We start from the raw sequence: 59,696 nt of genomic DNA, 5'->3' as shown, positions 1-59,696 counted from the left end.
GAGGAGCCCTCTGTGACCTGTAGGGGGCGGGGCTTGAAATGTCTCATTTACATTTAAAACGCAGCTAAACGAGTTGATGTAAAACCTCAGAACAGGAATAAACAAGGGATCTGTGAAGCTACAATAACCAGGAATTCAGAATAAAACATTGCAGTTCACCTTTATACAGACCATAAGTAAATGGTTTATGTAAATGCATGATATATCCACTTTAAATCTAATGTATTTTGAGTTGTATTTTAGTTATTTAGCCATATCAAAAGTCATTTTGTATCAATGAATATCAAAATAATTTTTAACTTTTGTACTTGTACATTTCAAAACCTGTACTTTGTACTTTTACTTTATTTTTACTTTGCACTTTGTTACTTTTGTAAGTATCTATATTTCTACTTAAGTAGAGAATATGAGGATTTTTTAAACTTCTGATCAGATCAGATACTGACTTTGCCTGGACAGCAAAACAGATGGGATGAGTTTCATTATCAGCATATTGACTGAAAGACGGCGTCCATGTCAGGGTGAAATATCCTGAACCAGATGAACTCTTGACCATGTTGACCGGTCCGCTGAACAGGAGCTCAGTGATCCTTTAACACACAGGAAACACATCAGTCTCTTTGGTTAGATGTGCTAAATGCCGTCAAACCAGCCTTAAAAATTATCTTTAAAATGTGATTTTCACCATGAATTATGTCATAAACTTACCTCTGATTATAAACAATATTTATTTTCTACTCACACAGACTGAGTCGCCTCTGCTCTGATGTTGATTTCTATCATCTCATTAACGTCTATGAAGAACTGAGCTCCATGTTCAGGAGTTGGAGGCAGAAACCTGGGCAGATATTCACCTGCTGTGCAGGACGGAGCTGCAGGATCCACTGGAGCAACGCAGGGAAAAATTATTCAGATTAAATCATGAAACACATTAAAAAACACATTAAAAACACATTAATGTGCTTTTTAATGTGTTTCATTAGTTGGTATGAACAAAAACTACGTTCATACCAACATTTTAAACGTTTGTTTAAAAGATAAATTCAGTGAAGTCACACATTGGTTCATCTGATCCATCTTTAACATTTTAAAAGCTTGATGTCCTTAAATAATCTTTAGTTATTGATCAGCTTTAAACAGATAATTATTAAATATTACATTTATTGACATCAGTGCTGCTGTTTGGCAGTAAAACAAGCTGATTGAAACATGAAATCAAACCTTTGAAAACAAACTGGACAGGGATTTGGCTCATGAAGCTGCTGGGGCTCCATGAAAATGTTGAACCATCGTATCGAGTCAGACTGATGGTCTGTGTGGGAAAATCCTCCATCATCAGCTGAACTGCATATGAACCTTCAAAGCTGCTGCTGGTTGGACTGAATGACAGAGAACAAGGCTGGAAGAGGACAGAGAGAGAGAAAGATAAACTATGTTATATTTGATGTTCTCCGTTATGGATTTATGTTGTTTTTATTCATATAACAATAATTGTTTTTATTTAAAAGGTTTCAAAGTAATGTTTCCTCATTAGTCATTTATAGTTAAATAATCAGTAAAGTTTGTTTCATTAACTGTAAACATTTTCTGTTGCATTGCTGCAACCTGACACCAACATTTATTACTCACTGATGACAGACTGAGGACAGACGGAGGTGTACAGGTGTAGCACTCATAGTTATCAGGAATGGATCCATATCTGCATTGAACATTGTCTCCATCAGGGTCAAAGGTCAACAAGTTGATAGTCCTCTGACAGTTTGAAGGAACTCTGAGAGAAACAGAAACAAACATCACAAAAAACAAACAATCTGCTCAAATTATTTTATTTACATCAGGAATCTTCAGTATCTCGCCTGATTTGTATTTCAGTGTTTTCATTATGTTTTAGTTTTTTTTGCTCCATGAATCTTTTTGATCTCTTTTAAAGATAAAACAAATTCACAGCATTTGGATGTCATTTCCAAACTATTTCTAATTATTAAAGCTTCATGATTAGGATTTTAAAGAAATAATTAAAACTATTAACTGAACTATTCTTCATGTTCAACTAGAGACACCAACTGTTTCTGAATAGTTATTAACATGATGTAAAAACTGAATTACCTCATAACAGGGATGATGGTGGTCTGTGGTGATGAGTTCGGTCTGTTGATGTCGGATCGTTTTCTCAGCTCCCATTTTACCAAAAATCGTGGTGTTGTAATGCCGTTTCTGTTAATTATCCAGTTGTAAGGTTGCCACCTTTAACAGAAGATGTTGGGAAGATTTCTGATGTTACTCAGAGTTTCTGAAACACATAAAACTTTACAGAGCAGCAGACCAGAAAACTGACAGGAGATTTAATTCAGTAGAAATTTTAGATTTAGTCACTTTATGGGAACATCTGAGAAATGTTAGATATTTTTGTTGAGATTCAGTTACCCGTTCCAATAATAGTCAAACTTCCAACCAGTGACTTATCGGTGTATTCTCTCAGACACCATTCACCGCTGCTTTCATCAATCTTGTTAGAACCCCACCATGACTGAAGCTCTGCACATGAGCTGGAGCTCACCTTAAAGCGACGCACAGTCTGCACATTTAAAGTGAAGAAATGTTAAATACAATACTTGAAAAAGGACAAGAAAGAAACTTCAGAAAATCTGAACTTACTGTAAAACTGCTTCCTTGTACATCTTTAGTGGTGTGGGTAAAAACACCACCAGTATAACCAGCTTCTGTCCAGCTGACCATCACCATCATCATCATCATCAGCACAGAGAGCAACATGATGAACGAATCGGTTCTGCTAACTAAGATCAGATCATCAGAGACAGTCGGCTTTATACAGTCACTCCTTATTCTCTCTGTTTCCTGTTGGAAACATGGAAACATCTTTTTATAGACTGTATTTACATAATGAACCAGGAAATGTCGACACCTGATTCATAATAAGAAAAACATTTCCTAGGAGGTAAAATTTGCTCTTCAAACTGAAAAATATTAAATCTATTTCTGCTTCATCTCAATGTTTCCAAGTCCTGCAGCTCCACCAGGTTCATTATTTATCTCTCCTGGTCATTTTTTGTATCTCAGTGAATATTTAAGATGTTCACAGATCAGAGCTGATCACTACCAGTTCACCACTGGTTTCACCAGATACAAACTTTAATGGCTGCAGACCAGCAGTTTATCTCTGCAGGAACATGGATTATATCCAATATATAATCCATGTTATGGTTTTTGTTTTTATATCAATTTATCTTAGTTTGGTGGAAAATCTTCCGCAGTCTGTTTTTAACTGTGAATCTATAAATGATCAGATTATTTAAAGATATTTATATATTTAATTTGCTCTTCTGCCTGCTGACTTTAAAACTCAGTAGTTTTAGTCCTTTTTTCTTTTTTGTCCAGACATTTCAATGAACATGGTGTTTTTTACACTTCTACGAAAGATGGAAAGGTAGAACAACATCATGCAAAATGTTATTTTGCATGATGTTTATAAATGTACACTTCCTTATTTGTTTACATATTTTTGCAGGTGTGTGGAAATCACCTAACAGATGACCATTACTTTCCTTTCTATATCCTCCTCAGTTGAACTTCTCTTTTTGTCCAACATTCACTATGTTCTAGTTTGAAAATGTTATTTAGGTTTGAAAAGTTTAAATGTCTTTCATTCTTTTTTATTCTTTTTATTTTATTCTTTATCTCTGTAATATGAGAAAATCATTTTGTCTACCTGTTATGACTGGTTCAAGGTCAGAACATGCAGTGGTTAAGGTGTAGAAAATGAATATTTATTAAAAACTACAATGACTGTGATGTCAGTGGCGTAAAGCAAATGGTTGGATGTGTTGAAGTGCAAAAACAAAGACAAACTCAAATGTGCAAGAGGAAGCAGAGCAGCAGAGGCATCAGGAGGCAGAGAGGCGACCCAGAAGGTGGAGACGACCAGCTTTAAATGTCCTGAGCTCCAGATCAGCAGATCAGCTAAACCTGTAGAGGAGAAGAACCAGACAAACACCAAAACACCTGGAACCTGGAGGCCCATAGCACTGACCTTCAACCAGAGTCGGGTTGTAACCATTTAAATTTACTGAGTTACATTTACAGAAGTAACTTTTTATGAAAACATGTGCTTTTAGAAGTACATTCTATACTGTTCTTTTTACTTTTACTTGAGTAATTTTATTATGACACATTTTTACTGCTGAGTAAAATTTCTGGATTTTCTACCCACTGAATGAAAAACATGTTTTAACCAAAAAATTCACCACCAGAAGTTTTTTATTTAAAGAACTGGATTTGGGTATTTGTTTATTCCTTATAGAAATTCCCATTTTGTCCTCAACTAATAAAAATAGTATTATTAGTTATAATAATATTAAAAGTTTGTTTAGGGCACACTATGTTATTTTTATTCAAGGCAAACAGAACCTTGTCATATTTTGAAAGAGTTCTTGTTAAAAACCCAAGTGCAGAAAGTCACTAGAGAGTTTATAAGTTTAATAAAATAAAGAGAGATGAATAAAATCCTCAGTAAGGATCAGGGTAGAGAGAGAGATGGGAGGGGAGGACCAGGGAATGAAGTAAACAAATTAACAAGGATCAAAAATAAATACAATGGCTAACCAAAGTGAGATAAAACAAAAATAAATAATTGTTAGAGAAGACTGATCCAATTTAAACAGGGGTGAAATAAACAGAAAACAAAAAGCAGAGCATAAAAAAACAAGTGATCAAAATGTAAATAGTAAAAACCCAAATAATCCAGGATCCTGATAAACCTGCCATCTTCCTGGACTGAATGATGGAAAGACGTTTTCATGCTGTTTATACTTTTGAATTTTTGTTTCAAAATATGCACAGAAAACTTCCAGACATCTTTAAATTGTAAGCAGGGATGAATAAAACATTGAGGTCCAGTTCTGTTGGATTTTTTTTTATTATTATTATTTCTACAGGTTTGAGGTAAAATTAAAGAGAAAGTTCTTTTCACAAATGGATGTTGACATGGATAAAGAGTATGAAGCAACAGATATGATCAATTTCCAGGCACATTCAAATAACTTTAAAAAAAAAAACTGGTCCGACAAGGGAAAGCACAGTACACCTGTAGGTTTGTTTTTCTTTTTTTCTTTTTTTTTTGCTGATGTCACAAAACAGGAAGAGGCTGAGCCAATGCGGCTCGCATTAGATGGCCTGAAAAATGCATTTCTGTAGGTTTAAAAGAAAAAAAAGTTTAAAAAACTTGAGAATAATCTGAGAATCAAATTCAAATGAACAAGGAAGAAAACAAAAAATAAACCAAGAAACTAAACTAAAAGGAATGAACTAGTATGGCAACACCTTAGTAGCAATAATGAACACAGAAAAATGAAATAAACCTGGCAAGATATGGAAAATAAAACCCAAAACAACCTTAAATCATGACAGCTGTTATGTCTGTATCTTAAAGTAATGATGAATTAACATGTTTACATTTTATATAACAGCAACATGCTGGATTCAGCTTTCCAGATCAATGGTCTTCAGTTGTTCAGAGCGGACAACAATGAACATTCGGGGAAAACACGGGGAGGAGGACTCTACATGTACGTGAATGAAGGTTGGTTACGAACAGTGGACTAGTTAAAAGCTGCTGCTCTGAGGCAATAGAAGTCATGACAGTAAAATGTCAGTCGTATGATCTGCCTAGGGAGTTTACTGCGGTGTTCGTCGCCATTGTTTACATCCCACCGGGTGCTAACGGTAACAAAGCATTGAAGGAGCTACATGACACCGATAGCTCACTGCAGATGAAGTACCCAGAGGCGTTTTATGTGGTTGAGGGGGATTTTAACCACGTGAAACTGACGGGTACTCTGCCCAGTTTTTACCAGCAGATGGCCTTTCCTACACGGGAAAACAACCCTCTGGACTGTGTACACACCAACATTCACGGTGAGTACAGAGCTCTTCCTCACCCTCATCTTGGCCTCTCTGACCATATCTCTATCCTGCTGGCACCATCATATCGTCCACTGATGAGACGGATTAGACCAACAAAGAAGACAGAAGACAGTCACTGTGTGGCCCAGAGATGCAGCCTTTGTGTTCCAGGACTGTTTTCAGCCCACAGATTGGCAGATTTTCTGAGAGGCAGCTACTTATGAGGGAGAGGTGGACCTGGAGGAATACACCTCCTCTGTTCTGGGCTTCATCTCCAAGTGTGCTGATGATGTCTGCCCAGGACAGTAACCTGCTACCCAAACCAGAAACCCTTGCTGAATGCTGAGGTGAGAGCTCTTCTGAAAGCCAGGCCGGGTACTGACAGACTCTGCACATCAGCTGTCGGAGGTGTTGGCGGACATCTTCAACGCCTCACTGTCACTGTGGAGTCATTCAAGCTCCACAGTGACAAGCCTGAATGACTACCAGCCTATAGCCTCAACATCGATATTCATGATGTGCTTCAAGAGGTTAGTCATGAATCACATCAAGGACTCCATCGACGTCACTGTGGACCCCCATCAGGAGGAACCGCTCCACTGCTGACACCATTTTATCGGTGATCCACACAGCCCTCACCCATCTGGAGAGCAGGAACTCCTACATCTGTCTGCTCTTCCTAGATTTCTTCTCAGCATTCAACATCATCATCCCAGAGACCCTGGTGGAGAAGCTCTCCTCTCTTGGACTGAGTTCCACACTGGGGAACTGGATTCTGGACTTCTTGAACAACAGACCTCAGACTGTCAGGATCCACAACACCATACCCTCGTCCATCACCCTCAGCACTGGCTCGCTGCAGGGGCTGCGTGCTGAACCCCCTCCTCTTTACTCTGCTGACTTATTACTGCTCGGCAAGACACCCCAGCTGTCATATAGTGAAGTTTGCCGACGACACAGCAGTAGTGGGACGCATCCTGAACAGTGATGAGTCCATATATAGAGAGGAGGTTGAACACCTGATGCATTGGACAGAGAAAATAACCGCGGCATCAACGTGAAGAAGACCAAGGAGATGGTGGTGGATTTCAGAAGAGACAATGATCCTCTTTGGCCCCGATACATCGGAGGAGCAGCTGTGGAGGTGGTCTCCAGCTACAGGTACCTGGGTGTGCATATATCCAGTGACCTCACCTGGAGTCCCAACACCTTCTGTCTGGTCAGGAAGCCATCAGCGTCTCCACTTCCTCAGGAAGCTGTGGAGAGCTGGGCTCAGGAACTCAGTCCTGAGGAGCTTCTATAGCTGTGTGGTGGAGAGCGTTCTCTACACCTGCATCACCGTGTAGCACAGCAGCTAATGGATGATGGTGGTAGGAGTTTGTCAGCTGTCACTTCAGGAGCTTCCCACCATCGAAGTAGGAAAGTTTGCGTGAATGGGTGACTGAATGTAGTGTGAAGCCCTTCGGGGTTCTCTACACTTGATTAAGCACTATAAACAATATGGAGCTTCTATCACTGTGTGGTGGAGAACATTCTCTGCACCTGCATCACCTTGTGGCACAGTAGCTGCACTGCTGCTGAGAAGATGGCTCCTGGTTAAAGGCTTGTGTAGAGGTCTCCACCCCGGACCTCTACACATCACGATGCAGGAGGAGGGCGCTCCTCATCATGAAGGACTCCACCCATCCTGCACAGGCTGTTCCAGCTGCTCCCCTCAGGCAGGAGGTTGAGGAGCATCCAGAGCAAGACCACCAGGCTGAGGGACAGTTTCTACCCTTCAGCCATCAGACTGCTGAACTCAGGCTTCACCTAATTCAGCTTCACCTCATAAATTATTTAACACACACACATTTTTAATATACATTTTCATATATCACGTAAATTACTTTACTATTTATTTATTTTTATTTGTCTATTAAATTTATTAATCTGGGACTTGAGTTTGAATTTCGTACCACAAACAAGAAAATGTGGTATAACAATAAAAAAATCCTTGAATATATTAGCTTAGCACAAATTTAGCCAAAATGCAATTCTTGAACATCAAGTCTTAAGTATCTGTGTCCGAGATGTCAGGCTGCTTTTAGGAGACACAATCCTTCGCCATAACACGATACATTTTAGAACAGAATATAAATATATAATTTTAAATATTGAGGCTTCAGTGTCTTGGTTTTGATAGCACAAACAGACGTAGGAGTCGGGTCCATTCCCAGGGCAGTGTTCATAATTATTAAAAGATTAGGGTTTGCATAAGTAATTTAATCAGCAGTGAACAAAATGACAAAGTTCTGGGTCAGGTCGATTAAAAATGTAATTAAAAAAAAAACATTGCAACTGGGAGTCTGCACCTTAGCATCTTTACATTTCCAAAACATTGTCATATTTACATACATAAGGTTGAGATATAATAAAAAATATATATATGGGAAAATTAAAACCCATTTTGTCCCTATTCTCAAGAATCACTGAAATGTGATTTTTCCATATTTATAGATAACTAAAAGTGAACAATTTGGTTATTTTCCTGATAATCAGGGGGTGCCACAAATTAATTTTATCTAAATTACTAGTTTTATTAATAAGAGTTATTGGTAACTGATCATTTATGCCCAAAGCCTCATTTGAGCTTTTACAAATTTTACAAAATCAGGAAATGTCAGAATTTCAGTATTTCACAATAATTTTGTATGTGTAGTTGTTGCCCCCAGAGAAATGTACATATAGAGCCATTTAAAGCCTGAAACGTGCTTTAGAATTAATATATTTATTGTGTAGTGAAGTTTGCCATCGTCAATTACTCCACAAATTCTCTTAATTAATCTTTGATATATAAAATAAATAATTTGGGTATGAACACTCGACCTTGAGGGATACCAGAAGTGATGCCAAATAATTATAAGCAGCTGCCATTCAGGTAAACAGTTACCTCTTTAAATCTTATCTACATTTAAAACTAATGCATAACATTCCTTTTTTTTCAACACAATATGATCTATTATATTAGATTCCTATATAATGCCAGAGATCTTTATCTGCTTGGCCTGAAACCACAGTGACTGTTTCACAATATATTATGTATAAATCTAAACTTTTCTAGTTGGTTGACAGTTTATTGCATTTGTGCTTTTCAGCTTCAGCTCGCCCTCTAGTGGAGCAGAAGTGTAACTGTTACCATTGATCCTTCACAGAAAGATTTCTACTTCATAATCTCAGCTTGAACCTTTTTTGGTGGAGATTTTTGTATCAATACTATTCTTTTCAAAAACATATTTTCTACATAAGCTAATCTAGCAAATTTCTAAATAAACTTTTAAACATAAAAACAGAGAAAAAGAAATGACTTGAAACTTCAGAGAACGGTATTAGACATATATTTGGCCTTAGCTACTTGTTTTCACGGCCCTGAGGAGACGAACAATCATTGTTGGTGGCAGTCCTCGTCTGACCAGTTCATCTTTAATCTGCAGAGGAACACACAAGACTTCGTTTAGAGGAAATCAGTGGCACATTATGAATTGTTCTCTAAGTGAAGGTTTGTTTCTGCTTGAATTTGCAGCAGAATAAACTTCATCAGGTAATGTCTCAAATTAGATTATGATCAGCATTAGAGTTCATGAAGTTACTGACCTGTTTCACAATGGTCTCATGATCATTTTCCAGTGACAAAATGGTGGAGATCTTGCCATTCAGAGCCACAACATAATCTAGAATGAAAGATATTTTATTCAGAACAGAAAAGATAATAAAATACAGTTTTATTTCTATTTTCGGCTTTATGGTGGACAAAACATCAACAGTAGTGAGACTTACTAGGCCCTGAGGCAGGTGTTGAATTTGTAGGTAAGGATCTGGCTGTAGCTGTAATTGTACTTGAAGGAGATTTGGTTGTTGCAGTTGGTGACAGAGTTGTAGTTGAGGATTCAGTTGTTGTAGTTGAGGATTCAATTACTGTAGTTGGGGACTCAATTGTAGTTAGGGATTCAGTTATCGTAGTTGGGGATTGGGTTGTTGTAGTTTGGAATTCAGTTGTAGTTGGGGACTCAGATGAAGTTGTGGATTTGGTTGTAGTTGTGGATTGGGTTGTAACAGTTGGGGATTCAGTTGTTGTAGTTGGGGATTCAATTACTGTAGTTGGGGACTCAGTTGTAGTTGGGGATTCAGTTATTGTGGTTGGGGATTCAGTTGTAGTTGGGGATTCAGTTGCTGTAGTTGGGGATTCAGTTAGTGTAGTTGGTGGTTCGGTTGCTGTAGTTGGGGATTCAGTTGTTGTAGTTGGGGACTCAGTTGTAGTTGGGGATTCAGTTGCTGTAGTTGGGGATTCAGTTGTAGTTGGGGATGTTGTTGTTGTAGTTGGGGATGTGGTTGTTGTAGTTGGGGATGTGGTTGTTGTAGTTGGGGATGCGGTTGTTGTAGTTGGGGATTCAGTTACTGTAGTTGGGGATTCAGTTGTTGTAGTTGGGGACTCAGTTGTAGTTGGGGATTCTGTTGTAGTTGTTGATTCAGTTGCTGTAGTTGGGGATTTGGTTATTGTAGTTGGAGATTCAGTTGTTGTAGTTGGGGATGCGGTTGTTGTAGTTGTGGATGCGGTTGTTGTAGTTATGGATGCAGTTGTTGTAGTTGGGGACTCAGTTGTAGTTGGGGATTCTGTTGCTGTAGTTGGGGATTCAGTTGTTGTAGTTGGGGATGTTGTTGTTGTAGTTGGGGATGTGGTTGTTGTAGTTGGGGATGTGGTTGTTGTAGTTGGGGATGCGGTTGTTGTAGTTGGGGACTCTGTTGTAGTTGGGGATTCAGTTACTGTAGTTGGGGATTCAGTTGTTGTAGTTGGGGACTCAGTTGTAGTTGGGGATTCTGTTGTAGTTGTTGATTCAGTTGCTGTAGTTGGGGATTTGGTTATTGTAGTTGGAGATTCAGTTGTTGTAGTTGGGGATGCGGTTGTTGTAGTTGGGGATGCAGTTGTTGTAGTTGGGGATGCAGTTGTTGTAGTTGGGGATTCAGTTGCTGTAGTTGGGGATTCAGTTGTTGTAGTTGGGGATTTAGTTACTGTAGTTGGGGATTCAGTTGTTGTAGTTGGGGATTCAGTTGTTGTAGTTGGGGATTCAGTTGTTGTAGTTGGGGATTCAGTTGTTGTAGTTGGGGATTCAGTTGTTGTAGTTGGGGATTCAGTTGTTGTAGTTGGGGATTCAGTTGTTGTAGTTGGGGATTCCGTTGTAGTTGGGGATTCAGTTACTGTAGTTGGGGATTGGGTTGTTGTAGTTTGGAATTCAGTTGTAGTTGGGGACTCAGATGAAGTTGTTGATTCAGTTGCTGTAGTTGGGGATTTGGTTATTGTAGTTGGAGATTCAGTTGTTGTAGTTGGGGATGCGGTTGTTGTAGTTGGGGATGCGGTTGTTGTAGTTGGGGATGCGGTTGTTGTAGTTGGGGATGCAGTTGTTGTAGTTGGGGACTCTGTTGTAGTTGGGGATTCAGTTGCTGTAGTTGGGGATTCAGTTGTTGTAGTTGGGGATTTAGTTACTGTAGTTGGGGATTCAGTTGTTGTAGTTGGGGATTCCGTTGCTGTAGTTGGGGATTCGGTTATTGTTGTTGGGGATTCAGTTGTTGTAGTTGGGGATGTTGTTGTTGTAGTTGGGGATGTGGTTGTTGTAGTTGGGGATGTGGTTGTTGTAGTTGGGGATGCGGTTGTTGTAGTTGGGGACTCTGTTGTAGTTGGGGATTCAGTTACTGTAGTTGAAGATTCAGTTGTTGTAGTTGGGGACTCAGTTGTAGTTGGGGATTCTGTTGTAGTTGTTGATTCAGTTGCTGTAGTTCGGGATTTGGTTGTTGTAGTTGGGGATGCGGTTGTTGTAGTTGGGGATGCGGTTGTTGTAGTTGGGGATGCGGTTGTTGTAGTTGGGGATGCAGTTGTTGTAGTTGGGGACTCTGTTGTAGTTGGGGATTCAGTTGCTGTAGTTGGGGATTCAGTTGTTGTAGTTGGGGATTCCGTTGCTGTAGTTGGGGATTCGGTTATTGTAGTTGGGGATTCAGTTGTTGTAGTTGGGGATGTTGTTGTTGTAGTTGGGGATGTGGTTGTTGTAGTTGGGGATGTGGTTGTTGTAGTTGGGGATTCAGTTGTTGTAGTTGGGGAATTGGTTGTTGTAGTTGGGGATTCAGTTGTTGTAGTTGGAGATTCAGTTGTTGTAGTTGGAAATTCTGTTGTTGTAGTTGGCGTTTGGGTTGTAGTAGTTGGGGGTTCGGTTGCTGTAGTTGGGGATTCAGTTGTAGTTGGGGATTGAGTTGAAGTGGTTGGGGATTGTGTTGTTGCAGTTGTGGATTGGGTTGTTGTAGTTGGGGATTGGGTTGTTGTAGTTGTGGATTCGGTTGTTGTTGGAGATTGGGTTGTTGTAGTTGGGGACTCAGTTGTAGTAGTTGGGGGTTCTGTTGCTGTATTTGGGGCCTCATTTGTAGTTGGAGATTGGATTGTTGTAGTTGGGGATTGGGTAGTTGTATTTGGGGATTGGGTTGTTGTTCTTGGGGTTTGGGTTGTTGTAGTTGTGGATTCGGTTGTTGTTGGGGATTGGGTTGTTGTAGTTGGGTACTCAGTTGTAGTAGTCTGGGGTTCTGTTGCTGTATTTGGGGCCTCTGTTGTAGTTGGGGATTGGGTAGTTGTAGTTGGGGATTGGGTTGTTGTTGTTGGGGTTTGGGTTGTTGTAGTTGGGGATTGGGTTTCTGTAGTTGGGGAATGGGTTGTTGTAGTTGGGGATTGGGTTGTTGTTGTTGGGGATTGGGTTGTTGTAGCTGGGGACTCAGTTGTAGTAGTTGGGGGTTCTGTTGCTGTATTTGGGGCCTCAGTTGTAGTTGGAGATTGGATTGTTGTAGTTGGGGGTTCAGTTGTTGTAGTTGGGGATTGAGTTGAAGTGGTTGAGGATTGGGTAGTTGTAGTAGTATGCATAGGGGTAGTTGTAGTTGTTGTTGGTGCAGTTGCAGTTGTTGATGGACCTAGGAGAAAAGAGCATTAATATTAATACCAGAACTAAAGAAAATAACTGGTTCAATTAAACAATAATGTAAAACCCTTGAATTATTCAACTCACCGTTTCCAACTGTTACAATGACGCAGCGAAGCTCAGACTGATACCGAGAACTGGAGACACTGTAGAAGTATATTCAAATGTAAATATGTTATTAATTCACTGGAAAAATAAAACTAGGTTTCAATGTCATAAACAAAAGCACTTTCTAGATTTATAAACAATATATACAAGCAAATGATATTTAAAAAATTGATATCAATGCTTATTTAATGAATTGTTTATATAATGTTTTGTTCTTTGTTGTAGGGCCTTGTAATAATTAATCTGCTGCTAAAAAGTTACATATGCAGTTTGGACACTGTCCATTGTCTTTCCTTCTCTGGATAATATTTTTCACAATTTACACTGAAGAAATCCCGCCCAACATGAAACCTCTTTAATGTAAACCTTGTTAGGTTGTTTTAACAACTGGAAGCTGAGTACTGCATCAAATTGGATTTAAGAAATTATTTAGGTCTCAAATATTTACATTTCTGGGGCTTGAAGCACTAGATGATTTTATACCTTTATAAATCATCTCCACGCCATCACTGAGCATTGAAAAGTTAATGTCTCTTTATAAAATGTTTCTGAACAGTTTTTTGCACATTTCAGAATAGTGTGATGTTTCTCAGAATAGATACTGACGTTGCCTGGATAACGAAACAGATGGGGTGACTTTCTCCACCTTCGGCCACAGATGGTGTCCATGTCAGAGAGAAGCTTCCTGATCCCAATGAACTCTTATTTACGTTGTACGGCCCGCTGTACAGGAGCTCAGTTGATCTTTAACAAACAGGAAATACAGACAGTACTTGAAAATATTTTCAAAATTTTCCAGCTGCTGTTTGTCTTGATGTCATAATCTAAACATGTTGACAGACATCTGACTCAGGCATGAATTCTTTTCTCAACAATAGATAAGATCTGACTCCTGATTGGGTGGCATGATATACTTAGAGCTAAAATCATTTTACTATTACTTACGTGGCTTGAGCTGCCTCTGCTCTGATGGTGATCACCAGCGTCTGATTGACTGATGTGTAGAGCTGAGCTCTGTTGTTTGGAGTTGGACTCAGGAACCTGGGCAGATATTGACCTTCTGTGCAGGACGGTGCTGCAGCGTCCACTGCAACAATACAGGGAAACCACAAACTCAGCCATGCTGAAGGAAATACTGACTCATCTGTTTATACAACAGTCCACCATCTAAATGTATTAGTTCAGATCGTAAACCCTGATTAAATGTCATGTAAAGAACCTCAAGATGATATCCGCTGTGATTTGACACTGAATTAATTGTAGCCTTTGTTTAAAGTTACACATTTCAGGTAAAACATGAGCAAAGGTTTAGTTGTATTTCTGTACACAAAGGTAAGACATGTGATAACCGCATTTCAATTACAAATGTGCACATACTTTTTCAATATTCTGCTAATGTCGAAAAAACACAGTAACAAATTATAGTTACTATAAATTACATTTAGTAAGTTGTTACTTTTACTTACAACTTATAGTAACAATGTATAGCTGTAACTGCAAGTTGTTACTTAAAGTTTATAGCATAAACTTTAAGTAACAACTTAAAGTTTTTACTATAAATTGTTGCTATAAGTTGCAACTATGACGCATAGTAACAACTTAGGATCGCTATAGATGTCACTATGTAGTAACATCAGGTTGTAATGAGGTTGTAACAACTTATAGTATCTGCTACAGTAGTTACTATAAGTTGTTACTATAACTTGTAGTTGTTTCTATAAGCTATAGGAACAACTATAAGTTGTCACTATAAGTAGTTGCAACTTATAGTGACAACTTCTATATTAGTTATTATAAATAGTCTATAATTGCTACTATGCATTATAATTACAACTTAGAATTATTATAGATGTCACTATAAAGTAACAACTATAAGTTTCAAGTTATACTAACAGCTGATAGAAGGAACTAGTACTTCCTATAAATTGTTATTATGTGTTATAGTAACAATTTATGGTAGAAACTTTAAGTTGTAACAACATGTTATAATAACTTAAAGTATCAACTATAAATTGTGACTTTTTTCACATAGGTCACACAAGTGATGAAAAAGTCAAACGATAAGCTGTGAAAGGGTAGATTAGTACTATCTGCATCTACTACGGTAAGTATCAAATTGTTTGTCATGGATGTCTGGCGGTGCCCCTACCAGATGTTACTACTAGCAGACTGGACGATCAAATACACAAATTTTAATATTTCCGAAAATCCACCTTGTCAGAAAAGCAAGTTAGTGTCATACATTTGTACCTTTTAAAATGAACTGGATGGGTATTTTGCTGATGGCATCACTGGTTGTTTTCTGCACCTGAGAACCACCAGTTTGGGTCAGAGTGATGGTCTGCAGGGGAAAGTCCTCCATCACCATCTGGACCACATATGAACCTTGGCTGCTGCTTGCAGATGAGCTGAACAATAAAGTACAAGAGGACTGCAAGAAGAAAAAAGGAAACGGTCAAAATAAACAAAATAGTTTGTGCCAAATAATATTTAGCCCCATGAGTTCAGCTGTTGAAGCTTACAGATGAGATGCTGAGGACAGACGGAGTCGTGCAATCCGTACACTCTGACAAGGCGCTGGAGGCAAACCTACATCTAACATCGTCTCCATCGGGGTCAAAGGTCAACATGCTTATGTTTCTCTGACAGTTTATAGGAACTCTGGGATAGAAAGGATATGCAAACATGACTCAGAAAGAGTCTTCTACAGTCACAGTAAAATAAAAATGCACTTCTTTCTGTTCTAAGGTCTTTGTTTTTTATGTAACTAGAAATAAAAGATAAAACAGTTTTTACTCGTTATAAAATTATTTAAAGGTGACGTGTTTTGCTTTGTTGAACAAGTTAAAGTAAGTCTATGCACTACACAAAACATGTTTGTTACATTTTATTTACAAAAAAATCATTCTAAGATGATGTGATTTTAGTCTCCTCAGTTCTGACCATCTTCAGCTTCTTTCAGAATGAGCTGTTTAGGGCATCTTGTCACTTTAAAATCAAATAATGCTGCTGGCCACGCCCCCAAATCAATGTTTACATTCACACATTAAAATGTCTGAAAACAGATGTGCAGTTACATAAATTTAAATCTCTGAAAAGCAGAAGTGGAGTCTCCTGCACAGCCAACAAGAATGCAACAAGCGGTTTCTGGATGGTAAGTCAACAACAAAACACTGCCCTGTTCCAGCAGCCATTGTACAGCGGTAAAACCAGCTGACCAAATCTTCTGGAGCTTCGCTGCAGTTGCTAGATGTGGAGCAGTGCCTGCTGATTTCTGACGTTTGAAACATTTCATTTTTGAGGCACCAAAAAAATTTACATTTACTTAAAAAAAACTGTCTGGGTAGTTTTAATGAAGCACTTTGGCTGTTACATTCAAAATGTGAATTTGACAGAGTAAATCCACTTCAAATTTTACTTCATCTCTACACAACAGAGCAGATATCACAGGGGATTTGACTCCTGGGCATAAAGGACAGAAAGGCAAAGAAATAAAGATGGAATTACCTCAGAGCTGGGAGGATGGTTGTCTGCGGTGACGTGTTTGCTTTGCTGATGTCAGATCGGGTCCTTAGTTCAACAGTAGTCACAGCTCTCCAGTTTACAATATTCTGTATGTTACTTATCCAGTTTCCACTAGCAAATCTACAATGAAAGTAAAGTTAATTTACAACAATCTGATGCATTTTGGTGTTTTATGGCTTTAATTAGAGGAATCCAACAGCCAAGTTCTTTCCAGATATCTTGCGATTAGCCGAGCCACTGATATTTTAGAGTATTGTGTCAGATCTAATATTTCCTCAGTGATATTGGAAGAATAAAGTGTCCAGAAGGACTTACACAAGTGTAAGTGGAGAGTTGCTGGTCAGCTGTCGAGACGTCACTGCTTCTCTCTGGCACCATTCACCAATGATTTCATCAACTTTGGTTAAAGGAAGGATCTGGGTCTCAGTCCCACAGTTTCCACTGCAAGACCAAATGTCAGTGTATGCGCATTGGTCATAGCTCACTTTGTAGTGAAGCTCAACCTGCAGATTTAAAGTGAGAAGGCAGTAAGTACAATCAATGATAAAAGATTAGATTTCAGAATCCCCAAAGATTTAACTTACAGAAGTAGATCCGTTTATGTAAGCGTCCTTTGGGTAGTAGGTCATCATGACGCCATAGAAATGTGAAGCGTAAGAATCGCTGACCAGCAGCAGCAGCAGAACCACAGAGAGGAACATGATGGCTGTGAAAGTGTCTCCACACAAAGTCAGAGTTTGTTAGGAACCAGGAGGTTTGATGGTTTGACAGCATGTGATTCACGCCCTCTCACTGCTTACTGTCTGTCCCGGAAATTTGACTTTACACAGAAACCTGGCATGAGGAACGCTTATTTGACTGAAAGATAATGATCAGAGATAAAGTGAGGGAAGTGAAAACAGGGATGTGCAGCAAGTATTATTTATGAATGTAGATCTCTAGAAAAAATGAAGAGCCCACTGCACTGAGTCCCATTGAAAACCTGATGATTATTCCACCAGATATTGATTTCTGAACGTTTCCTGAGTTAAAACATTAGTATTGTTGTTTCTAAGTGAATATAAACTTGTTTTGTTGCGTTATTTGAGGTCTGAAAGCACTGCATCTTTTTCATTATTTTGACTATTCTAATATTTTGGTAATCCTAACTGGCTTTAAAAAGAAAATGTATTTGCTGACTTGCCATCAGCTCATCTGTCCTCTGAAACAGTGGATCTAAACATCAGGTTTCCAGTGAAACCTTTTTTTAAAACGTGGGTCTAACAAACAGCTGTAGTGTGAACCATAATTTGTTTGGCTGCTATTTTAAATGTATTTTGCCTGTTCAGATGATTTGCTTCTGCTCTGATGGTGATTAAAATAGCCTGATTGATGCAGGTAGAACTGAGCTCTGTTGTTTAGTGTTGGAGGCAGGAATAGGAGGAGCTCTGTGCATGATCATCAGATAAGATCTACTGGAAAAACAGAAAAAGTGTTAAATTAAAACCAATCAATCAATTAAGTTTAATTGTATGGCACATTTCAGAAACAAGGCAGTTCAAAGAGTTTTACATAATAAAAACAAGAAAATACAAAGTTATAGAAAACACAGTCAACAATTGTCAAGTGCCGTTGATACACATCAAAATGTTGGTCAGTTTATTATTATGTTTCAAATGTCACTCTAAAATTTTGGGTTTTAGTCTAGATTTAAAGAAAGTCAGTGTTTTGGCTTTTTTGCAGTTTTCAGGAAGTTTGTTCCAGATTTGTGGTGCATAGAAGCTGAATGCTGCTTCTCCATGTTTAGTTCCCCAGAAAGCACAGAATGATTGAAACAAAATTGAATCAATGTCAGCCAGAAACATTGAATCAACGTTGAACGCTGACATTGAAACAACATTGAAAGTGGTCGGTGACTTGAATGTTGAATCAACGTTAGGATTTCAACCATAACTGACATTATATCAATGTTGATTCAACCATCATCTGTATGTCAATTTTCATGCATATTTCTGTTTTTACATTTGATCAGTTAGGAATCAACATTGATTCAACCTTCACATGAATGTTGATCTACATGCAGATTTGGGTTGATTTCATATTGAATGAAAGCTAAGGATTTATGTACATTTTTAGGTCAGATAGGTCTACATAACATACCACTAAAAGTTTCTTTAGTTCTTTAGAACTAACATTGGATCATCAGAGACAGGCAATTTTATACAGTCACTCCTTATTAACTCTGTTTCCTGTTGGAAACTTGGAAAAAAATGTATGGACTGTATTTACATAATGAACCAGGAAATGTCAACACCTGATTCAGAATGATCAGAAAAACTTTTCCTAGGAGGTAAAATTTGCTTTGCAAACAAAGATATTAAATCTATTTCTGCTTCATCTCAATGTTTCCAAGTCCTGCAGCTCCACCAGGTTCATTATTTATCTCTCCTGGTCAGTTTTTGTATCTCAGTGAATATTTAAGATGTTCACAGATCAGAGCTGATCACTACCAGTTCACCACTGGTTTCACCAGATACAAACTTTAATGGCTGCAGACCAGCAGTTTATCTCTGCAGGAACATGGATTATATCCAACATATAATCCATGTTACTGCAGAGATAAACTGCTTGTCTATATCCATTATAATGGATATAATAACATTACATGTTATTATATCCAACATATAATCCATGTCATGGCTTGTTTGCTTGTTTTTATGTAAATTCTTTCAGAGGATTTTTAAACTGCTAATTAGTTTGACGGAAAATCTTCTGCAATCAGTGTTTAACTAGGAATCTGTAAATTATCAATATTAAAGATATTTATGTTTTAATTTGATCTTCTGCCTGCTGACTTTAAAACTCAGTAATTTTTGTTCTTTTTCTTTTTGTCCAGACATTTCAATGAACATGGTGTTTTTTTTACACTTCTATAAAAGATGGAAAGGTAGAACAACATCATGCAAAATGTTATTTTGCATGATGCTTATAAATGTACACTTCCTTGTTTGTTTACATATTTTTGCAGGTGTGTGGAAATCACATAACAGATGACCTTTACTTCCCTCTCTATATTCTCCTCAGTTGAACTTCTCCTTTTGTCCAACATTCACTATGTTCTAGTTTGAAAATGTTATTTAGGTTTGAAGAGTTTAAATGTCTTTCATTCTTTATCTATGTAATATGAGAAAATTATTTTGTCTACCTGTTATGACTGGTTCAAGGTCAGAATATGCAGTGGTTAAGGTGTAGAAACTGAATATTTATTAAAAACTACAATGACTGTGATGTCAGTGGCGTAAAGCAAATGGTTGGATGTGTTGAGGTGCAAAAACAAAGACAAACTCAAATGTGCAAGAAGAAGCAGAGCAGCAGAGGCAACAGGAGGCAGAGAGGCGACCTGAGTTTACTGAGTTACATTTACATAAGTAACATTTTTTTAAAACATGTACTTTTAGAAGTATTGTTACTACCACTGAATGAAAAACAAAACCAAAGTTTTAACCAAAGTTTCACCAGACACCAGAAGTTTATTGAAAGAACTGGATTTTTCTACAAAAAAAAAAAAATGTTTATAGAAATGGTCATTTTTGTCCTTAACTAATAAAAATAGCATTATTAGTTATAATAATATTAATAGTTTGCTTAGGGCACAATATGTTCTTTTTATTCATTTCTGGCAAACAGAACCTTGTCATATTTTGAAGGAGTTCTTGTTAAAAAACCCAAGTGCAGAAAGTCACTAGAGAGTTTATAAGTTTAATAAAATAAAGAGGGATGAATAAAATCCTCAGCAAAGATCAGGGGAGAGAGAGAGATGGGAGGAGAGGAGCAGGGAATGAAGTAAACGAATTACCTACCAGAGATGCACAATAAATAAAAAAGAACCAAAGTGAGAAAAAAACTAAAACGGGACTCCGATTTAAGTAGGCGTGAAATAAACAGAAAACAAAAAGCAAAGCATTAAAAAACAAGTGATCAAAATGTAAAAACCCAAATAATCCAGGATCTTGATAAACCTGCCATCTTCCTGGACTTGTTGATGGAAAAACATTTTCATGTTACATTTGAATAGTTGTTTAAAAATATGCACAGAAAAACTCCAGGCACATTCAAATAAGTTATTTAAAAACTGGTCCGACAAGGAAAAGCACAGAGCACCATTTGTTTGTTTGTTTTTTCCTGATGTCACAAAACAGGAAGAGGCCGAATCAATGCAGCTCGTATTAGATGGCCTGAAACGACATTTCTGTAGATTTAAAAGAAAAAGTACAAAACTTGAGAATAATGTGAGAATCAAATTCAAATGAACAAGGAAGAAAACAAAAAATAAACCAAGAAACTAAACTAAAAGGAATGAACTACAGTAGTATGGCAACACCTTTACAGCAATAATGAACACAGAAAAATTAAATAAACCTGGCAAGATTTGTCAAATAAAACCCAAAACAGCCTTAAATCATGACAGCTGTTGTGTCTACATCTTAAATTAATGGGATATTAACATGAACTGTGGACTAGTTAAAAGCTGCTGCTCTGGGGGTGTGCAGTGGTGGCGCAGGGGTTAAGCACAACCCACATATGGAGGCCTTAGTCCTCAACGCAGCCGTCACCAGCTCGATTCCCGGCCTGTCAACCTTTGCCGCATGTCTTCCCCTTCTCTCAATACCCACTTTTCTGTCAATTAACTATCAAATAAGGTCACTAGAGCCAATAAAACCTTTTTTTTTTTTTTTTTTTTTTTTTAAAAAGCTGCTGCTCTGAGGCAATAGAACTCATGACAGTAAAATGTCGGTCGTACGATCTGCCCCGGGAGTTTACTGCAGTGTTCATCACCATTGTTTACATCCTGCTGGGTGCTAACGGCAGCGAAGCATCGAAGGAGCTACATGACACCATTAGCTCACTGCAGATGAAGCACCCAGAGGCGTTTTATGTGGTTGTGGAGAACTTTAACCACGTGAAACTGACAGACACTCTGTCCAGTTTTTACCAGCACATCACCTTTCCCACACAGGGAAACAACCCTCTGGACTGTGTACACACCAACATTCACGGTGAGTACAGAGCTCTTCCTCACCCCCATCTTGGCCTCTCTGACCACATTTCCATCCTGCTGGCGCCATCATATCGTTCGCTTTTGAGATGGATCGGACCAACGAAGAAGACAGTCACTGTGTGGCCCAGAGATGCAGCCTTTGTGCTCCAGGACTGTTTTCAACCCACAGACTGGCAGATCTTCAGAGAGGCAGCTGTTAATGAGGGAACAAACCATTTCATGCAGATCCATGGGGGTTCAGTGCAAATATGGATGTTGGTATTTAATGTTTAATTTCTTACATATTTGTGGTGTTACTGTCTGACAAATACAAATTTTACTGGAAGCAAATTTGAATTATTTCAAACTAACTAACACACTCAAATTCCATATGAAATAAATATGGGCTTTTCCATATTTATTGATAGTAACTAAGATTGAACCATTTGGTTATTTTCCTGATAATCAGGGGGTGCCACAGCTTGATTTGATCTGAATTACTAGTTTTATTAATAAGAGTTATTGGTAACTGATCATTTATGCCCAAAGCCTCATTTGAGCTTTTACAAATTTTACAAAATCAGGAAATGTCACAATTTCAGTATTTCACAATAATTTTGTATGTGTAGTTGTTGCCCCAGAGAAATGTACATATAGAGCCATTTAAAGCCTGAAAAGTGCTTTAGAATTAATATATTTATTGTGTAGTGAAGTTTGCCATCGTCAATTACTCCACAAATTCTCTTAATTAATCTTTGATATATAAAATAAATAATTTGGGTATGAATACTCGACCTTGAGGGATACCAGAAGTGATGCCAAATAATTATAAGCAGCTGCCATTCAGGTAAACAGTAACCTCTTTAAATCTTATCTACATTTAAAACTAATGCATAACATTCCTTTTTTTCAACACATAATGATCTATTATATTAGATTCCTATATAATGCCAGAGATCTTTATCTACTTGGCCTGAAACCACAGTGACTGTTACACAATAAATTATGTATAAATCTAAACATTTCTAGTTGGTTGACAGTTTATTGCATTTGTCCTTTTCAGCTTCAGCTCGCCCTCTAGTGGAGCAGAAGTGTAACTGTTACCATTGATCCTTCACAGAAAGATTTCTACTTCATAATCTCAGCTTGAACCTTTTTTGGTGGAGATTTTTGTATCAATACTATTCTTTTCAAAAACATATTTTCTACATAAACTAATCTAGCAAATTTCTAAATAAACTTTTAAACACAAAAACAGAGAAAAAGAAATGACTTGAAACTTCAGAGAACGGTATATCGTTGTATTAGATATATATTTGGCCTTAGCTACTTGTTTTCACGGCCCTGAGGAGACGAACAATCATTGTTGGTGGCAGTCCTCGTCTGACCAGTTCATCTTTAATCTGCAGAGGAACACACAAGACTTCGTTTAGAGGAAATCAGTGGCACATTATGAATTGTTCTCAATTTGTGTAAATGTCTTTCTGAACTACACCAAGTTGTTTTTAACAAGTGATGGTTTGTTTCTGCTTGAATTTAAGACAAGATATTTTAAAAACACCTTATCAAGAGACAAAACAGGCAGCAGAATAAACTTCATCAGGTAAATGTCTCAAATTAGATTATGATCAGCATTAGAGTTCATGAAGTTACTGACCTGTTTCACAATGGTCTCATGATCATTTTCCAGTGACAAAATGGTGGAGATCTTGCCATTCAGAGCCACAACATAATCTAGAATGAAAGATATTTTATTCAGAACAGAAAAGATAATAAAATACAGTTTTATTTCTATTTTCGGCTTTATGGTGGACAAAACATCAACAGTAGTGAGACTTACTAGGCCCTGAGGCAGGTGTTGAATTTGTAGGTAAGGATCTGGCTGTAGCTGTAATTGTACTTGAAGGAGATTTGGTTGTTGCAGTTGGTGACAGAGTTGTAGTTGAGGATTCAGTTGTTGTAGTTGAGGATTCAATTACTGTAGTTGGGGACTCAATTGTAGTTAGGGATTCAGTTATCGTAGTTGGGGATTGGGTTGTTGTAGTTTGGAATTCAGTTGTAGTTGGGGACTCAGATGAAGTTGTGGATTTGGTTGTAGTTGTGGATTGGGTTGTAACAGTTGGGGATTCAGTTGTTGTAGTTGGGGATTCAATTACTGTAGTTGGGGACTCAGTTGTAGTTGGGGATTCAGTTATTGTGGTTGGGGATTCAGTTGTAGTTGGGGATTCAGTTGCTGTAGTTGGGGATTCAGTTAGTGTAGTTGGTGGTTCGGTTGCTGTAGTTGGGGATTCAGTTGTTGTAGTTGGGGACTCAGTTGTAGTTGGGGATTCAGTTGCTGTAGTTGGGGATTCAGTTGTAGTTGGGGATGTTGTTGTTGTAGTTGGGGATGTGGTTGTTGTAGTTGGGGATGTGGTTGTTGTAGTTGGGGATGCGGTTGTTGTAGTTGGGGATTCAGTTACTGTAGTTGGGGATTCAGTTGTTGTAGTTGGGGACTCAGTTGTAGTTGGGGATTCTGTTGTAGTTGTTGATTCAGTTGCTGTAGTTGGGGATTTGGTTATTGTAGTTGGAGATTCAGTTGTTGTAGTTGGGGATGCGGTTGTTGTAGTTGTGGATGCGGTTGTTGTAGTTATGGATGCAGTTGTTGTAGTTGGGGACTCAGTTGTAGTTGGGGATTCTGTTGCTGTAGTTGGGGATTCAGTTGTTGTAGTTGGGGATGTTGTTGTTGTAGTTGGGGATGTGGTTGTTGTAGTTGGGGACTCTGTTGTAGTTGGGGATTCAGTTACTGTAGTTGGGGATTCAGTTGTTGTAGTTGGGGACTCAGTTGTAGTTGGGGATTCTGTTGTAGTTGTTGATTCAGTTGCTGTAGTTGGGGATTTGGTTATTGTAGTTGGAGATTCAGTTGTTGTAGTTGGGGATGCGGTTGTTGTAGTTGGGGATGCAGTTGTTGTAGTTGGGGATTCAGTTGTTGTAGTTGGGGATTCAGTTGCTGTAGTTGGGGATTCAGTTGTTGTAGTTGGGGATTTAGTTACTGTAGTTGGGGATTCAGTTGTTGTAGTTGGGGATTCAGTTGTTGTAGTTGGGGATTCAGTTGTTGTAGTTGGGGATTCAGTTGTTGTAGTTGGGGATTCAGTTGTTGTAGTTGGGGACTCAGTTGTTGTTGTAGTTGGGGATTCAGTTGTTGTAGTTGGGGATTCCGTTGTAGTTGGGGATTCAGTTACTGTAGTTGGGGATTGGGTTGTTGTAGTTTGGAATTCAGTTGTAGTTGGGGACTCAGATGAAGTTGTTGATTCAGTTGCTGTAGTTGGGGATTTGGTTATTGTAGTTGGAGATTCAGTTGTTGTAGTTGGGGATGCGGTTGTTGTAGTTGGGGATGCGGTTGTTGTAGTTGGGGATGCGGTTGTTGTAGTTGGGGATGCAGTTGTTGTAGTTGGGGACTCTGTTGTAGTTGGGGATTCAGTTGCTGTAGTTGGGGATTCAGTTGTTGTAGTTGAGGATTTAGTTACTGTAGTTGGGGATTCAGTTGTTGTAGTTGGGGATTCCGTTGCTGTAGTTGGGGATTCGGTTATTGTTGTTGGGGATTCAGTTGTTGTAGTTGGGGATGTTGTTGTTGTAGTTGGGGATGTGGTTGTTGTAGTTGGGGATGTGGTTGTTGTAGTTGGGGATGCGGTTGTTGTAGTTGGGGACTCTGTTGTAGTTGGGGATTCAGTTACTGTAGTTGAGGATTCAGTTGTTGTAGTTGGGGACTCAGTTGTAGTTGGGGATTCTGTTGTAGTTGTTGATTCAGTTGCTGTAGTTCGGGATTTGGTTGTTGTAGTTGGGGATGCGGTTGTTGTAGTTGGGGATGCGGTTGTTGTAGTTGGGGATGCGGTTGTTGTAGTTGGGGATGCAGTTGTTGTAGTTGGGGACTCTGTTGTAGTTGGGGATTCAGTTGCTGTAGTTGGGGATTCAGTTGTTGTAGTTGGGGATTCCGTTGCTGTAGTTGGGGATTCGGTTATTGTAGTTGGGGATTCAGTTGTTGTAGTTGGGGATGTTGTTGTTGTAGTTGGGGATGTGGTTGTTGTAGTTGGGGATTCAGTTGTTGTAGTTGGGGATTCAGTTGTTGTAGTTGGGGAATCGGTTGTTGTAGTTGGGGATTCAGTTGTTGTAGTTGGAGATTCAGTTGTTGTAGTTGGAAATTCTGTTGTTGTAGTTGGGGTTTGGGTTGTAGTAGTTGGGGGTTCGGTTGCTGTAGTTGGGGATTCAGTTGTAGTTGGGGATTGAGTTGAAGTGGTTGGGGATTGTGTTGTTGCAGTTGTGGATTGGGTTGTTGTAGTTGGGGATTGGGTTGTTGTAGTTGTGGATTCGGTTGTTGTTGGAGATTGGGTTGTTGTAGTTGGGGACTCAGTTGTAGTAGTTGGGGGTTCTGTTGCTGTATTTGGGGTCTCATTTGTAGTTGGAGATTGGATTGTTGTAGTTGGGGATTGGGTAGTTGTATTTGGGGATTGGGTTGTTGTTCTTGGGGTTTGGGTTGTTGTAGTTGTGGATTTGGTTGTTGTTGGGGATTGGGTTGTTGTAGTTGGGTACTCAGTTGTAGTAGTCTGGGGTTCTGTTGCTGTATTTGGGGCCTCTGTTGTAGTTGGGGATTGGGTAGTTGTAGTTGGGGATTGGTTGTTGTTGTTGGGTTTGGGTTGTTGTAGTTGGGGATTGGGTTTCTGTAGTTGGGGATTGGGTTGTTGTAGTTGGGGATTGGGTTGTTGTTGTTGGGGATTGGGTTGTTGTAGCTGGGGACTCAGTTGTAGTAGTTGGGGGTTCTGTTGCTGTATTTGGGGCCTCAGTTGTAGTTGGAGATTGGATTGTTGTAGTTGGGGGTTCAGTTGTTGTAGTTGGGGATTGAGTTGAAGTGGTTGAGGATTGGGTAGTTGTAGTAGTATGCATAGGGGTAGTTGTAGTTGTTGTTGGTGCAGTTGCAGTTGTTGATGGACCTAGGAGAAAAGAGCATTAATATTAATACCAGAACTAAAGAAAATAACTGGTTCAATTAAACAATAATGTAAAACCCTTGAATTATTCAACTCACCGTTTCCAACTGTTACAATGACGCAGCGAAGCTCAGACTGATACCGAGAACTGGAGACACTGTAGAAGTATATTCAAATGTAAATATGTTATTAATTCACTGGAAAAATAAAACTAGGTTTCAATGTCATAAACAAAAGCACTTTCTAGATTTATAAACAATATATACAAGCAACTGATATTTAAAAAATTGATAACAATGCTTATTTAATGAATTGTTTATATAATGTTTTGTTCTTTGTTGTAGGGCCTTGTAATAATTAATCTGCTGCTAAAAAGTTACATATGCAGTTTGGACACTGTCCATTGTCTTTCCTTCTCTGGATAATAGTTTTCACAATTTACACTGAAGAAATCCCGCCCAACATGAAACCTCTTTAATGTAAACCTTGTTAGGTTGTTTTAACAACTGGAAGCTGAGTACTGCATCAAATTGGATTTAAGAAATTATTTAGGTCTCAAATATTTACATTTCTGGGGCTTGAAGCACTAGATGATTTTATACCTTTATAAATCATCTCCACGCCATCACTGAGCATTGAAAAGTTAATGTCTCTTTATAAAATGTTTCTGAACAGTTTTTTGCACATTTCAGAATAGTGTGATGTTTCTCAGAATAGATACTGACGTTGCCTGGATAACGAAACAGATGGGGTGACTTTCTCCACCTTCGGCCACAGATGGTGTCCATGTCAGAGAGAAGCTTCCTGATCCCAATGAACTCTTATTTACGTTGTACGGCCCGCTGTACAGGAGCTCAGTTGATCTTTAACAAACAGGAAATACAGACAGTAGTTGAAAATATTTTCAAAATTTTCCAGCTGCTGTTTGTCTTGATGTCATAATCTAAACATGTTGACAGACATCTGACTCAGGCATGAATTCTTTTCTCAACAATAGATAAGATCTGACTCCTGATTGGGTGGCATGATATACTTACAGCTAAAATCATTTTACTATTACTTACGTGGCTTGAGCTGCCTCTGCTCTGATGGTGATCACCAGCGTCTGATTGACTGATGTGTAGAGCTGAGCTCTGTTGTTTGGAGTTGGACTCAGGAACCTGGGCAGATATTGACCTTCTGTGCAGGACGGTGCTGCAGCATCCACTGCAACAATACAGGGAAACCACAAACTCAGCCATGCTGAAGGAAATACTGACTCATCTGTTTATACAACAGTCCACCATCTAAATGTATTAGTTCAGATCATAAACCCTGATTAAATGTCATGTAAAGAACCTCAAGATGATATCCGCTGTGATTTGACACTGAATTAATTGTAGCCTTTGTTTAAAGTTACACATTTCAGGTAAAACATGAGCAAAGGTTTAGTTGTATTTCTGTACACAAAGGTAAGACATATGATAACCGCATTTCAATTACAAATGTGCACAAACTTTTTCAATATTCTGCTAATGTCGAAAAACACAGTAACAAATTATAGTTACTATAAATTACATTTAGTAAGTTGTTACTTTTACTTACAACTTATAGTAACAATGTATAGCTGTAACTGCAAGTTGTTACTTAAAGTTTATAGCATAAACTTTAAGTAACAACTTAAAGTTTATACTATAAATTGTTGCTATAAGTTGCAACTATGACGCATAGTAACAACTTAGGATCGCTATAGATGTCACTATGTAGTAACATCAGGTTGTAATGAGGTTGTAACAACTTATAGTATCTGCTACAGTAGTTACTATAAGTTGTTACTATAACTTGTAGCTGTTTCTATAAGCTATAGCAACAACTATAAGTTGTCACTATAAGTAGTTGCAACTTATAGTGACAACTTCTATATTAGTTATTATAAATAGTCTATATTTGCTACTATGCATTATAATTACAACTTAGAATTATTATAGATGTCACTATAAAGTAACAACTATAAGTTTCAAGTTATACTAACTGATAGAGATTTTTTGGTATTATCATTTTGTTGTTACTTTAGTTCATATTCAGGTTAAAGTGTTCTCTTGTTTAAACTGTATGTGTGAACTGACCTGGAAGTCACAGCTGCCTGTTATCTTCATGTGAAACAGTTTGACCGAGATTTGAACCGGGCTCAGATCAGGGGCCAGATGTTAAATTGTTTTACGACCTTTGCTTTGTTTAGGTAAAATGTTTTACGACCTTTGCTGTTTTTCCTCTGCTGTCTATCTTGCCTATCCTCCCTCTTTGAAGTTTGAGAATAAAAGACAAGCTGTATCCAAAGAGAAGCAGAACGCTCTGTGAACAGCTCTGAGAAGCAGTTGACAGAGTCTTCTCCTTTTGCTTGCAGAAGTTTAGTCATAAATTCATATACGTTGTCTGTGGTTCTTTTATGTAGGTTCTAGGAAATTACCTATCATTTTGGTGCCGAAACCCGGGATCTCTCATACCGACCGCTGTCAGGCAGAGGAAGACGCGCTGAATCCATGCATGGCCAGAGTCAATTGGACCTGGAAAGAAAGACCCAGGAAGTAGAATTCTTCGCTGGGCCAGCGACGTAGGTCCGACTTTGTCTGCCAACGGCGGAATGACGAGATCCGACTGGACAACCCGAAAACTACAGAAACGTAGGTGAATTTTAAAATGGCTATTTTAGTGGTTTGAGTTCCCTTGTATGATGTCGCTCTGCTAAAACTCTGTGGTTTGAGAATCCTTGTATGATGTCGCTCTGCTAAAACTCTGTGGTTTGAGAATCCTTGTATGATGTCGCTCTGCTAAAACTCTGTGGTTTGAGAATCCTTGTATGATGTCGCTCTGCTAAAACTCTGTGGTTTGAGAATCCTTGTATGATGTCGCTCTGCTAAAACTCTGAGGTCTGAGAATCCTTGTATGATGTCGCTCTGCTAAAACTCTGTTCGAGGAGACCCCATAAGGGTAAGTCCTCAGGCGGATAGGAAGCTTGTCATTGCTGTGTGGTTTTGATTTTTTGATGGGTAAAATATCACTGGTGCTGAGTTATCTGACAAGGCAAAAACAGATAATGTTGCGCTAAATCATAGAGTCATTACTGTGCTTATATTGCTGGTTTGCTACTGCTGCTTTGTGTGTGTGAGAGTGATTGGAGGTTTAAATACCGCTCTGTATTTTACCTCATATAAAACAGTGGATTTAAGCAGCAAACCTCTTGTGGATGCAATAGGCAAGATTCTCCCACTCGAAAGAGTCGAAGCGGGGAATACCACAACAAGGTATTTTAATTGCTGGCCCACTGAAAAGAGCTCCAGTTCATAGGACTCCCTAGGAGTCAACGAACCTGGACCAAATTTAAATAAATTCAAATAAATAATATTTTTAAGCTGAAATTGCAAGTGTTTTAAATATGGGAAATAAACATTCTTGTAATTCATCACTCGGTAAGGGCGCCGATGGAGATGAAAAGTACATGCTGTCCAGGTTTCCTGGTAGCACTGTACACATGAAAAAATGGAGAAAGAAATACAAAATAGATGGAAAGCTAAAAATTGATCAATGGCAAATAATTGTAGGAATTTTGGAGAGTAGTGTAGAAAGAAAAATAGGAAGAAAATAAAGTAATTCCAAGCACACGGAATGCTGTAGCGGTGCAAGGAGAGCAAGCTCCTGCAGCCACCTCTCCCCTTGCTGCTTCAGCAGCTCCGTCTGCTCCAGTATCAGCCACTGCTGTTCCAACAACACGACTGTATCCCTCCCTAGAGGAAGGGACACAAAACTTGTATATCTTTAGACCCTGTACCTTAGAAGAGGTCAGGAAAGCTGTGAAAGGATCAGATGTTTTTCACCTGGAGAAATTTGGAGGTTTATATACCTCTGCCTTTTCCAACGACCGGACAAAAGGCCGTGGAAGAGACAGAGGCAGAGGAGGTCACGATAGGCGAGGACCCCAAAATAACACCCCACAAAATCTACGGTATTCAAAAGGCTGCTGGATTTGTGGCAATATTGGTCACTGGGCAAGAAACTGCGCTTCAAAGAATGTTGCACGGGGCGACAAGAGGGGTGGTGGAGTGAGGAGACCACAAATAGGAGAAATCCTCAGCATAATCAGACTCTACCACACCCCAAAAACACAAACCCCCAGTCCAAATTGATGAAATGCTAGAGACATGTGCATGCAGTTTAAGACGTTAAGTAAAACCATAAAAGAAATTGAATTCCTGCAAGAAATCAGTGTATGCAAAATAATTTTTAATGTTACTACAAAATTTGGTTTAAACCTCACAAGTGAGAAATAATTTGTTTTAAGAAATACTGGTGTTTGTTTTGTTTTTCTTTTTTGAGCTGTCTACACCTTTAAAGAAAAACCAGTAAAGAGAGGTCTCACTGAAATAAAACATGGGAACAACTTCTTTGTATGCTAAAAGTGAAATCATGACTTTCCTAAAAGAGGACAAGTCGAAAGCTAAAACTAAATAATAAAATTCTCCTCAGAGAACAATGTTTAAAGATTATATAACACCAACTTGGTGAAACGATCCTCTGGCTTCTATCTGGAGGGGTCAGCGGTCAGAGTAAGGTACCGACCTGGACATTAACCAGCCTCGTAAACTCTCTTAGGCCTTGAGAGGAGGGCTGCCCGCTGACTTCACAGTCTGCAGCACTGAGATCAACAAATTTAGAGAAATCCATTGTTCTCTGGTGAGACGTGTCTTAGATGAAGTTAACCTAAACTTACATTCTACATTTTACAAGTTAATGGTGAACATGATGAAAGAGACTACAGCTTTTAACATGTTTCATGTTTATATGTGTTTGAATAAGGAAATGGTTTATGACTTCTTAAAAAGTTGGATAATAAGTGGCTAAAAGCTATACGATGAAAAGAAAAGAAAGTTATAATTGACTCTTATTTGCTTCTTTCCTTTTCCTCTGTCTGAGCCTCGCTGCGCTGCGTCTGACCTCTGACCTCAGCTCAGATCTGTCCTGCCAATCAGATGACTCCCTCCTTTATCACCAGCTAGTTGATAAAGAAGCGAAAAAGGACAGGACGATTTCTACCAACTGGACACTGAAGGCAATAAAGTGTCCACTGGTCCTAATTCCTTGACATCTGGGAACTGCCATGCAGCAAAACTACTGTATGGAGTCCTGCTAGACGTTTGGAAAAAGAAAGCAAACTGAACTGTTTGCCGCTTGTTTCATTGGTGGACTAAGGGACGGTCTGGACAACTTATAAATAATCCAACACCGGAGCCAGTTGGACTGACAGGGAGCTGGAGAAGAGACAGAGGGAGGACCAGCTGCAGTGACGCTAGCAGCAGGAGGGGGAAGCGAGAAGCAAGACAGAAAGGAGAAATGCAGATAAGTTATACACACACACTGCTGTGACACACACTGCTACTGTAATGAGGACTTGTTTGCTTACTTACTAGCAGGAAGGAATTATCTAGCTAGAAAAGGACATATTGAAGGTTTTTAGGTACAATGTTAAACAAAATCGTCCATTTTGTACCCATTAACTCAGTCCTTAACAGAAGGACCAGTGATCCTCTTAGGGCCCACGAGCCATAGATTGGGAAACTGTGAAGGAAAAAACTGTAATGGTTAAAAGTTAAAAAAAAAAAAAAAAAAACTGAGTGTGATACGGCTAAATTACACCAACAAAAAGGATTAGATTTAAAGCTAATAACGATTTGCAAGTGTTTTATTTTCTCTGACATAAATACTAGTTTGAACTAAAATTAAACATCTCTAAGTGTTGAAAATAATTGATATTGCGGTGTTGAAATACTATGGAGTATTTCTTTGCATTTAACTGAAACATTTAACTTAGAGGTTAATTCTATAAAGAATCTACAAATTATTTTGAGAAGAGAGAAATTTTTACTGCTAAATTGAGTAACGGATGAAATTATTGACCATTTAATTTAAAATATAAAAAACCATTGTTAACTTGTCTGAAATGCGAGGTTAAGAGAAAATCTGAGACTTTAAGCAACCTTGTAAACGGCTACTAACCTGATGATTGTGATTAAAAGCAACATTTTCTAGACTTCAGTCTAGAACATTTTAATCCAGATTTGATTGATAGTCAATAAATTCAAAAAGAAATGGAAAATTAGAGGATTTGAGGTTTTGGTTTAATTTCAGGATGGTCATTTTTATTTAGGAAGAGTTATGCTTTGATGAATTTGATAACATCTACAGGGAAACCAGTCACCCATGCATCCTTGCTTAAGAATCTTTTGCAGGCCATATATTTACCAGCTGAACTAGCAGTTTGTAAGTGTGCAGTGCACACCACGGAACAGAATGAGGTTTCAAGTGGCAATAGATTAGCTGATAAAGTAGCAAAGGAAGCTGCAGCTGGGAAGCATGGGGGAGACAATTTCTCAATACAGATAGAAGATCCTCAAGTAATAGACAAAGCTGTGTTAAAAGACATGCAAGATAATGCTCCAAACGCAGAAAAGCAAATGTGGATAACTAAAGGGGCGACACTGAATGATGATAACATTTTTTCAGTAAATAGAAGTCGGTCCTTCCAAAATCTCTATTTAGAGCGGCAGCAATTTTGACACATGGACATTGTCATGTGTCAACAGGGGGGATGGTCTCTATGCTACAACAGCATTTTACCACATATGGATTAAATTCTTACTTAAAAAATTTTTGTACTGCATGTCCAGTTTGTGTCAGAAACAATCCTCAAGGAAACATTAGACCAAGAAGAGGAAGTTTCCCAAAACCCTCATCCATTTCAAACAATGCATATGGACTTTATTGAACTCACACAAAGTGGACCACATAAATATTGTTTGGTGATGATTGATGCTTTTTCTAAAAGAGTTGAAGTAGTTCCAGCAAAGCCTGCTTTTGACATAATTTATGGGAGAGCTTACATATTGCCTCTGTTTGCTCCAGACTTACAGAAAGCTGATGAAGAACAAACTTTGGTAGATTATATGATCAGGATCCTGAAACAGAAAGAGGTGTTAAATGCAAATTTACTGCCGTCTGACTGTTCTCCTCTACAGGAAATAAATAAAACCACCCCCATCCAGCCAGGAAACTGGGTCTACATAAAGGTCATAAAAGAACCCTTCCAGGTGCTGATGACCACACCAACAGTCGTAAAGACCCAGCTGGATACATCTAAGTCACTGCAAGCTGCAGAGAGTGTTTGAACCCCTAAGTAGGCGGAGGGAGGAAGACCGGACTTCAAAGGGGGGCTATTTTTTAGGGTAGCTCGTCTCAAACCCGGTGAAGAAACGCTTAAGATTCCCCCGTCTTTAGTTTGGGGGTTCTGACATCTCTGTGCGCCGAGCAGCAATGGGGACTCCATATGCCAGATGGATCTTCTACTGCGCTGTGACTGCAGCATCAACCTGTGGTGGAAACTAATGAATAGAACCGCGTACGAGGGACATGCTGTGAACTGCTATGTGTGTGCGCAGCTGCCAATCGCCACACACAACTCAGGTCTGCGTGTAGGACACATCACGGATGACAAACAGATGTGTCTCTATGGCCTGAGCACACAACCACGACTCAGCGTCCCCATGCCAAAGGGATGCAAACGGTGAAAAAAAAAAAAAAGACTATTCTGTTCACTTCAGATAGGAGATGCCGTGAAGGAACTTTTTGGATCTATGAACTGTTCCTTTAATGCTGACGTATTTCCATTTCCACTAACCGCATGGAAAATACCAGAGACCATTTCTTTAGCAGGAGCTAAACCCGGGTCTCTGAGGAGCTGCGTGTTCAACAACGGACACGTTTCTCTTGGGATGTTACCTGGAAACCTGTGTAACATAGTTTACACATACTGCAAGACGACACCGGATTACATCGACTGCACAGCGTGCAGGGGTCAAAGGATGACTCCACACTGCAAAGTCTGGAAGGACAACCCAGACTGTGACAACATGCTTCAGGAGAGGAGTTTCAACATCACAGATCGGACGACAGGAGACAACGCTGTGCAGTACCATAGTGCCAGCAGACTATGGTTCACGGGTGATGGCAGACTGGTACTTCCTGTACCCGATTTTATTCATCAGGAAAGGACGACACATTCTGGCTGCCCGCTCCAAGCGTGAAGTTATGCCTGAGGTCAAACGCTGGGGAGGCCTCACTACAGACACTGGAGTTCCTTGGGAATTCAAGATCTGGAACGGTGGAGAAAAGTTTATGCAAGGCATATTTCCATGGGTCGGAGTAGGAGAGGTTTGGGACCACGTTGAAATCAACAGATACGGATTACTGCGACTAATCAACATCACATACCAGCTGGCCAATGGCACCGCGAAGGAGCTGACTGAACTGAGAAACATGGTTATGCAAAATCGTGTTGTTCTGGATTTCCTCACTGCCCCTCAGGGAGGGGTTTGCAAAATTATTGGCCCAACGTGTTGCACTTTCGTTCCTGATGAAACAGGAACTGGAGGAACCATTTCTGATGCTCTATATGAGCTGGAGGATCTTGAAAAAAAAAAAAAAAAATATGTGGAGAGTGGAACACGCGGCTCATCCTTTTTTGATTTGTTTTCATGGCTCATGTCTGGTCCATGGTGGACTTTACTGTTAAAGCTCATGACACCTATTCTGTTTGTTTCGGTTCTGTTCTGTCCTTTTAAGGGTTGCATTATTCCATACCTACGAAGTATGATGTTTAAGACAAGTAACACAACTGTTGTCAGTTATCAGCTAGCAAAGGCATCCTATGAGACGAATGAAGATGACTTGTTTTGAGATTCTGACGATTTTCTGTGCAATGATGATGTTCTGTAATCACTGAACGGATTAATTCATTTGCTGAATGATTCCTACACCAAAAATGTGAAAACAAGTGGTGTTAGGGATGAGAAAACTGCGTTTGATTTTTTGCTGTTTCTTTCTTTTGTTTTTGTTTATTTCATTTATTCATTATGATCATTGTGTAATTTCTATGTTTAGACTAGGACAAAAAATGTATATATTTTGCATTTCTTGGTTCTATTTTATTTCTTTTCTTTTCTATGCTTGGCTTTTGAATAAGGTTTACACACATGGTGAAATGATAAAAAGGGGGGAATGATAGAGATTTTTTGGTATTATCATTTTGTTGTTACTTTAGTTCATATTCAGGTTAAAGTGTTCTATGTGTGAACTGACCTGGAAGTCACAGCTGCCTGTTATCTTCATGTGAAACAGTTTGACCGAGATTTGAACCGGGCTCAGATCAGGGGCCAGATGTTAAATTGTTTTACGACCTTTGCTTTGTTTAGGTAAAATGTTTTACGACCTTTGCTGTTTTTCCTCTGCTGTCTATCTTGCCTATCCTCCCTCTTTGAAGTTTGAGAATAAAAGACAAGCTGTATCCAAAGAGAAGCAGAACGCTCTGTGAACAGCTCTGAGAAGCAGTTGACAGAGTCTTCTCCTTTTGCTTGCAGAAGTTTAGTCATAAATTCATATACGTTGTCTGTGGTTCTTTTATGTAGGTTCTAGGAAATTACCTATCACTAACAGCTGATAGAAGGAACTAGTACTTCCTATAAATTGTTATTATGTGTTATAGTAACAATTTATGGTAGAAACTTTAAGTTGTAACAACAGGTTATAATAACTTAAAGTATCAACTATAAATTGTGACTTTTTTCACATAGGTCACACAAGTGATGAAAAAGTCAAACGATAAGCTGTGAAAGGGTAGATTAGTACTATCTGCATCTACTACGGTAAGTATCAAATTGTTTGTCATGGATGTCTGGCGGTGCCCCTGGTTGTAACTACCAGATGTTACTACTGGCAGACTGGACGATCAAATACACAAATTTTAATATTTCCGAAAATCCACCTTGTCAGAAAAGCAAGTTAGTGTCATACATTTGTACCTTTTAAAATGAACTGGATGGGTATTTTGCTGATGGCATCACTGGTTGTTTTCTGCACCTGAGAACCACCAGTTTGGGTCAGAGTGATGGTCTGCAGGGGAAAGTCCTCCATCACCATCTGGACCACATATGAACCTTGGCTGCTGCTTGCAGATGAGCTGAACAATAAAGTACAAGAGGACTGCAAGAAGAAAAAAGGAAACGGTCAAAATAAACAAAATAGTTTGTGCCAAACAATATTTAGCCCCATGAGTTCAGCTGTTGAAGCTTACAGATGAGATGCTGAGGACAGACGGAGTCGTGCAATCCGTACACTCTGACAAGGCGCTGGAGGCAAATCTACATCTAACATCGTCTCCATCGGGGTCAAAGGTCAACATGCTTATGTTTCTCTGACAGTTTATAGGAACTCTGGGATAGAAAGGATATGCAAACATAACTCAGAAAGAGTCTTCTACAGTCACAGTAAAATAAAAATGCACTTATTTCTGTTCTAAGGTCTTTGTTTTTCATGTAACTAGAAATAAAAGATAAAACAGTTTTTACTCGTTATAAAATTATTTAAAGGTGACGTGTTTTGCTTTGTTGAACAAGTTAAAGTAAATCTATGCACTACATGTTTGTTACATTTTATTTACAAAAAAATCATTCTTAGATTATATGATTTTAGTCTCCTCAGTTCTGACCATCTTCAGCTCCTTTCAGAATGAGCTGTTTAGGGCATCTTGTCACTTTAAAATCAAATAATGCTGCTGGCCACGCCCCCAAATCAATGTTTACATTCACACATTAAAATGTCTGAAAACAGATGTGCAGTTACATAAATTTAAATCTCTGAAAAGCAGAAGTGGAGTCTCCTGCACAGCCAACAAGAATGCAACAAGCGGTTTCTGGATGGTAAGTCAACAACAAAACACTGCTCTGTTCCAGCAGCCATTGTACAGCGGTAAAACCAGCTGACCAAATCTTCTGGAGCTTCGCTGCAGTTGCTAGGTGTGGAGCAGTGCCTGCTGATTTCTGACGTTTGAAACATTTCATTTTTGAGGCACCAAAAAAATTTACATTTACTTCAAAAAAACTGTCTGGGTAGTTTTAATGAAGCACTTTGGCTGTTACATTCAAAATGTGAATTTGACAGAGTAAATCCACTTTACATTTTACTTCATCTCTGCACAACAGAGCAGATTTCACAGGGGATTTGACTCCTGGGCATAAAGGACAGAAAGGCAAAGAAATAAAGATGGAATTACCTCAGAGCTGGGAGGATGGTTGTCTGCGGTGACGTGTTTGCTTTGCTGATGTCAGATCGGGTCCTTAGTTCAACAGTAGTCACAGCTCTCCAGTTTACAATATTCTGTATGTTACTTATCCAGTTTCCACTAGCAAATCTACAATGAAAGTAAAGTTAATTTACAACAATCTGATGCATTTTGGTGTTTTATGGCTTTAATTAGAGGAATCCAACAGCCAAGTTCTTTTCAGATATCTTGTGATTAGCCGAGCCACTGATATTTTACAGTAGGCGTGTCAAGTCTAATATTTCCTCAGTGATATTGGAAGAATAAAGTGTCCAGAAGGACTTACACAAGTGTAAGTGGAGAGTTGCTGGTCAGCTGTCGAGACGTCACTGCTTCTCTCTGGCACCATTCACCAATGATTTCATCAACTTTGGTTAAAGGAAGGATCTGGGTCTCAGTCCCACAGTTTCCACTGCAAGACCAAATGTCAGTGTATGCGCATTGGTCATAGCTCACTTTGTAGTGAAGCTCAACCTGCAGATTTAAAGTGAGAAGGCAGTAAGTACAATCAATGATAAAAGATTAGATTTCAGAATCTCCAAAGATTTAACTTACAGAAGTAGATCCGTTTATGTAAGCGTCCTTTGGGTAGTAGGTCATCATGACGCCATAGAAATGTGAAGCGTAAGAATCGCTGACCAGCAGCAGCAGCAGAACCACAGAGAGGAACATGATGGCTGTGAAAGTGTCTCCACACAAAGTCAGAGTTTGTTAGGAACCAGGAGGTTTGATGGTTTGACAGCATGTGATTCACGCCCTCTCACTGCTTACTGTCTGTCCCGGAAATGAAAATGTTTGCGGCTTTACGCAGAAACCTGGTATGAGGAAGATTTATTTGACTGAGAGATAATGATCAGAGATAAAGTGAAATAAAAACAAGAATATGCATCAAGTATTATCTGTGAATATATGTATATCTGTGAGCAGCCATCTTCTTTATCAATGTCTGATTGCGGCTTAACTTTCTTGTAGACGTCGTCAGTGTGTGACACAGATTTATAGTCACCAGTATTTCCTGTGGTTGTGCATCTCCACCAGTCATTGGATCTTATACACACAGAGACGCACTTTACACTCACAAATAATGTGAAATTAGAGACCATTTAACAAACTAACAGTCAGGGTTTTGGACAGAGAATCCAAGCATGCAATGAGAAAACCTGCAACCCGGGTTGTTGGGCAAAAAAATATTTCAGCATCACCATCACAGGGGCCATAAATATTGATATTATGTGTATTTATAAAATCACAACTTTAACTGTTTGAATAAACCTCAGCGAGAAAGAACTAACATGATTTATAATAATCAGATTAGCTCCACAGACCTGAATATAAACTTCGTTTTCTCATTACCTTCACTAACATCAACCACTTTGTGGCTTTTGCCCAGACAGTAAAGAACTCGGCGTCTCAATGCATAATAACGGCTTTTGTTTGAATAATTACCGTGGCTGTAGTTTCAGGTGTAACTGTAAGCAAGAACAAAGCTGCAGTCTTTGCAAATCATTAGCAGAAACAGGAGAAAACTGATGAGCAACTGGAATGATTCACATGAGGAACAAGGAAGAAATTCCCTCTCAAGACTCCAGCAACACTTGAAATACAGGAAAACAAAACGACGCATTTCAGTTTCTGCCCTTCACCAGTCCTACTGTCACAAAGACACTTAAGAACACAAAGAAAAGAGTTTAAGTTAAAATTTTAGAGAAAACATGCTGGTAGAACTGATTCAAATGTTTCTTTCATTTTCAGATTGTTTATGCTAAAAGCAAAACCCAACATAAGAAATATCCCTCACATGTACTTAGCTTTTAATATAAGGCAGTTTTTACTCTTTAGCATCATTCATACACTTGGAAAAGTGTTTTACAAGACAACAAAAATAAAATAAAGTGTAAGTATGAAGAAAAACATGTTAAAAGAAAAGCATAAAGAGAAACCAGTATATCAATTAATCAGATTATTTTTATTCAAAAATTGGTGAAGACAAATATAAAACTGAAAATTAAGTCCTGTCCAAATGAATTAGTGAAAAATAAATCAATTTCCATCCATCCATTTTCTTTACACCCTTGTCCCTCAGTGGGGTCGGGGGGGTTGCTGGTGCTTTTCCAGCCAGCGTACCAGGCAAGAGGTGGGGTCACCCAGGACAGGTCGCCAGTCTGTCGCAGGGCAACACAGAGACACACAACCATGCACACACAACCACACACTCACACCTAGGGGCAATTTGGAGAGGCCAATTAACCTGACAGTCATGTTTTTGAACTGTGGGAGGAAACCGGAGTACCCGGAGAAAACCCACCATGCACAGGGAGAACATGCAAACTCCATGCAGAAAGACCGGGAATCGAACCCAGAACCTTCGTGCTGCAAGGCAACAGCTCTACCAACTGTGCCACTGTGCAGCCCTGAAAAATAAATATTGCATCAAATTAAAAGATGTCCATCTGAGACAAATTACAACTTCCTCACAAGCAAACGGTCCACTCAACATTTAATCTGACTAATTTTGGTATTAGTATTTTTACCTTCTTATTATTTTTCACTAATCTGTCTTGAGCTCATCAGTTTGTAAAACAACAGATAAGATAAAATTTTAGAGTCGATGCCCTGAAGAAAAAACCAAACCGGTCCAACCAGATTCAGTTCTGGATGTCACTTCCTGTTTAAAGATCAAACCTTTGGAACGGCTTTCATCAGAACATGTGGACTGGGCCGAACCGCTGAAGGTGTTTTCCACTGTTTGACTGACAGCTGAGCAGGAAACTTCACAGCTAACATCAACCACGCTTTTAATATTTTGGATTTTTCTTAAAAAAAGTTTTTTTTCTCCTGTAACCACATTGAAAATGTATATTTCTTAGATCGATATTGAAGTAGTGATGTATTGAAGTAGTTATGTAGTTTTTAGACATAGGGTGAATGCTCAATGTATTTATTCACTTGCAGAAAGTCAATATTCACTAAACTACACTGTAAAACATTTGAAAGTGGTTCAACTTGAAAATGAAAGTCCATCTGGAAAATGTAATTTAAATTAACAAGAAAATTGTTTTGGTTTTAAATTGTGACGTTTAGTTTTTAAATAATTAAACTAAACGTCACAATGAAACATTTAGTGTGAGCAGGATTTTATCCTCAAGCATTAAAATAAACATTTGTTTTAATAAAACACAGATCAGATCAACGTGACGCACTTCCATATCAAGGTACAGAAACATGCTGCAAAGCATTCTGGGAAATAGTTCCCTCTCCTGTCTTTTTCTTCTTTCAGATTTTTTAAGTACAAACCTAAAAACTCAGTTTATTCAACTCTATGACAAAATGAATAAAAAGTTAACACAACTTATACTGCTGTAAGTTTATCTTTCACAAACTCACATTTAGGTTCAAAATCTAAAACTGGCTAAATATTTGACTTAAAGAGTGAAGACAGTAGACACAACTCAATATGGCTCAAATGTTTTACAGTGGATTTTGGATATTAAAATCCCAGACGCATAAATGCTACACATGAACACAGATTAGTAATCTCTCAGTAAATATCTGCTTTAATAAAAAGTTCAGTTGATGCCAAATTTTGATTGGTTTACTTTATATTGATAACCTATAATGATAATTTGTGAAAGTTTCCCTATTTTATAAAAAGAAAATCTATTGACACAGACTAAATGTACTGAAAACAACCATAAGTCCCTGAAGTAATTAAAATAAACAAGTAAAAACAGATTAAATCATATTTCCAGCAGAGATTAGATTCATTCTCATATTTGGCCACTAGGGGGCAGCAGTTTTATTAGCTGGACCGACTCTGAGCAGACGGACCTTTATGTCTGCAGGCAGCCCTCCTCCAACCAGTTTAACTTTAATCTGCAGAGGAAAACATGACATCTATGTTAGATAGAGTCATTTAAAATCTTAGAATTAAAAATGAGAAACAGGTCAAATGTTTAATTTAACTATCACAACACAATATTTTAATAAAATTAAGATTTATATAGAAGAGGAACTTAAAATCTAGCAGGTTTGCCTCATTTAAAAACTCCACAAATTATTAAATGTTGATAGTTTTTCTATTATTTTTGATTTTTTTGTGTGTGTTTTTCTCATTCTTCACAAACTTTAGTTTTATTTAGTGGAGTTTACTAAAATAAATTAGTTCTCGTGTAAAAGCCACTGAATGTTTGTGGTTCTGTTTACTTTGAAATTTAATTTAATTATTTTTTCCCATATTTAAGAGACTTTATTTTCTATCTTTTTTGGAAAGCAGTTAAAAAACTTAACTGAATCAAACTGCAAACTGGAACTGGAAAACAAGTTTGTATTGCAATCAGGGATCAAAAATCGCCCCGGCGCCACACTTTGGACACCCCTGTTTTATTTATTTATTTATTTATTTATTTATTTATTTATTTATTTCAAACAGACAAAAAAAGTGGGGGGAAATAATAGTAAAACTAATTATTATTCTGATTGACATGTAATTTTATATAATTTGTTTAAAAAGGAGCAGGTAGAAGATCTCATGACTTCCTGTCCGTCTGACATTCATCAACCTACAAACATTTAAATTTCTCCTCACCAGATAAACTCTTATATTATTCCCCACATTGATTGATATTTAAATCTCACATTCTCATCCTTAAATGTACAATAATTTACACATTTTTAATATCAAAAATAGGCCCATCCTACACACCATATTTCCTTTCTGAACAGTTTTTTAAGATGATTTATATTTGTAGGAAGAAGAATTGGGTGGAAATTGATTGTTTCTTACTTTAAATATTAATTTGGGTTATGAAATGACATTTGGGATAAATTAGTTTGGTTTAAACTCAGGTTGTGATGGTTTGTGTTAAAGTCCAGGACTTCACTGACCGCTTTCTCGATTTCATTCTTGTCTTTCAGTGGCAGCGTAGTCGAGATCTTCAGCTTCAGAACCGTAAGACGAGCTGGAAGAACAAGAGATCAACATGGTATAAAGAACTACTTCCTGTTACTTTCACTCCTGCTTCCATCCTACTTACATGTTTTAGGAGGAGGACTTGGATCTGGTGATGAGAAAACAACAGAAATAACAAGTTTACGACATAAAATGTTAAAAATTAAGAATAAATCCATGAACTGACTCACCATCTCCAACCGTCACAATAACGCACCGAAGCTCAGACTGGTAGACTGAACTATAGACATTGTGGAGATAATTCAGTGCAAGAAAATTAACATTTAACATGTCAAATACAGAGCTGAGCAATAACTACATTTACGCACTTAAGCAAAAATAATTTTAGGAGTATTTTTACCACGTTGTGCTTTTTACTTTGAAGTATCTCTGGTGAACTTTAAACAAAATTCACCAGACAGAGACCTGCAGTTTTTATTAAAGTTTCATAAAATTATTATTGAAAGAAACTAATTTGAAAAAAATTTATTTTGCCTGATTTTGTTACTTATTTGAATTATTGTCATTTTGGTCCTTAGAATATCAAAATTTCAATGGAATATTTTGGTCTGTATGATGATGTAATTATTAAATTATTGATAATTTGATCAGATACTCGAGTAGAATTTTTACCAAACACTTTTTTTACTCTTACTTGAGTAAAATACTTGGGTACTTTATCAACTTCTGGTTAAATATCAAATAAATACAATTGTAATGTAATAAAAAATGTTTAAACAGGAAAAACTTTCATTTTCTATGTAAATTAAGTCGTTTGTTCCTGCAGTGAAGGACAGCGCCACCAAGTGGTGACCCTGTGTATAAGAATACAAATACAATAAAAAATATGTGTATCTTTTTATTTTTTTCTGGAATATTTTTAAGTAAAAATATTCCAGAATATTTTTACTTAATATTCTGGAATATTAAGTAAAAATATTCCAGAATAATATTTTTACTTAATAAAATATTATTCTGGAATAATAATACTCAAAATGTCTTTGAGTCAGTAAAGACTCAAAGACATTTTGAGTCTTTACTGGAAGACTCAAAATGAGTGAATGATTCCCAGTTTGTATTTATCTAACAGTGGGTAATGCCATGACCTCTGACCTTTATATATTTTATACTTTATGGTACAATAAAGACACAAGTGTGACCTCATACCATTTTTATTACCAAGACCTTCATTAAGGTTAAATCATTACCATAAATTTGTCAGAAAAATGGACAACATCAAGAAAAAAATGGAAATTATGTTTATTTTACTCAAACATAAATGTATAAAAAGTAAAATCAGAGAACTGAGCATTTTAAGCAGTTTTTGTTTTTCCAGAGCTGCATATCATAGAAAATTTTTTGAGTTTACTTTTTTTTTTTTGGCTCTAGTCGACTTTTTTATTTTGATAGTTAATTGACAGGAAAGTGGGTATTGAGAGAAGGTGAAGACATGCGGCAAAGGTCGCCAAGCCGGGAATCGAACCGGCGACGGCCGCGTCGAGGACTAAGGCCTCCATGTGTGGGTTGTGCTTAACCACTGCGCCACCACAGCACACTTATAAAATCTGATAATGTTGGACTGTTCAGACGTTTTTCACAAACTTTCAGATTTATCACTATGAATGTACAAATACTGGCCTTGCTTGGACAATGAAACAGATGGGGTGGCTCTGTCCACCTTCACTGGCAGATGGCGTCCACTTCAGGGTGAAGTTCCCCGATCCTGATGAACCCTTGACCACGTTGTACGGCCCGCTGTACAGGACTCCATCGATCCTTTATTGATTATAAGAACAGGTTCACTATGTGCTGTTTACACTGCAAAAACACAAAATCTTACCAAGTGTTTTTAGTCTAGTGCATGTATCTTATTACACTTTAAATTAATTTACCATCAAGAAATAGGAGCTTTTTTAAGGAAAAAATTCCTTAATATTCTTTATATTATAACAAGACAATTTCCCCACCTTGGACACCCCTGGCATAGCGTGTCATGAATGCTCAGGCTATTTAACAAAGGATTTCCTGTTACGGTGAGTAGTTAGCAGATTTAGCAGTGAGTACATGAGGATGATTGACAGCCCAACGCCCCTCCTCCTGGCTCTGATTGGTTGTTTCTGGTCGTTAGCGGTGCATAACAGTTACAAACTGCAGCTTTAAGCCAAATGTTACCAAACACAACCTGATTTAAATAAAGCAACTGCCCTATTTATCATACTTGGTTTTGTTTCCACTGTATTGTTCATGTGTTTTCCGGTTCCTTACCTAGACTGATTTGCCTCTGCTCTGATTTTGATCTCCAGAGTCTGATTGACGGGGCTGTAGAACCGAGCTCCATGTTCTGGGGTTGGAAACACAAATTTGGGCAGATAAACGCCGTCTGTGCAGGACAAAGCATTACCATCCACTGGAACACAGCAAGACAGAAACAGCATCAGTTCTATTAATGCACATCTGTTCGTGTGCAAATCATGTCTATGGCATAAATTATCCTGCAGAAACGAGTCTAGAAGATGAATCTTAATGTGATAGTAATGTATTACATCACATTACATCAGCACATTATTACAATTACTTATTCCAGTAATAACAAGTGAAACTCCTGTTTTAACTAAATTCGTTACACAACATGTTTAAAATGTTTGTTTCTTACTGTGATGTTTAAAGCTGATAAAAAATAAATCAGAATAAAAGAAGGAATTTTAATGCAGGATGGATAAACGGACGGATGGACGGACGGATGGACGGACGGACGGACGGACGGATGGATGGACAGATGGACGGACGGACGGACGGATGGACGGACGGTTAATCCAACATTTACTTTATCTTTGTTCATTTTAAACTTTAATTTTTAAAATTCCCAGCTGAGCTGCTGAACACAACCAGCACAACTAAACACCTGAAATTATTCCCTGTAATTTTGCTCCTTGTAGTTGTTACTATGGTAACCAGGTGATCAGTTGATCGTACCTAGAAAAGCAAACTGGATAGGAATCATGCTGATTGGAGTGTTGGTAGTTTTCACTTCCTTTGACCCGTTGGTGTGAGTCAGACTGATGGATTGTCGGGGAAAATCCTCCATCACCATCTGGACGGCGTACCAACCTTCATTACTGCTGGAAGTTGCTCTGAATGACAGGGTGCAGGTCTGCAAAAACACAGACAGATTAAAATAATCTGAAGAGAAGCTGCCAGATTAGCACACTGTCTTTCAATAAATCTTAGTACTCTAAGCTTTGGTGCAGAGTAACTAAAGATAAAAATGCTAAAAACACAGACGTAGTTCAAAGTTTAGTTTGGATTTTTGAAGAGGTTCTGTGACGTTACCATCAGTAATCGGTGGTAGAAAGAAATCACATCATCGAGGGTTTTTGGAAATGGAAGTTCATCCTCACATATAGAGAGAAGTAAACTTATCATATAACTATGAGACTTTATTTAAACAAAACCTTTTCATTGATCCACTTGTTTTCTGCCATTGTAATGTTAATTTTTTGTTAAGTGTTGATCATGTAGCATTTTGAACTGATTGTGTTGTAGGAATAAATCTCCATGTTACTCACAGGTGAGAGGCTGAGGACAGAGGGAGGCCTGCAGGGCGTCTCACACTCTGACGAGGAAAAGCTGGCATATCTGCATTTAACCTCGTCTCCATCGGGGTCAAAGGCCAACAGGCTAATATTTCTCTGACAGTTTGAAGGAACTCTGAGGGGGAAAAGATGCCTCCATTACTGTGGAACATGGCTGTGTTCATTTCTTGTCACATTGTTGATGTTTTCCTCTTTAATCTTAGACTTTTTAAAATTCCTCATTGGCTCCTATATGCTGGCGCATTTTGCCTCCTTTGTTCATATAGTTATTAATTGCCAGAGTAAAAACATATTTAGTAAGTAAATGTTTGGATTGTTGAACTGCTGTCCAGCTGTAAGAATTGATAATGAGTTACAACAATATTTAATTTCCCTCTGGGATCAATAAAGTATTTTGAATTTAAATTTGACGGATTAATTAAAAATTAAAAGTTCTTTACTGAAACTTCAGCTCACAATTGTTTCACAGTTAATGCCACAAGTCTTGCAAGATCATAAGAAAACTTAAAATTCAAGCAATTTTAAAAAACGCTACTCGAATTAAAAACATTTGATTTTAATCCTTATAACACACGAAATGTCCAACCTGCTGCCAACAGATAAACTCATCTGAATAAGGATCTCACTAATTATATCCAAGTGTATTATTATCTTTTCATGTAACTCATCGCTTGTGATCCAGATGGCAGCAGAATCACCTCAGAGCTGGAAAGATGGTGGTTTGTGGTGATGAGTTGGGTCTGTTGGTGTCGGACCGGGTCCTCAGTTCAACACCAGTCACTGCTCTCCAGTATCCAATATTATTAATATTATATAACCAGGTTGAACCGGCAAACCTGGATTGGACATGCAGAATGGAGACAGAAACTTCTCTTATAATTTCAAATCTGTCTCAATAGATAATTGAATTATCCAGTCAATGATGAAACATGCGATAAAGACAATTTGTAATGTTATAATTTACAAAAAAATGTTTGGTTTTGTTGAGCAAATAAAGCTTCTGACTCTTTAATCTCTCCTCATACTGAAGATTTAAACAAATATTATGATTAAAGCGAATATCAAATATTGGATTAAACATTGTAAACGTGGACTCACGCAAGCCGAAATGGAGAGTTGGTGGGAAGCCGTCGAGTTGTGATTTTTTCACTCTGACACCAAGAACCAGAGACTTCCTCAATCTTGGTATTTGAAAGAATTAAACTTTCACTACCACAGTTTCCAAATGTGCAGTCAAATGAATCATCTTGGCAAGAGACGAAGTTAAACTTAGCGCGAAGGATCACCTGTTGGTTTTTAAGAAGTGAGATCAAGTTTTAAGACACTTAAAAATGGAGGAATGTATAAATAATCTACTTACAGAGATGGATCCATCTGAGTTGGTTTCCATTGGGTAGTAAGTCACCATAGTACCACGAAAATGAGTGGATTGAGAATCACTGACCAGCAGCAGCAGCAGGACAGAGAGCAACATGTTGTCTGACCACAGGAGAACTGAGCTGCTGGAGGGTTTTCACTCCCACAGGATCAGCCTCTCCTCTCATCCTCCTCCCCTCCGTTTCTACTGACATCCTGGACGTTCAACACTCTGATGGTGCAGTTTTAACATGAATGTGAACCAAATATTCACATTTAACGTGATTAACATGCAAGGAAAAACAGAGTTAAAGAAACTGTTATTGAATAATCAAGAAATGCAGGAAGTTAAACTGAAGTCAGTTTGCAAATTTCCATTTAACTCTGAACTTCCTCTTTAAAAACATCAATGAGGCCTTATTCTTTATTCTAATGGCTCCATTTAATCTTCACGCTTTCCGCTTGGGTCCAGATCATTTAACTCACTGTTTTAACTTCATCATTGATTCCAGCAGCTGTTGAATTTTTTTGTTTGTTTTGTTTTGGTCTGAGTTTTTTTTTTGTATTATAACTCTAACTGTAACATCGAGCAGGAAAAAAAAATTTCCTGGCCATGCAGGTTGAAAATATGAATAATATTTGAATATTTATGACATGATATGAAAGAAGAGGTCTTTGTATTGCTGAGTCTGGTTATTTTCTGTTTATGTTTGAGAAATTCATCCAGCTTTAAATTACTTGTTTCTATCTATTGTACAAGTTTAAATAACCATGCGATACATTTTTACATAAAACTGAAAGGTAAACGAAAATACATTTTTAAATAAACCTATAAATTCATCAGTTTGTTTATATTTTTTCAAACACTGAAATTAATCGAGTTAGTTACCTGAACACAGGTAAATGATAATTAGATAACCGTTTTCCTCCAACTGCACCTGAGTTCTGACATTTTAGTAACTTTAAGGTTAAATATATTTGTTCTACATTTACATCTGAGTTATCAGGTATTATGCAAATATGTGGATGTGAGTTTTATCACACATGAAGCCGTTTCACAGGAAACCATAAAAACCCACAAACACCTTCTTGTGTTTGCCAGTGACTATTTCTGATGCATTTATTTTTGTCCTATTCAAAGTTTGCCTCTGCTCTGATGTTTATTTGCATCGTTGTTAGGAACAGCAAGCTGTTTATTATTCACTGCCATCTGTAGCCATGCTAACTAGCTTAGCATTACTAGCTGACTCCGTTAACAGGAAGAAGCAGAGAGCAATGGAGGGAAGAGGTGGAGCGGCGCGCACACAAGCTTGATTGACAGCATCAAGACCCGCCTCCGTGCTCTGATTGGTTGTTTCTCGTTAGCACCCGGAGAAAACGCAGGAGCTCGATTTTTTTCACAACTTACTTGTCTCATATTATACTTTAACGGGATGGCGACAGTTTCAACAAATAAGCAAAAGAAAAAATAAGTATAAAGGTTAAATACTGCACATTTGATTATATTAATCATTCTGATTATTTACATGTGGTTATGAAAACAAGTAGAGGAAATTATTTCTCAAGTCAGTGGTACTTCAAAGTAATGTTACCCAGGTAAAAATGAATAGTGCGGTGTAGTAAAAAATACTCATATAAGTACATTTTGTCCAAGTTACTGAAGTGAAGGTAACTGTGCAAAAGTGATTAGTTGCTACCCGCTTCTGTCTCTCCTTTAGTGTTTGAGAAACTATCATAAACTTTAAGGGAAATAAAACAGGATAAACAAACAGGTTCATGTATTTGCAGTATTAATATAAACATTTAAAAAGTATTTTTGCTCCATTGAAATGTTTCTGGAAGGTCAAAGTGGTGAATGATGACGTCTTGTCACAAGTTACAACTGTAAGGAGCCACATAAGCCATTTTTAGGTTTACTGCCACCTGCTGGCAAACCTGTGAAAGTGCATAACAGATAACTTATTTCCATTTTCTTTATTTTTTTCTTGTTAAAAAGAAAAACAAACAAATAAAGAAGGAAAATCTAAACTAATGATGCTGTACAGAAAGCAGATAAAAACTCTGTCGGTTAGTGGTTCTGTAATCAAATCACAAAGAGTCAAAGGTTGAAATAATTTTACAAAAATTGCAGAGAAATTCAGTAACAATTATCAAAGCAAATGCCAAATGAAGTCAAGTTAACTGTGTTCTTGGTGAAGAGAATTATGCACTGAAGGCAACACGCGTTTTTATCATGCCTTAAATTTATTCTAAATTAGACAAAAATGTTAAATTCAACAAATATCACATCTACAGCTAAGAAAATAATAAATAAAATCAAGATGAAATTATATAGATTCGTAATGTTATCACTTTATTCTCGCAACGCTATAACTTTGTCATACATTAGTTTTTTTTATCCTCGTAATTTTATGTCATAATTTTGCTTTATTTTTTTTTATTAACATGGTTCTCACACTCCTTTGTACAAAATGAAAACACATGTAAACATTTCTACAAACAAGTTCAGCAAAAAACCTAATTATATTTCCTACAGGTATTAAAAAATGAGAAGCACTTTCTACCTTTAAACACAATAAACGACATAAAATGTTTCTTTACAAAGACCCAAGAACCTGACATTAAGAAATGACTTTAAAATGTGAGAACATTTGAGGGGAAAAAATCAACAGCAGATTGTGAAAGTCGATGAAAAGATGTACGATTCTCATAGATTACAGTTAAAATATATTAAACTGTAAATGTATTGTTTGAAGCCACTGAAGTTAAAGCTTAACGTCAATAACAGGTTGTGACATCATGTCCAGATAAAGTGGCTCCGTGTCCAGCGCGTTTCCATAAAAATGGCTCATTCTCAAAGCTGGCCACCAGGGGGCGCCTACTGTGCTGTTACCACTGGCCCGTCGCTCAGCAGGCGCACAGTTATGAATGGCGGAAAGCCGCGGTTCGTTATCAGTTCTTCTTTAATCTGGAAAAGGAAATGAAGTTTTTAGTTAGGGTGCAATCATAACTGGACCAAAAATAAAATATGTCAAGAATCTGGGTTAATCCACTGGATAAGAGTACAAAACAGTGGAGTGGATTTAAAATAAACAAATACATTTTAATTAATCTGCTACTTATTGACATTATTTTCAACATAAATACTGACTGAATTTTGGATGGCATCTTTATTGTCCTTTATTGAGAGCGTGGTAGAGATCTTCATCCTTAGAACATGAATATAAATCGGTGATTCTGTGAATAAAGCAGCAGAATCACAATCAGGTCACAAAACAATGAATAAATAAATGTAAACAAGAGGAAAATTAGAAAATTAGACTTACTTGTAACATTCACAACAACACATCGAAGCGCAGACTGATAAACAGCAGTGCTGACACTGTGGAGGTAGATTTTTAAACAATTACTTTTTTCAAATATTTAGTTTTGAACCAAACATTTAGTTTGAAAACTAAACAGTAAGTTCATCATCCCGTCCATATGACATCATCTACATGATTATCCCTAGTGGGGTCACAAGGGGTGCTGGTGCCGATTTCCAGCGGTATAAATATCAAGTTTGCAAACTAAATATTTAGCTTCATAGCTAAATATTACCTAGAAAATTAAATATTAAATATTTAATTTCGCTATGAATATTTAATTTGAAAGCTAAATATATATTTTGTAAACTAAATATTTAGCTTGTGAATTAAACATTTTTGTTTGAATCTGATGAAAACCCAGTTTTTTCTGTTTGACAAACCAAATATACCACAATATCGCTGTTAATTATTTACTGTGCAACTTTAAAAACAGCCCCTCATAGAAATAATACACAAATAAACTTAACTTGACATTAAGCAAAAATGTTCTTCAAAAGCCTGCACAGCTACAATTTTCAGTGTGAAATTATGTTTTATGCTTCTGCAGTAAATCACATTTTTATCCATCATTACCAGCAGTGAACACAGCAGTTCTTTGACGCTTTTAGTATATTTCAGTATTTCATCTGTACATTTTATAGAGTATTTTCCAGACTATAGAGCGCACCTTACTATAAGCCGCACCCACAAAGTAAAAAAAAACAAACACTGGAAATGTACATATATAAGCCGCTGGTATCTCCACCGCTCTCGGTTTTCCACAAAGACACAGTAGAGGACTGTGTCCTTAATTAATCTGCTATTAAGGACGCAGCCCTCCGTCTCCAACGCCGAACCATAGACTCGTTCACGCTGAGCTTTCATGCAGCGGATATCGAACTGTACTGCCAGATAGATAGTCATCAACTTAAAAGCTGCATCATATAAATTTGAAAACATTTCTCCGTCATACCTGCTGCTAGCATACGGAAGAGTAGGGGCCACTGGAAAATAAAAATCTGACTTTAATCTCTGAGATTGAAGTCAGATTTGTTTTTTTCCAGTGGCCCTAATCCTCTTCCGTATTAGCATGTGTTTGTTCAAACTGAAAATCAGCATTTTCTTCTCTGACTTCCAATTTTGACCTTCAATGATTCACTTCCTGCTAAAGAGCCCCCTGGTGGTTAAAGAAAAATCCACAGAAAAGCCACACCAGGCTATAAGCCGCATGGTTCAAAGCTTAGGAAAAAAGTAGCGGCTTATAGTCCGAACATTGGTGCTATAAAATACTGACTTTGCCTGGACAACAAAGCAGATGGGGTGGCTCTGTCCTTCATCGCTTGCAGATGGTTTCCATGTCAGAGTGAAACTTCCTGATCCTGATGAAGTCTTGACCACGTTGTTGGGCCCGCTGAACAGCAGCTCAGTGATCCTTTATCAATTATAAAATATACAGAAGTGTTTCAAATGGTACCTACAAATAGACCAGCTGTTTCTTGAACATTTTAATGTTTTTTTATCTATATTTTCATTGAAAAAGTGAAGCAGTTCCATTAGACTGTCCTTACATTCAAGAAAACTAAGACTATCCGAACAGAAATTGTTTTTTTAAAGTTTATTTCACATGATGTCTATAAATCTTTTCCCCGGGACAAAAGATTCGGTCCAATTCCAGCTTGAGTCAAATGTAACCAAACACAACCTGATTCAAATAAAGGAACGTATGCATGCACCACCTTTTGTTTTCTTTCTACTGAATATATTTTCCATGTGTTTTGCATCTCCTTACACAGAATTAGTCGCCTCTGCTTGTACGCTTATCCCCACGGACTGATTGGAAAAAATGGGAAGCTGAGCTCCGTGTTCTGGAGTTGGACTCACAAATCTCGGCCGATAATATCCTTCTGTGCAGGAAGATACTGCGGGATCCACTGGAAAACATCAGCAGAGAAACGACGTCTGAAAATGTAAATGCTATTCTGTTTAGAAGCTGAAACTAAAACTGAGCACACTGGAATTACAGAAATAAATTCACTTAACGAAAGCACGGCAATTACAGAAAAGCTCACGTTTTTGACTTTTAAAAGAAAAAAACTGCAGTGGAAATCTAATCTAATCACACAAGTCATGTGATCAACAACAGGAAACGACGAACAAGACGACAGGAAGTGGTAAACTAACTTATTTACGTGTGATTTTAATTGCGTTTCTTATTTACTGGAAATATCGCATCTGCAAATTCCTGGCAGTTTTCCAACATTAGTGGAATATTGAAAAAGTTTTCCAGACATTTGTAACGGAAACGCAGCTTGTGATTGGTGGATGTTGAAGCTCCAACTCCAATCAGTCAATCAATCAGTTTTGTTTTCTTTAGCTTTAGGACATAATTAACACCTAAAAACCTAACATAAATCAATCTAATGTCCATTTTGCTCTTCATGGTTGTTACTATGGTAACCAGGTGATCAGATGACTGTACCTTGAAAGGGGAACTGGATCGGTATGTTGCTGATGGCATCGCTGGTAGTTTTTACGACCTGTGACCCGTTGTACTGAGTCAGAGTGATGGATTGTCGGGGAAAATCCTCCATCACCATCTGGACGACGTACCAGCCTTCATTACTGCTGGACGTTGCCTTGAATGACAGGATGCAGGTCTGCAAAAAAACAGAAGAACCACAACGTTAAACCAAGGTGTCAGATTAGTAACTTGGATTATGCATTCAAATAACTCAAACTGATTTCTCATTAGACATTTTTGTCTTTTATTTTTACTCAGAGTTAGCTGTTAACATAAGCATTGTATCCCACTGATATCTACAATTTAGCGACTAAATAGTTATCTTCTATTTTCGCAATTTACCGTATATTATAAGAGTTAGTTGCCAGGAAATACCTAATTTTAAAATCTGCCACAATTTCAACAGGTTGGAAATTGAGTGAAACTGAAACCACTTTCATGTCCTGTTTATGTCTTTTAATTAGAACTACATCCATAAGAAAATGGAAAAGTGTGGTGTTTTATTAGAGACTCTTTTACTGTTCCAGTAATGCCGGAATTAATCGTAAATAATAAAGACTTTGCGGTATTCTGATGTAGTATTTGTTAGTTGTGTTACCACCCCCACGCCACTAGAGGCAGTAGCAGACCTGAGAAGACGCAGTTAAGGACCAGATTTAGAAGTACACAGAAAACCACAGAACTCTGAGCTGCGCTGAAGTAAATAAAAGAGAAAAGTTCAAGTACATCCTGAGAGATGAACTCCTTACTAAAGATGAAGATATATCCCCGATTTCAAAAGACAATAAATAAAAACGAGAGACCGCGGATAATATAGGAAACAGTGCCCCCTTCATTTTCGGAGTGTAATGGTCCCATTTCCAAATAAGATATGAGACTGGCAGTGGTCCCGTCTCTTTCTGTTTGCTGCAGCGAGGTGTACTTGGAAAAAAGTGTTTCCATTCAGCGTATTTTTTTCCATAATTCCAATTTGCGCAATTTTAAAATCAATCTCAAGAAGGGATAGAGGAGATGTTTAGGATATGAGCGCTAACTGGGAAGTCTGCCCTCAAGATAAAATAACCAAACAGGAAATCCATTGTTAGAAAAACGGATTTTTCTAACATGAAATTAGCTCTTGTTACTTACAGAAGTGAGGCTGAGGACAGGTGGAGGTGTGCAGGGCGACGCACATTCTGCTAAAGAAAGGCTAGAATATCTGCACTGAACCTGGTCTCCGTCGGGGTCAAAGGCCAACAGGGGAATATTTACTGCACAGTTTGATGGAACCCTGATGGAACAAAAACATAAAGACATTAATCAATGTAAACATGTCTGCTTTTATTTGCTGTCATCATATCAAAGTAATGATGAAGATCTGATGCAGTCCGTCCATTTTTAAATTCTCTGATCAAACAGAACCCACTGTAAACTATAAACAGAAAAAATACAAAAACAAAATAAATTAATTCTTTTTCTCAAATAAAGTTAGCGCAAAACATTATCATTGGAGATTTAAATATCTTTTCAGGTAGAGTAGAAAAACTACATTACAAAAATAAAGTTAGCTTCAGATTCCCTCTCAGCAAGCCAGAATCAATACTTATACCAACTTAGTTTCAATATTATCAATATTTGGATCAATCCAATCACTCCTATTGCAGATTGAATTGTAAACAGCCACAAAAAAGAAAAAACATATTAAATTAACTTTACTCTGATAAGTCTAAATTGTCGCTCTTTTAATTGGCGTAAGGAGGTTCTGGGTTCAAATCCCTAAAACCTTAACACACTTATTTCACAAGTATGTTTTAATTCTAGACATATTTTAAAGGATTTAACTCAAATATGTTCAAGTTAAATCCATTAAGTCCTCCTAAAAAAATGTTCTAAAACTTAAACAATTTGTGTTTTGTAAGAAAACAAGAAAACGTTAACTTTGCTTTTTGTAACATTTTTTGTCCCGTCACAAATTCCTCTGACAAATTAACACAAATAAGTAAAAGAATTACAGCTGAATTTATTATTTTTCATTTATTGAAATGAGTAGAGCATTTCAGATTTCAACTAATGATAAGTAATTACACAGCTTCTCATAATTTGCTACTATTTAGAAGAAGAACTGATTTAGAAACCAGCAGAATGACCTCAGTGCGGGAATCACGGTGGTTTGTGGTGATGAGTTTGGTTTGTTGGTGTCGGATCGCTGCCTCAGCTCAACGTCGGCCACTGCTCTCCAGTCTACAATCCCATTTAAATTAGTAAACCAATTGGTGCTGGACAACCTGTAACCAAAGTTCATTATTGGTTTTAACAGAACATTTGTTCAACTTTATCTCTGGGTCAATAAAGATTTGGTATTTAGTTGAGCTAATAAAGCTTCTGAGTTTCTAATCTCTCTTCATATTGATGATTTAAACCAGGGGGTGAAAACTTTTGCCAAGTGGGCCAAAGTTGTAGGCTCCAAAAATCAAAAGTATCTTGATATTTATTGTAGATCCAAAACTTGACAGCGGTTTTTATGACGGTTTACCAGGGCCGTTGTAGGCTGAATAAAATTAGTGTATTTTCACCAAAAACTCATTAATTTTGTGTTTAATCTCAGAAAAATTCTAGAAAAATTTTCAGAACAACATTTTTAATTTGAAATTCAGACATAACCAAGTATTTTGTAAAACAAAAACGTCTGATATTAATCAAAAAATTATTTTTTTTAGAAAATTTTAACATCGAGTGTTTTGCATAAAGTTTCTATTCACTACTTTAATTTTGCACGTTTTCTGTATTAAAAGAAATACATTTAGTTTTCGGTTTCTTTTGGGTTTGACTGAATACATTTATTCTCAGTAATAAGAACAGAATCTGGATCAATTTGTTTCAAAATGCCTGCTATATTTAGCCAAGTGTAAGAAAGAGAAAAAGCTGATTTGGGTGCAGTAAAGTCGTATTTTCAGTCAAAGTCTCTGTATAAAGTTACCTTTTGTTTAACTTGGTTATAAACAGATGAAAACTTTGTGTTGTACTTTGTAAGAAAATCATGTTGGTAACCATTTTTACCCTGATTACAAATAAAAAATCTCCATCTGGCCAAATTTGCATAATTTTTGAATTGCAGCAGCACAAAATCAGTGCAATGGCCACAAATGGCCCCTGGACCTCATTTTGGACACCCCTGATCTAAACAGCTAAACAATAATTTAAACATTGTAAACGTGGACTCACACAAGCTGCAATGGAGAGTTGTTGGGAAGCCGCCGAGTTGTGATTTTTTCACTCTGACACCAAGAACCAGTGACTTGCTCAATCTTGGTATTTACAAGAATCGTACTTTCATTACCACAGTTTCCAGTACAAGCATAAGTACCATCACTGCAGGCCTGGTGGTTAAACTTAAAGCGAAGGATCACCTGTTGGTTTTTAAGAAGTGAGATTTAAAACACTTAAAAATGGAGGAATGTATAAATAATCTACTTACAGAGATGGATCCATCTGAGTTGGTTTCCGTTGGATAGTAAGTCACCATAGTACCACGAAAATGAGTGGATTGAGCATCGCTGAGCAGCAGCAGCAGCAGCAGCACAGAGAGCAACATGTTGCAGCAACCTGACCACAGGAGAACTGAGCTGCTGGAGGGTTTTCACTCCCACAGGAACAGCCTCTCCTCTCATCCTCCTCCCCTCCGTTTCTACTGACATCCTGGACGTTCAACACTCTGAAGGTGGCGTTTTAACATGAATGTGAACCAAATATTCACATTTAATGTGATTAACATGTAAGAAAAATGGGGAGGACAAAAAGGTCTTATTTTTAAGCCTGTTAAATATTTGGGTTTTTTGTGATTTTTCTATCGGAGAAATTTGACAACTTTAAAATGACAAACGTTCATAATCATAACAATAACAATCTTTATTGTTCACAAATATGTGGAAATTTGCCTTTGGTTAAAAACACGATACATAATAAAAGAGGGATTTTCAATCCAGCAACAAACGTAAATTTATGTCTGAATAACAATTTAGTAACATTAATGTTTCTGGGATAAATACAAAAACCGACACAATCAGAATATTAATAACCATTACACAACATTTAGTGATCATGTTTTGGAAAATGTTACATTTATCTAAAGAAACAGATTAAACAAACATAAAATCTGACAAATACATTTAATTGACCAGGATGTATGTTATAACACACTTTGTTTGAATATTTAACTAACCAAATAAATGCAAACAAACAATGCAAATGTTGGACATTGTATGACGAGACAAAACCTGCAACATGTAGGAAAAACGAGAGTTAAAAATGAAACTTGAACAAAAGTATGTCAGATTCAGCAGCTTTTATTATTCCAGAGGCTTCAATAACGATGTGATAGATTTTTATATAAACTGCTGTGCACATTGAAAATAAAGGAACAATTAATCCAATTGGACAATTAAAAAAAAATAAAATAAACCCCCAATTGTATCTTTCACTCACTGTTTTCATTAAGACTGATTAAGTTTGGTAACTTTTTTGATTTCATACAAAAATCTCACATAAAACTTCCAGATAAGAATCAGAGAAAAGATTTTCTGACTGAAATGACAGATTTCACCCGTCAACCAGCAGCTGGGTGTTGATACGTCAGCAGCTTCAGAGCTTTGTGAAACCGTCATCACTGCTTTTACACCACGTCTGCATGTCGGAGGAGTCAAATGTTTCATGCAAATTTAAGTTTGGTTCCCGTCATTCATTTACACAACTCTGTGAAAAAGTGTTGACAAGAATATGGACTTTAACACAGGATGTTAGTATGAAGGTTTTCTCAGAAAACCTGCAAATTCCTCCATCAATTAACTTTGTTCTGTTTTGCTTCCATTTAATTCATTTTAAACGTGTTTTTATGCTCATCTATTCAAACTGATTTGCATCGGCTCGGATGTTGATTTGCATTGAGCTGCACTGAGGTCAGAGGCAAATCAAAACTGGCCTGAAATAAATATTAAATTATTCATCTTTTCTGGGTTTTTATTAACAAAAATATTTGGTAAGAAGTTTACTCAAGTAGAGTAATTTTTTAAATATTAAATTATTAGTAATTTAATATCTAAAATTACATCATTCGACAAAATATAGTCAAGTGGAAATGTTTGTATTTTAAAGACCAAAATGATATATAATGATGATTTATATGAGTAACAAAAAATAAAATCAAGCAAAAGAAAAAATTTTCCAAATTGGTTTCTTTCAATAAAAAACTTCAAAAGCTTCAACATAAACTGCAGGTGTGTGTCTGTCTGGTGAATTTTTAGTTAAAACATGTTTGTTTTTCATTCAGTGGGTAGAAAATCCAGAAATTTTACTCAAGCAAGAGTAGAAATACTTCATAATAATATTATTAAAGTAAAAATACTCCTAAAAGTAAATATTTTCAAAGACGTTACTCAAGCATATGTAATTACTACGGATGGGAATTAAGAACCACCAGATAAGGTCAAACTCCGGGCCTCAGCTTCCTTAAAGTTTGCTCTATATGATCATTTGTTGTTGTTTTTTTAACCAAATTGTGGTTGTGTAGACCAGACAGACTTTCTATGGAAATCACCCTCACAGCTGCTGATTTCCATGTTAGAGATGAGCTCTGCTGTCTTGAGTTTCCACAGGAAACATGGCAGGCGGCATGAAGGACGGAGTCGCTTGATCCCCTGCAATCTGTTCAAACAAATTAGGGCGTTTTCACACCCGATGGTCACGTTGACACAGTTGGATTTGAGACCGAAGTTGCAACATTTGTTGCATTTTCAGTTGGTTTGCAGGGCTGGGAGAACAACATGCAGCCAAAACGAGGCGTCAGGTCTCAGCTGCTGCAGGATTTCTTCCTGCTCTGCTGGACTCGTGCTTTTGAGTTACCAACAAACTGTGTCATGATCCACACGTCTGTTTTTTTTTTGGTCATTTCCAGGTTTAATATGCCATAGTCTGCTAACTCTCTGTTGCAGGGGCGGAGCTATAGGGGGATCTGGGGGGGGCGGCTGCCCCCCGAACCGGGCTGGATGGGGGCCTGGGTCTGGAGGTGCCAGGGAGGGAGGAATGGTTTCAAGTCGCTTAAATGTCTGATTATAGACGGAAAAAGTGTGCCCTCACCTGTTGAAAAAGGTGTATTTAATGTTAAAGTCAACAGTTTCAGTTTCGTTCTCTCCCACCCCCCTCAACAGTTTCCAGCAGCTGATGCACGTAAGGGGCCCGGTGATTTGTTAGGGGCCCGGTAATTGGTC

The 59,696-nt window shown here is 37.7% G+C and overlaps 6 protein-coding genes and 2 long non-coding RNA genes across 8 annotated transcripts in view; all 8 read right to left on the bottom strand.

Annotated features, from left to right (window-relative positions):
- Positions 1-2,192, bottom strand: part of LOC145548864 (uncharacterized) — a 6,090-nt gene extending 3,898 nt beyond the window's left edge. Inside the window, exons 1-5 of the mRNA XM_081599928.1 lie at positions 2,107-2,192; positions 1,630-1,771; positions 1,222-1,399; positions 743-884; positions 447-590 (exon numbers count right to left, since the gene is read on the bottom strand). Of these exons, the coding sequence (XP_081456054.1) occupies positions 447-590; positions 743-884; positions 1,222-1,399; positions 1,630-1,771; positions 2,107-2,111 (611 nt within the window). The 5' untranslated portion in view covers positions 2,112-2,192. The remainder of the gene's footprint in view (positions 1-446; positions 591-742; positions 885-1,221; positions 1,400-1,629; positions 1,772-2,106) is intronic.
- Positions 2,193-8,160: 5,968 nt separating this feature from the next.
- Positions 8,161-18,466, bottom strand: LOC145548905 (uncharacterized). The gene is made up of 11 exons (XM_081599991.1): positions 17,120-18,466; positions 16,851-17,038; positions 16,518-16,655; positions 15,533-15,671; positions 15,261-15,441; positions 13,956-14,097; positions 13,617-13,754; positions 12,990-13,048; positions 9,733-12,894; positions 9,550-9,626; positions 8,161-9,383 (listed from the first exon to the last, which is right to left on the bottom strand). Exons 1-11 carry the CDS (start codon positions 17,234-17,236, stop codon positions 9,303-9,305), a joined length of 4,422 nt encoding a protein of 1,473 aa, XP_081456117.1. The 5' UTR covers positions 17,237-18,466; the 3' UTR covers positions 8,161-9,302.
- Positions 18,467-21,855: 3,389 nt separating this feature from the next.
- Positions 21,856-26,222, bottom strand: LOC145548904 (uncharacterized; the record flags this gene model as incomplete). Its single annotated transcript, XM_081599990.1, has 3 exons — positions 21,856-22,955; positions 23,210-23,286; positions 23,393-26,222. Coding segments are annotated over 3 exons (2,988 nt in total), but the record flags the coding sequence as incomplete, so codon positions are not given.
- A 3-nt stretch (positions 26,223-26,225) lies between these two features.
- LOC145548868 (uncharacterized) lies at positions 26,226-27,705 on the bottom strand. The gene is made up of 4 exons (XR_014084846.1): positions 27,575-27,705; positions 27,236-27,373; positions 26,609-26,667; positions 26,226-26,513 (listed from the first exon to the last, which is right to left on the bottom strand). It is a non-coding gene; the product is annotated as an uncharacterized LOC145548868 (long non-coding RNA).
- An 8,597-nt stretch (positions 27,706-36,302) lies between these two features.
- On the bottom strand, positions 36,303-39,480 carry LOC145548903 (uncharacterized). Its single transcript, XM_081599989.1, has 6 exons — positions 38,248-39,480; positions 37,979-38,166; positions 37,645-37,782; positions 36,667-36,805; positions 36,395-36,575; positions 36,303-36,313 (listed from the first exon to the last, which is right to left on the bottom strand). The coding sequence occupies exons 1-6, from the start codon at positions 38,362-38,364 to the stop codon at positions 36,303-36,305; spliced, it is 774 nt and encodes a 257-aa protein (XP_081456115.1). The 5' UTR covers positions 38,365-39,480.
- Positions 39,481-40,586: 1,106 nt separating this feature from the next.
- Positions 40,587-43,096, bottom strand: LOC145548861 (uncharacterized). The gene is made up of 4 exons (XR_014084844.1): positions 42,832-43,096; positions 42,726-42,749; positions 42,577-42,650; positions 40,587-41,565 (listed from the first exon to the last, which is right to left on the bottom strand). It is a non-coding gene; the product is annotated as an uncharacterized LOC145548861 (long non-coding RNA).
- A 584-nt stretch (positions 43,097-43,680) lies between these two features.
- LOC108167175 (uncharacterized) lies at positions 43,681-48,026 on the bottom strand. Its single transcript, XM_081599721.1, has 7 exons — positions 47,594-48,026; positions 47,332-47,519; positions 46,932-47,069; positions 46,207-46,348; positions 45,614-45,791; positions 44,906-45,047; positions 43,681-44,416 (listed from the first exon to the last, which is right to left on the bottom strand). Exons 1-7 carry the CDS (start codon positions 47,705-47,707, stop codon positions 44,257-44,259), a joined length of 1,062 nt encoding a protein of 353 aa, XP_081455847.1. The 5' UTR covers positions 47,708-48,026; the 3' UTR covers positions 43,681-44,256.
- A 1,616-nt stretch (positions 48,027-49,642) lies between these two features.
- Positions 49,643-58,493, bottom strand: LOC103480622 (uncharacterized). The gene is made up of 9 exons (XM_081599903.1): positions 56,659-58,493; positions 55,584-55,721; positions 54,586-54,727; positions 53,416-53,593; positions 52,726-52,867; positions 52,231-52,368; positions 50,916-50,971; positions 50,741-50,826; positions 49,643-50,557 (listed from the first exon to the last, which is right to left on the bottom strand). Exons 4-9 carry the CDS (start codon positions 53,531-53,533, stop codon positions 50,468-50,470), a joined length of 630 nt encoding a protein of 209 aa, XP_081456029.1. The 5' UTR covers positions 53,534-53,593; positions 54,586-54,727; positions 55,584-55,721; positions 56,659-58,493; the 3' UTR covers positions 49,643-50,467.
- Between the last annotated feature and the right edge of the window lie 1,203 nt (positions 58,494-59,696).

This window comes from Poecilia reticulata, chromosome 18, assembly GCF_904066995.2.
Source record: "Poecilia reticulata chromosome 18, P_reticulata-male-v2, whole genome shotgun sequence".
In the NCBI taxonomy this organism is placed as follows: Eukaryota; Metazoa; Chordata; class Actinopteri; order Cyprinodontiformes; family Poeciliidae; genus Poecilia; species Poecilia reticulata.
This window is presented reverse-complemented; position numbering and strand designations above follow the sequence as displayed.

Excerpts from the sequence above, each read along its gene's own strand:
- LOC145548905 (XM_081599991.1), bottom strand. The coding sequence starts at position 17,236 with ATGTTCCTCTCTGTGGTTCTGCTGCTGCTGCTGGTCAGCGATTCTTAC. Across the intron at positions 15,672-16,517 it reads ACCATCCTCCCAGCTCTGAG|AGTTCCTATAAACTGTCAGA; the intron begins GTAATTCCATCT and ends TTTCTATCCCAG. Across the intron at positions 13,049-13,616 it reads TGTTTCGTTATCCAGGCAAC|TGTCTCCAGTTCTCGGTATC; the intron begins GTCAGTATCTAT and ends ATACTTCTACAG.
- LOC145548903 (XM_081599989.1), bottom strand. The coding sequence starts at position 38,364 with ATGTTCCTCTCTGTGGTTCTGCTGCTGCTGCTGGTCAGCGATTCTTAC. Across the intron at positions 38,167-38,247 it reads ACATAAACGGATCTACTTCT|GTTGAGCTTCACTACAAAGT; the intron begins GTAAGTTAAATC and ends TTAAATCTGCAG. Across the intron at positions 37,783-37,978 it reads AACTCTCCACTTACACTTGT|ATTTGCTAGTGGAAACTGGA; the intron begins GTAAGTCCTTCT and ends CTTTCATTGTAG.
- LOC108167175 (XM_081599721.1), bottom strand. The coding sequence starts at position 47,707 with ATGTTGCTCTCTGTCCTGCTGCTGCTGCTGGTCAGTGATTCTCAATCC. Across the intron at positions 47,520-47,593 it reads ACTCAGATGGATCCATCTCT|GTGATCCTTCGCGCTAAGTT; the intron begins GTAAGTAGATTA and ends AAAAACCAACAG. Across the intron at positions 47,070-47,331 it reads AACTCTCCATTTCGGCTTGC|GTTTGCCGGTTCAACCTGGT; the intron begins GTGAGTCCACGT and ends TGTCCAATCCAG.
- LOC103480622 (XM_081599903.1), bottom strand. The coding sequence starts at position 53,533 with ATGGTGATGGAGGATTTTCCCCGACAATCCATCACTCTGACTCAGTAC. Across the intron at positions 52,868-53,415 it reads GATCCAGTTCCCCTTTCAAG|TGGATCCCGCAGTATCTTCC; the intron begins GTACAGTCATCT and ends GATGTTTTCCAG. Across the intron at positions 50,558-50,740 it reads AAGATGCCATCCAAAATTCA|ATTAAAGAAGAACTGATAAC; the intron begins GTCAGTATTTAT and ends TTCCTTTTCCAG.